General features: G+C 33.0%; 1 protein-coding gene across 1 annotated transcript; it reads right to left on the bottom strand.

The window, feature by feature from the left end:
- Positions 1-35,624: 35,624 nt before the first annotated feature.
- On the bottom strand, positions 35,625-55,553 carry LOC127723552 (uncharacterized oxidoreductase TM_0325-like). Its single transcript, XM_052230226.1, has 9 exons — positions 55,442-55,553; positions 49,687-49,826; positions 42,676-42,768; positions 39,454-39,592; positions 38,742-38,782; positions 38,240-38,309; positions 37,718-37,754; positions 36,403-36,475; positions 35,625-35,917 (listed from the first exon to the last, which is right to left on the bottom strand). Exons 1-9 carry the CDS (start codon positions 55,476-55,478, stop codon positions 35,765-35,767), a joined length of 783 nt encoding a protein of 260 aa, XP_052086186.1. The 5' UTR covers positions 55,479-55,553; the 3' UTR covers positions 35,625-35,764.
- Between the last annotated feature and the right edge of the window lie 16,536 nt (positions 55,554-72,089).

Below are 72,089 nucleotides of genomic sequence, written 5' to 3' on the forward strand. Positions count from 1 at the left end.
ACCTAAACAGACATATTCAGAAAGGGATATAGTTACAATACTGTTGTCACGTTATTAAATATGGCATATTTTGGTATTAATATTGATCCACTCATAAGGTCTTTGCATCGGAAGTAAACAAATTTATTCTAAAACCAGTTGTTGGCAGGATACGGGTTATGTTCTTCTCATATATTTTTATGATGGTATGATTCTAAACCACTAACGGGAGGGATTGTGCTTGATTTTCATATGATGAAGACATAATCGTTCAATCAATTTAATTGAGGTCTGGAGCTTTCATGTCAGTAACTGCTAGTAGTATTTTGTTAATTTATATATCATTGTAATTTTGAATATTTGTTTTTGTCACCTATTTTGACATTGAACTCGGACTTTTTTTATACTGAGGTTTACTGTACGTATTGATGTGTGTTTGTTTTTATCTACATTGGCTAGAGGTATAAAGGGAGTGTTGAGATTTCACTAAACGTGTTTAACCTCTCCGCATTTTTTGCGCCTGCTCTAAGTCCGGAACCTCTGGCTTTTGTTAGTCTTTTATGATTTTAATCTTAGTTAATTTATATGTTTTGGAGATTAGTATGACGTCCACTTTCACTGAACTAGTAGACACTTTTGTTTAGGGGCCAGCTGAAGCCCGTCGCCGGGTGCGGGATTTTCTCGCAGCGTTGAAAACCCGTTGATGGCCTTCTGCTGTTTTCTGCTCTTTAGTCGTGTTATTGTCTCTTTGACACATTCACAATTTCAATTTTATTGAGAATGATACAGACTGTGCAAGACCCTTATCGTCAAATGATAAAATGACTGAAATATAAGACGATGCTAAAATGATAATAAAAGATCCGGAGTATAAGACTGACAACGTTGTAGCAAAGAGAAAAATTTCGAAATTACGAAATTAATGTCCTTAAAACGGAATGAGTTTTTTTCCTGTTCAATCGGGGTCATTCTATGTTTTTGTTAGATTATTTGTAGACTGTTAATTTTTTTTCTTTTGTGTGACCGTGTTTCGTCTGTATATATAAGTCTAATGATTTATTTCGTATTTTTCTTTTGTCTTGATAAATACTCAATATGCTTCTTTATTTTAAAATCAGAAATTAAGGACAGTATTGTAGAAAATAAAGTTCAGTTCGTTTAACTTATCTTATTACTGTCGTCACGATCGCTCGCTGATCTAGAAAACAGATTATGTCTTACGTTGAATTTAATTAAATATACAAATAATGAGATGTGGTATGATTGCAAATTAGACAATTATCAAACAACGATAAAAACATAGTGGATGTATATGACAAACTTAATTTTAATTTAAAGAAATACAAATAATGTTATAATTGAAAGATATTTAATCTTTTTATATCTTATTGCAGACGATATAAAAACATCTAGTTATAGTTGCATGCTCTTTTATAATTTTAACGTGTTATAGAGGTGAAATATGAAAAAAATGGGGATGCGTTTTGTTAATGCGGGTACGATCTTAGTGTAAACAGTTCAAAAGGATTATAATAATTCAATTGCCTCAATACTTATTACTTTATTTTTATAGACGTCAAATGAGACTAAATTTTATTTTAATGTGATTAAAACCAACATTCATATCTGTTTAGCTATGTGTGGTTGAACATGCGTCGTAGCAACCACTTTTGTTTTTGTTTTTGTTTTTGTTTTTGTTTTTGTTTTTGTTTTTTTTTTTTTTGGTGCTTGTTCATTTTTAGTGTTACTATTACTGTTAAATTAAAGAGTATAAATATAGAACAAAACTACTTGGAATATTTATTAGGGAAGTGGAAAACAGTGGCCAGAAAAAGAAAACACAACAGCCGCTTACAGAAAATAGACAACAATAAAAGACGCATCTATATATGTGGCAATCAGGACAATCCTCTTGTATTACTGCATAGACATCTCTCAATACAATGTTGACTATATAACAACATACTCGATAACCAAAATAAGACACCATTTATTTTACTCTTGTTGGTACCTGTAAAACAGAAAGAGCAGCATAAAGCCTCATACATGTATTATTTTCTTATCAATATCATTGCCTTTTATAGCGGACTATAGGAATCCCGCCTCACTCTTTATGTTCATGTCCAAAGTCAACATATTGTAGTTCAGTGGTTGTTGTTGGTTCATGTCTGTCATATGTGTTTTTCATAAATTGTATTGTTAGAAGTTATGCCGTTATTTCACATTATTCTTAGCTTCTTGACTATACTGTACGGGTTTTTTTCTTATTGTTGAAGGCCGTATGGTGACCTATGTTTACTTACATCCACGTCTTTCGAACTCCTGTGGAGAGCTGTCGCATTGGCAATCATACATGTGCCACAGCTCCTTCTTATGGATAATTATTCATTGAGTAAAGGGCACTGCAAAGAAGATACTGATAAAGATATGTAATAAAAATTTACGTATAGCTTAAACAACTAACCAGAAGATGACTGAGTCGTTGTCACATGCTCCTCGGTCAATTACTGTTGTTGTAAGCCATTTACAACCAAAATAATATATGTTCAATAATTCAGTTAGATAAGACTTCATCAAAAGTGCACACGTAAAGCTGGTTTAACGTTTGGTCTTTAAATCTCTTCATCATAACTTCGTTATCGAATATGCCTTTCAATTGGCTAATTCAAGCGCAACTGGTAAGTCTTGTGTAGATGAAAAGCGCATATTTTGCGTACTGAACTATCAGCCTTGTATCTTTGAAAAGAATTCAAAACAACTGGGTCATGCAATTGCTGGTGAACGTTTCGTTCCGATGGTAATCAGCGAAGTAGTTAGCACTCGAGTGCTGATATGAAAAATCATTGGCTCGACCATTTTCCATAAATTTGTCGTTTATACAATTCAAAATCATTTGAAACACTCAGGATTTTTCCGAAGCATAAATGGCAAGATTTGGAACAACATTTTGGAATTAGTGGTTATCTTACTTCGTAAAATGAATTTACCTTTAAAAAAGTTTATTCAAGCACCATGTTTGATCCATGTGTACAACAAATGCAAGCCTGTCGTGCTTAATAACAAACCTCGTGGAACCCCACCACGTGCACATTGTGTGCCTGTACCAAGTCATGCTTTCTGTGCCGCGTGTTGTTCGTTGTTATTTCCCTCTATTTGTCATTTCATCATTTTCATCTGCTGGAATTTAAAGAAAATGTTCAACCACGGAGTTGTTTCATTTAACTCCGTCAAGATTACAAAAAATTATTATTATGCTTTATTATTACTGTACGATGACTCAAGTTCGTATATCTGGTAATCTTCAAAACGTCTTAGGTTTCAATGTTTTACCCTTGAAACTCGACTGCCTTGAAGCAAATGTAATTTATTCGTTATAAATAGGTCTTGTCGAAAACATGTACATAAAAAAAAATCCATAATGAAACTTCATTATATTGAAAACGCTTTGAATTTTAAGGTAGATATGTCTAAATTTTTGCAGTTTTTTATATATCCGTTGAAATCAAAAATGAAAACGGGATTGATGTTGAATCACTCATTAACTGTGCAAGCGGAGTCATTGCAAACAAAGCAAAATATAAGTTTAGGGTAAGATATGATGTAATGACACTTTAATTGTACAATTCGAAATATCAACAATTGAATATTAAATGTTCGCTTATTAAATAATAAAAGGTAGTGGAGCTTAAAACACACGTAGTCAAAGAACAGTGTCGTTGTAAAAATTAAAGCAAGAAGAGTAAAGAACAAATTTAGTATTCAGATACTTATTATTACATACAAATATCTTTTAGGTATTTCACAAACAATCTTTTATGGTTATATCCTTTCCAAAGCAATTGAATGTAGGCATTCACCTCAAAAGCTAACCAAACCTAAACAGACTTATTCAGAAAGGGATATAGTTACAATACTGTTGTCACGTTATTAAATATGGCATATTTTGGTATTTATATTGATCCACTCATAAGGTCTTTGCATCGGAAATAAACAAATTTATTCTAAAACCAGTTGTTGACAGGATACGGGTTATGTTCTTCTCATATATTTTTATGATGGTATGATTCTAAACCGCTAACGGGAGGGATTGTGCTTGATTTTCATATGATGAAGACATAATCGTTCAATCAGTTTAATTGAGGTCTGGAGCTTTCATGTCAGTAACTGCTAGTAGTATTTTGTTAATTTATATATCATTGTAATTTTGAATATTTGTTTTTGTCACCTATTTTGACATTGAACTCGGACTTTTTTTATACTGAGGTTTACTGTACGTATTGATGTGTGTTTGTTTTTATCTACATTGGCTAGAGGTATAAAGGGAGTGTTGAGATTTCATTAAACGTGTTTAACCCCTCCGCATTTTTTGCGCCTGCTCTAAGTCCGGAACCTCTGGCTTTTGTTAGTCTTGTATGATTTTAATCTTAGTTAATTTATATGTTTTGGAGATTAGTATGACGTCCATTTTCACTGAACTAGTAGACACTTTTGTTTAGGGGCCAGCTGAAGCCCGTCGCCGGGTGCGGGATTTTCTCGCAGCGTTGAAAACCCGTTGATGGCCTTCTGCTGTTTTCTGCTCTTTAGTCGTGTTATTGTCTCTTTGACACATTCACAATTTCAATTTTATTGAGAATGATACAGACTGTGCAAGACCCTTATCGTCAAATGATAAAATGACTGAAATATAAGACGATGCTAAAATGATAATAAAAGATGCGGAGTATAAGACTGACAACGTTGTAGCAAAGAGAAAAATTTCGAAATTACGAAATTAATGTCCTTAAAACGGAATGAGTTTTTTTCCTGTTCAATCGGGGTCATTCTATGTTTTTGTTAGATTATTTGTAGACTGTTAATTTTTTTTCTTTTGTGTGACCGTGTTTCGTCTGTATATATAAGTCTAATGATTTATTTCGTATTTTTCTTTTGTCTTGATAAATACTCAATATGCTTCTTTATTTTAAAATCAGAAATTAAGGACAGTATTGTAGAAAATAAAGTTCAGTTCGTTTAACTTATCTTATTACTGTCGTCACGATCGCTCGCTGATCTAGAAAACAGATTATGTCTTACGTTGAATTTAATTAAATATACAAATAATGAGATGTGGTATGATTGCAAATTAGACAATTATCAAACAACGATAAAAACATAGTGAATGTATATGACAAACTTAATTTTAATTTAAAGAAATACAAATAATGTTATAATTGAAAGATATTTAATCTTTTTATATCTTATTGCAGACGATATAAAAACATCTAGTTATAATTTGATGCTCTTTTATAATTTTAACGTGTTATAGAGGTGAAATATGAAAAAAATGGGGATGCGTTTTGTTAATGCGGGTACGATCTTAGTGTAAACAGTTCAAAAGGATTATAATAATTCAATTGCCTCAATACTTATTACTTTATTTTTATAGACGTCAAATGAGGCTAAATTTTATTTTGATGTGATTAAAACCAACATTCATATCTTTTTAGCTATGTGTGGGTGACCATGCGTTGTAGCAACCACTTCTGTTTTTGTTTTTGTTTTTGTTTTTGTTTGTTTTTGTTTTTTGGTGCTTGTTCATTTTTAGTGTTACTATTACTGTTAAATTAAAGAGTATAAATATAGAACAAAACTACTTGGAATATTTATTAGGGAAGTGGAAAACAGTGGCCAGAAAAAGAAAACACAACAGCCGCTTACAGAAAATAGACAACAATAAAAGACGCATCTATATATGTGGCAATCGGGACGATCCTCTTGTATTACTGCATAGACATCTCTCAATACAATGTTGACTATATAACAACATACTCGATAACCAAAATAAGACACCATTTATTTTACTCTTGTTGGTACCTGTAAAACAGGAAGAGCAGCATAAAGCCTCATACATGTATTATTTTCTTATCAATATCATGGTCTTTTATAGCGGACTATAGGAATCCCGCCTCACTCTTTATGTTCATGTCCAAAGTCAACATATTGTAGTTCAGTGGTTGTTGTTGGTTCATGTCTGTCATATGTGTTTTTCATAAATTGTATTGTTAGAAGTTATGCCGTTATTTCACATTATTCTTAGCTTCTTGACTATACTGTACGGGTTTTTTTCTTATTGTTGAAGGCCGTATGGTGACCTATGTTTACTTACATCCACGTCTTTCGAACTCCTGTGGAGAGCTGTCTCATTGGCAATCATACATGTGCCACAGCTCCTTCTTATGGATAATTATTCATTGAGTAAAGGGCACTGCAAAGAAGATACTGATAAAGATATGTAATAAAAATTTACGCATAGCTTAAACAACTAACCAGAAGATGACTGAGTCGTTGTCACATGCTCCTCGGTCAATTACTGTTGTTGTAAGCCATTTACAACCAAAATAATATATGTTCAATAATTCAGTTAGATAAGACTTCATCAAAAGTGCACACGTAAAGCTAGTTTAACGTTTGGTCTTTAAATCTCTTCATCATAACTTCGTTATCGAATATGCCTTTCAATTGGCTAATTCAAGCGCAACTGGTAAGTCTTGTGTAGATGAAAAGCGCATATTTTGCGTACTGAACTATCAGCCTTGTATCTTTGAAAAGAATTCAAAACAACTGGGTCATGCAATTGCTGGTGAACGTTTCGTTCCGATGGTAATCAGCGAAGTAGTAAGCACTCGAGTGCTGAAATGAGAAATCATTGGCTCGACCATTTTCCATAAATTTGTCGTTTATACAATTCAAAATCATTTGAACCACTCTGGATTTTTCCGAAGCATAAATGGCAAGATTTGGAACAACATTTTCGAATTAGTGGTTATCTTACTTCGTAAAATGAATTTACCTTTAAAAAAGTTTATTCAAGCACCATGTTTGATCCGTGTGTACAACAAATGCAAGCCTGTCGTGCTTAATAACAAACCTCGTGGAACCCCACCACGTGCACATTGTGTGCCTGTACCAAGTCATGCTTTCTGTGCCGTGTGTTGTTCGTTGTTATTTCCCTCTATTTGTTGGTGGTTGGCGGCCGTCTGTTGTACTGGCCAATACTTCTGTAAGCTTTTTATGTGTTAGCTAAAGATTTAATCTTGATTCAGATGGAGACCTTTGTAATTAATAAAAACATCACTGAAACGACGGGTGCCACATGTGAAGCAGGATCTGCTTCCCTTCCAGAGTATATGAGATCACTCACGGTTTTTGGATAGGATCGTGCTGCTCAGTCATTAGTTTTCTATATTGTGTTTTGCAAACTGTTGTTTGTCTTTTTGGTTCTTTCTTTCTTTTCCTTGGCATTGTCAGTTTATTCTCGACTTATGAGTTTTAATGTTCCTTTAATATCCTTCGCCTCTCTTTTCCTCTCTATGTTGAACGAGCGTTTGAAAAAAATATGATGATATTTAGCTCGAAATATTCGGCAAATTAAATTCTTATAATTATATTTTAACTTTAAATGAAATCAGAAATCGTCCGAGTTCTCCATAAATAATGCCATTTGGTGTTGTCTGCTTTAGATTAAATATGATCAAAATCGCAAATGTAATTTTACTAAAATATCCAGATTTTCAAAACCCAGGACCTCTGAACTGTAAGGTAATACTGGCTAAATGGCTTTATCAAACATATCTAATTACAATTCAAAAGATAAATTATGTCTTCGACATTCCTTAAATAAACTATGCATAGCTTTTGTTCCCCGATCTCTTAAATCTTTTCTAGTTGTTAAAAAAATCCACTTCTAGTAAAAAATACACCAAGATACTGGTAGTCTTCAACTATTCAATTTCTATATTACAAATATAAAACCTTTTCTTTTTCTGAAATTCTACTTCTAGAAAATATAAGAATTTTTGTGTTTTTAATTTCAAATTTTAATTCAGTTTCCAATTTTCACAATTAATTGCAAACGTATCTAACATAAACTGTAAATCATTTCTTGATTGTGATAACACAATTGTATCGTCAGCAGACACAAACAAAATAATTTTAAGATAAACCATTAACTCATTTTCTATATCGCAACTGATAGATTCAACCCCTGTAATTACTTTTTTTTTTAATTTAATTTTTATTTTTTTTTTTTATTATTAATTTAGTCAGAGTACTTTTTGTTAATTCTTATGTTTTCATTAATTTAGTCAAAGTACTTTTTGTTAAGTAAAATTCCCTTTCAAAACAAATTTCTATCAAACCAATTAATGCATAAGAACAATATGAAAATGTATGACCGAGTCGACTGTGGCTGACACGACTGTGACCGAACTAGTAGTGATGCCGAAACGTCCCAAAAGCAAAAACATGAACATAGTACAATAACACCATCTGTGGGATGTATCAATACCGAGCCACGCCAACAGGATATTACAAAAAAATGGACTAGACAGTAAAGGTTAAAAATATACAAAGATAAATAAAAAAGAAAACGTTTAATTTAGGAACCCAACTCGTACATGGAAGAGGAAGAAGAAGAATACTACCACGTAATTAAGATGATAAACAACGTAATTACAACCGATATTACAAAAGACCTGGATTCACATACGTTTCCCTTAGTCAGCAAACTTCGATGCGATAAAATGTAAATTTCCTAAGTATTGAGATGACTGTCAATGAGTTCCCGACATGCATATTGATTTGTTGCGGAGTGTGAGTAAGCATCTTTACCCTTTGGCGTATTCATATAAAGTGATGTGATAGGATCTTTATTACGAAACAACTATCCACCAATTACTAAAGAACGAAAATAAAAACTGCAGGTCATCGTACGGCCTTCAACTATGAGGAAACCCACACCGCTATGCATAGATAGTATACTATAAAAGTGCCCATGATGACAAGATGTGAAATTATGTGTACCTTGATAAAAAAAAATGAATGCAAAATAAAAGTCAACCAAGAAAAAAAACTTTCTAACTAATACATGATATAAAGATAGAAGATACCGAACACTTTATGTTAAAACCAAAATATTCCTATCCGCGCACATAAAGTGTCCGTAGAAGGCATATGTCGCAATGTCCACCACTATCCAAAACGTATCATATTTTCTCCTATGGCAATGCCAATTTCCCGCCCTTCAATCAATCAATCATATCACCAAGTCACCAAGTTGATTACGTAAAACCTGTTTTCAGTAACAAGGAGCCGTCTTAAATACGGTATAATTTATGATTTTTTTTTTTTTTTTTTTCTATTTAGTACTTAATTTAGTAGCATTGTACAAATGTTGACAATAATCTATAAAATCATTGAAAAAGCATATTGATTATACATACAAGCTGTTGCCATCAAATAAAATGCGTGTAATGTAAACATTCATATACGTTCTTATTTATTTCCGATACTATTAGTTGTGTAAGTATTATATCCTTTTAAATGTTTGAATTATATATTTTCTGTGCAGTATTTTTTTTTTTTTTTACTTATTCTAATCGCCATTTTTAGTCGTACTTACTGTATTCTTGCCTATACAAAGAAAGTCAAACGAGCATGATGTTTTGAATTGGGTCTGGCAAAATCTTATACTTCATGCATGAGTACATTCAAATTGCTGTGTATGGTAGAAACAGGAATGCAACATAGGTGATGACACTTTGAAAATTAATAACAACTTACTTTTTAAATTCATCAAGACATTATGTTCATTGAGGATTCAAAAGGTGTGTGTGTGTGGAGGGGGGGGGGGGGGGGGGGAGGGTCCTGGTGTTGGACCCCCTTTTCCGATTTTTAGTTTTTAATTATGATAACGTTTTATGGTGTTGCGGGAGTTGGAAAACCCAATTTTCAAAATGGCTGGATCTGCGCCCGCTCTTTAAATTCATTTTGAATAGCAGGGATACAAAAGTGATTACCTTGGTGTTGTTTCCACAATAAAGCGTCAACATATTACCGTATTAAGATTTATACAATCCCCGTTAAAATTTCTTAGCTTAAAAAGTACGTGTACTTTACTTGGTATTAATATAGTTCCACAAAGGGTTTATTTGTCCCATTATTATGTCTTAAAACACAAAATTGTGGAAGGTATAATATTTTTACCTTTCCGGCAGTTCGTTTGTCCGTCTGTCAGTCTTTTTTATACGTCCATTATCCCTCAAATATTAGGGATATGAAGAATGAATAAATGGAGATAATGGTCAACCTCGATGTGACAGCAACCAAACAATATTACCAAAATGCATCTAGACTGAACATGCAGTATTCAACGTCTATAACATGTAAAAATGACGTCTGAAAAATATAGTTCAGCTGTTTAAAAAATGGCAATGATTGCGATCAATACTACACCTTCACACTGACAGCAGCAATCGCAGGCGAGACCCGGGGTTCAGCAGAACCCTTCATGGTTTCTAAAAAGTTATACCCCTTAATATATGTCTTCCCCATTAAAACTTTGAATTAATATTGTTACAAATTACCAATAACCAGTATTATAATTCGTTAAAGATTTTACTTTTATCAATTTCAGGTAGAAAATGTAAAACAACTAATAGATTACAGTACAGTTTTCTTTAAACAAATTTTACAACGAATTGTTTTATAGTTTTGTTTATACTGTTCAAATGTTTTAATCATCTTTGACTTCAGGGGCGATGGATCATAACACGAGAATGAAGACAGAACTCCAAGCAATAACTCCGAGGACGTTAAGAAGTCAGAACTTACATGATATTTGTTTGTTCTCTCGTTGTATGCTGCTTGTATCCGTATCATTGAGCGTTTGGCAAGTTCTAGTAGATTTGATAAACTTACAACTTTTGGCACTGGTACAGGTGCGGTTTTTATAAGCATGCATTGTTCACTGTCTAACATCATTTTGCCTGTATGTTTTTTTATAATTTTGAATACTATTTCAACGTCATGTTTAGATAGCCTGTCCATTTTGGGACTTAAATTTGTTTAAAGAAAACTGTACTGTAATCTATAATGAGTTTCCCGGCATGCCAGGAGAAAAGTTCAAATCTGTGAATATATTGTTGTCATATTTAGTCCACACGTCAGAAGATGACCGTGAATTGTGTTACAACATAACACAGCCGACAGAGATCTTAAAAGGAGCAACGCAACTACAATACTTGAGCAGTGGGTAGATCCTTACTTTAGTGAATGAAACGAGCAGGTAATGCAGAACAAATCACAATGTATGAAGAACAAATAAAGTTAAATTGATTTTTTTCTTTTTAATTTTCAACCCTCCCTAAATTCGTACTATGGAATATTGTAACCTTCACTCTAGACGCATACTGTGTTTGGGATTTCAAATTCAAAACCATAATTGCTGTTTTCAGAACAGACTACACTAACAAGGTCAATTGTGCATGCTGACAGTCCCACAAGTAATGCCGACCTAAGATGATATTTCTACCTCGCTTGTTTAAGAGGGTTCCCCGGAAATTTACACCACTTTATTTGTTCTTTACTCAACGTCGTTAGGTGTCTGTCAATAAGACAATTCTAAATCGAGAATGTTTGAAATTATTGATAAGTGTACATTTCCGTATACCAGGTTCACGTGACCTTGTCTATATTTGTATATATGCGGTATTGGTTTTCCCCATTATTAAAGGTCGTGCGGTGCCCACTAGTTATTAACTTCTCTGCATTTTTGTCTTTGTTAGAGAGTTCCCTCATTTGCAATCATACCTCATCTTCTTATTTTTATATATAAATTATTGATTTGATGTATCGCTAAAAGTAACTAAGCATTGCTTTATTTATAAATCCTAATATACATAGTGATATATACATGATTGGCCGCAAAAATACATTTTTTTGTTTGGTATCATACACTTAAGCATATTTATCGGTCATTTCTAATTGTTTAGGCGAAACTTCATTGCTTGTTCAAGGTTTTCTTTAATTTCTATTTCGTATTTCTCGTCACTAGAGAGTCCATTCACAGATTGGTGTTAACATTTTGGTAACGACTAATATTTTGTTTCAAATATAGATTTATATTTTTAAACGTTGATATTATAAATTTATTTTCAAAGATGATGGAAGGTGCAGATATTCTTGAACTACTTTGCCGTTTGCTATACTAGAAGATGCCCGCGAAGTCACGGTACAATTGGGCAAATATTGAAACAAAGAGCACCCGACATAAAATTTTAAAGTACATTTTGTATATTACATACAGTAACTAATTATTATTACAGTGATACCAGTCTAAACTGAATAAAATCTTCAGTCCTAGACGTTTTCGGTTCAGGCAAGTTTCACTGTATATAATATTTATTATACTGAAGTAAGCTTGTATGCTTGAGCATCCACATGTTTCTAGTAGAAAGTAACCAAAATTTACCACCCCACTTTTTTCTTGTAATGGAAAGTATACACATTATTTTACCCCTAGCTACGCCACTGATACTCCAAACTGTCGGCTCAGGTGTAAAATGTCTAGAAAATTTAGTCCGCAAATTTATATAGAGGAGGTAATTTAGGTTACAACATTTCAGCATGCGATCGTCTGGTCAGAGGCCTATTTCAGCACATAGCACACAAATTTATATAAGGAAGTAATTTTAGGTCATGACATTTCAGCCATCGAGTGTCTGATCTTAAGTATACGTGTATTTAAGTCCGCAATTTATATAGGAGGGGTAATTTATGGTCACAATATTTCTCCCCGTGTTTGAGGAGGGTGCACCACTAATTTTCTATGGTTTCAGTATGAGTGCTTCAGTCCCAAATATGTTTGGGGGACGTAATACGACAACTTCAGGCCCAATTTTATGTGGGGTACGTATTAATAGGTATCGACATTTCAGCCCGTGTTTGAGGAGGTAGCACCACTAATTTACAACAGATTCAGTCGCAAGTTTATGTGGGGGAAAGGACATTTCAACCTGCATTTTAATGACAAATATTTTGAATTTATGACATGTATAATATGATTGTGATGTATGCCATGGACATTGTGTATGTGACAAATTGTAAGCGTTGGCCAAGGATGCCATGCCCCTAGACCTAAAAAAAAATCTTTGTTTCCGGTAACATCATTTTGAAAAATATAGTCGGTAGGTCGGAATTTTTTTTTTTTTGTGACATCGTTAACGAAATCTAGAAAATTATCATGGTTTTTCCAGGCCTGAGTCCGTAATAAGCTTCAAATACCGGAAGTGCGTATAAGACACGGATCGATAACGGTCTCCGAATTTTGATATTTTTTCAAAAATTGTCGTTTTCTGTGGAAAAAAGATTGTTTCATAGACAAATTTAGGAAGTACAAAACACTACATTTATACGTCATATCACAAATATTTCTGACTTTGTATGGTTTCAGAGAACATTCGGCTCAATGAAAACGGTCTCTTCCTTTAGTAGTATAGATATAGTAGCCACGTTCGAGGAAAACATTCAAAGAAATCAAGATGTAAACTGTATTAAATCAATGAAGCCTTATCTAAATTCAGACGACAGCGGAATTCGACTTCTCTGTTTATCAGTCCTCAGTAATATAGCGAATGAATCTGAAATTCAGACTTTGAAAAGTGACGATGGCATGAACAAGTATTTGGTATGAGCAGTATCAATGGCACTTAAGACTGAATATGAAGTTTGGGACATTTGGTCACTACTGGGACTTGCAAAAAGTGAGAATAACTAATCTAATGTGTATGAATTTATTATGGAATTAATTAAACGAAATAAGAAATAAAGAAGGAGTTCATGGCAATTAATTACTCTCCTCAATTAATGGCTCTTCTCAATTAATGGCTTTCTCAATTAATTACTCTTCTCAATTAATGACTCTTCTCAATGAACATGATGAATGACTCTTCTCAATTAATGACTCTTCTACATGAATGACCCTTCTCAATGAATTACTCTTCTCAATTAATGACTCTTCTCAATTGATGACTCTTCCCAATTAATGACTCTTCTCAATTTATTACTTTTTCAAATATTTACTATTCTCGTACCTCCTACTTTGATCAGGAAAGTTACTGAAAGAAATCATCGTACTGATATTATCAGCCTTTATTTTTTCTACCATGTTTTGATTCGTTTTATGTTTTATACAGTTGTAAAACAGGTAGCTAGAAATGATTCCAACAAAAGATTATTGGTACAGCATAGTGCAGTGCCACTGTTTGTAGAAATTGTAGAAAAAGGGGACACAGAAGAAAAACGTGGTAAGAATATTTCATTTTACTCTATTTTAGTAATTGCACATTATGGATTAGGCTATTTTTAGGTCCTTTTTGGTCATGTAACTCTTCACCAGTTTCGGTTCTCATACACCCTTTGCTTTCAAAAAATTTGCTTTGAGCGTTGATTTTGAAGGTTAACCCAGAACAGCGCTTCGGACGCATAAAATGTATTTAGTGTTGCTTTCGTGTTTTGTTCACTCTTTGTCAAAATCCTCACTTTTGAAATATTTGTATAACGCCTCATACTTTTTTACTATCTGATTCATGTAGTTATAATATTATGATTCCAAGTCCTTATGATAATGATATATGTTACAAGGTTACAAATGTAAAATCAGATATTTATATCTTACACTGACTGTAATATGAAACGAACAGTTTATTTTTAATCAAATTTAAATGTTTTGTTGGTGCTTTTGATTTTCATTTCTGGAATAACATTGATTTAACAAGAATGATTTGGGTCAAAACCCTTAACAGTCAGAGGGACAAATCCTTAGTTTTTCTGACAATGTACATCTATCAAGTATTAAAAAAAAACCTGAATGTAGTGTTAAGGTAGATTGGGTGCGAGCAAGAGTAGCTGAGATTTTGAAAAAAAGGTAAATTATTTCGTTTTAATTAAGCAAAACATGTTTCTGATGCCTTTGTAAATTAGCAGAACTAGAAGATAAATTAAATAATCCTCATAGAAATGTACTTTTAACTGCAATAGTAAGGCAACTTATAAAGCTTCATATATCAGCAATTGAAGTAACGTGTTCAAAATCATTGGTATGATAACAATAGTAATAATTGTTAGATAAATGTTGTTATTTTTGAATGACGAAACAACAAAATCATTTTATAGATTTTGCTCAACGTTTTGCAACAGAAAGTTTATACATACAAAATAATAGTTACCTTGATGTAAGAACTGTCGTAAATATTTTTAATAATACATTTTGCATTAAGATATATTTTACAGGATCTATGTTTTGTATTTTTAGTTGGAGAATCAGTTCTGTACTTCAAATGTCAATCAATTAGACAAGCCAACATAAGTATATAAGTTTGAATACCGACTTTATCTTTTTTAACTGAAAAGTAGGCTTCATTTTAGTTACAAAATACAACGCAATTAAACAATTTAAATACTTTAAAAAGACACGGTGCAATGATACATGCACAATTATATACATTTATAGTAGGGATTAGTTCTTAACTCTGTTTAGAAATGTCAGAATAATCTGTCAAATAACTGTTCTTATTATTTATTTAATTACAGTTTACCCTTGAAAAGTTTGTCTTAAAACTATTCAAGGATAGAACTGTGAAAATATGAACTTGGTTAAAACTGTCCAAAATGTTTGTAGAAAGAACTGTCAGGATTAGTTTTTTAAAGTACGCTGATCAGTTCAAATTTTTTCGGAGGTAAAACTGTTAGAATCTGTTCTAGGGTAGAGCAGTTCTAAATTACTTTAGTTAAAGGTGCTCTCTCACAATGAAAACATCGGGGGCGGTCAACTGGATTTTCCCAGTCAGGCATTAAAAGATACAGGTATATCTAACAATATGAATACGGTCATAAATGTATGCTAGATTTTCTCCATTTTAAATTGTTTTTAATCAAATACATTTAATTATCTATATAATAGTGATTAGACAGTAGAGACAATATATTTTCTTTTGAAAGACAGTTTATATACCGTTCGATACGGAAGCCTATTTGGGACCTACCAAAAATATAATTTAAATTCGAGATCGAATTCCAATAATATTTTGTCGAGTTTGTACTTACATTGGCTTCCGTAGTTCGAAAGATTTTTTGGGATAAATTATTTGGATTACACAGTGACCATATCATTTTCTCAGGATGTGTTTTTATACCCTATTGCACTGATTAAACATTGGTTTAATGAACGTACAAACGAACGTACGAATGAATGTATGAATCAGTTCTATTATAGAACTGTCAGTATCAGTTCTATTGTAGATCTTTCCAAAACTGTTTTTAGGTAGGACTCTCGGAATGTGTTCTGTGGAAAATCTGCCTAAAACTGTTTTGGGTTAGAAATGTCCAAAACAGTTCTACAATAGAACTACTAGAATATTTTCCAAGGCAGAACTGCCCCATACTGTTTTGGGTTAAAACTGTCCAAAACTATTGTACTGTAAATCTATCAGAATATTTTCAAGTGTAGAAATGACGGTCTGGGTTAGAACTGTCTAAAACGGTTCTAGGGTAGAACAGCATCAGTCAAGGTGTTTACATTTGTTTGAGATTGATGATATTTACAAAGAAAAACAATAAAAAGTAAATTGCATTTTTAATAGCACAACTACATGAAAATTTACAAGAAATCACAACAGAAGAATCTAGTTGCAAGCAGGTATGCATTTTGAGAGCTTCGGCATAATTTAAAGGCGAATTTTTAATGGCTTCTTACATGTAACCGAACTTACAGAAATAAGTCTTTATTTGTCTTCATCAACAGTATTCGAAATGGTTTTTGTTTTTAAGGAAAATAAGTGAGTTTGCAGACAATATTACGAAAGCCTATTAGGGTCACAAAAAAAAAAAATATTTATCTCGTAATTACAAGAAATCTATCGCGTAATTACGAGATAATTATCGCGTAATTACGAGAAAACTATCGCATAATTACGAGATAAGAAGTTTTTAATCTCGTAATTACGAGATAATTATCGCGTAATTACGAGAAAACTATCTCGTAATTACGAGATAATCATTTTTTTATCTCGTAAGTACGAGATAATCATCGCGTAATTACGAGATAAAATGAACTGCTTCGCTGAGCGCAGCTGGATACGCCCGCAGAGGTCCAACCCTGAACAGTTGGGGAAAACATGGACACAATATTAAAGCTTGATACAGGTCTGAATTTGGATTGTAATTAAATATTTGACATATTATAGGTGTCTGAATAAATGTAGTCAAAGAACTTGAAATTGGTTTTATGAATTGAATTTATATTCAATTAAAGATTTCTTGCTGTTGTGCAATACACTGTGCTGTTGTGCAATACACTGTGCCGTTGCGCAATACTTAGTAAATATGTTGTCAGACTATCAACAAATAATGTTCAATAAATTCTCAATGTCATATTAGAAATTTATGAAAATGTAAAGGGAGCTTACATCAATATATAAACTATTGACCAAAGATTCATGAGAATTGCTGACAGCATTTTTGAGTTATTGTCCGAAAACTGGAAAATCAACCCCTTTTTTAATGAATAAAACCCAATAACTCTGAAATGATAAATGAAAAAGTTGTTAAATTCTAAACAGAGCTTACATCAATAGATATAAACAATTGACCAAAGTTTTATAAGAACTGCTGAAAGCATTTTTTATTTTTTGTCCGAAAACTGGAAAATCACCTTTTTTGTATGAATAAAACCCTGTAACTCGGAAACGTAAAATCTAAAATTTATAAAAAACGAAAGGGAGCTCACGTTTATAGACATAAACAATTCACCAAAGTTTAATGCAAATTAGTTAAAGCTTTTTTGAGTTAATTTCCGACATGTTGACGACGGACGGACAGACGGACAGACGTACAACGGTATACCATAATACGTCCCGTAAACGGGCGTATAAAAATGATTATCTCGTTATTACGCGATAGTTTTCTCGTAATTACGCGATAATTATCCCGTAATTACGAGACAAAAAATGATTATCTCGTAATTACGAGATGAAAAGTGATTATCTCGTAATTACGCGATAGTTTTCTGGTAATTACGCGATAATTATCTCGTAATTACGGGATATATTTCTCGTAATTACGAGATATGTATCTCGTCATTACGCGATAAATATTTTTTTTTGTGACCTTAATAGGCTTTCGTACAAAATTAAAATTACGATAAGAAATTATATTGAATTATCCATGTGATTGACAATGACAGTTGTTCTGTGTCTACAATGCATTCATGATACGGGTTATGTTCTTCTCATATATTTTATAATGGTATGGTACTTAAACCCCTAACGGGAGGGATTGTGCTTGATTTTGATATGATGAAGACATAATATTTCAGTTTAATTGAGGTCTCGAGCCTTTGTTAAGTTATGTATCATTGTCATTTTGCTCAGTTTCTTCTGTTACCTATTCTGACATCGGACTCGGCTTATTTTAATCTGAGTTTTACTGTGCGTATTGCTGTGTGTTTCTTTATTCTACATTGGCTACAGGTACAGGGGGGTTGAGATCTCACAACACATGTTGAACCTCGTCGCATTTTGGCGCCTGTCCAAAGTCAGGAGCCTCTGACCTTTGTTAGTCATATATGTTTTTTTAATTTTAGTTCATTTGTATGTTTTGGAGTTTAGTGTGACGTCCATTTTCACTGAACTAGTACACATTTTTTTTAGGGGCCAGCTGAAGCCTTCCTCCAGGTGAGGGATTTTCTCTCTGTGTTGAAGAACTAATGGTGTCCTCGGGCTGTTTTCTGCTATTGGTCGGGTTGTTGTTTCTTTGACACATTCCACATTTCCATTCTCAATTTTATTTCAAAAGTCAAACAAGTCGTATTGCAGCTTTAATTAGAATACTTTTGTTTTTTTCCCGCGAAACGACATATATTTATGGACATAGACATTTCGGGCATGAATCAAAGCTTTCTTCCGTTTTTCTTATAGGCTCCTTTATATCTGATATAGAAATACTGTTCTGTTATTGCTACTATAGTTGATATGATACCAATAGTTCTTTAAGGCTACTCAAATTAAGATGAAAACTTATCTTGTCTTTCGTGTGTAAAAAGGACAGTACAATATTCTGTATGATGAAGTTAGGTCCATTACATTGTTGAACAGACTGCATCTGATAATTCAAGGAGGAATAGTAAAATACACTAAGGGAGAGATACGATAAGGGGCTCATCCAGCCAAAAAAGTGAATGTTACAAAATCAGGTGAATTTAGCTTAAGTGTGGCTGTTTATATATAAGTATTTGCAAAGTTGAAACGGTAAAAGCTTTAGAATGTATGAATATTAACGGACATTTTAATGTCGGAAGATAGGAAACCCCCTATTTTCTCCCAAAAATTACAAAATATGCATATTTTCTCACATATTTAGTTTCGGGAAATATTGAGCACAATACCACAACAATATTGACATGGAAGATGGTCTAGATCTTCTTACAGACAAACATTACATGTGTGTTAAAAGGATAATTTATATAGTTGGTACTTGCATTTGCTCCGTTTGCGGGTCTTAAAACTTAAGAATTACCCACACTACATATATGTCGCTAAAACAGGTAGAAAGGCAATTTCCTTGACATCAGAACTACATTGATGATGATGTCACAACTATTTCTATTTTGTCATTATGGATCGAAAACTATTTATTTTAACTGGGTAACACTTGAACTTTACAAAAGACAGAAGTTAAAATCTAATATTTAGAGTAAACAAATAGTCCAAATAAGTCCTTAAAATACTTGTCCTCATTGCTCTTCAGCTTCGTATTTTTTTTTTCGAGCGTCACTGATAAGTCTTTTGTAGATGAAAAGCGCGTCTGATGTTCAAATTTTAATCCTTATACCTATGATGATACATCTAGTGTCTGCATAGTATTTATATTCTTTATTATATTTGTCATTTATTCATTAGAGTATATCTGATGAAGAATCGTCACCACAAGAAATTAAATTGTTATCATGAAACATCGAAGGTCTTTCTAGAGATAGCATCAAAGAACTAACAAATGCTGTAATCTCGATCATACATGGGTAAATGTACCGTGTGATAAAATAGTTATTGCAACATAACCATCATGAATAAATAAAAAAACATTGGATGAGTTCTGGTATCGGAAAGATTGGAGTTTCAACTTTGTTAATTTCTTGGACTCTCCCAGATATTTTATATTTTGGATAATAAGTACATATTTGAATAAAACAAAACAGAATTTCAATTTTGAAAAGTTGTCTTGTAGACTCTTATGATTATTAATGTTTTGAAGAAGAAAAAGAAAAAAACAACAAGCAAACAGTATTTACCAGGAATCAGAAGTACATTTAAAAAAATAGTAAATTCCAATTTGGAATAATTTCATTAAAGACTCTCATACTCTGTTTCTTTTGAAAAGTAACACCGAACCTGCAATCAAAGACTGTAAAGATTTTGAATTTATTCGCAACATTTTTTATTGGTGGTGATTAAGATTTTGACATATTGTAAAGATTCTTGTTTATTGTTGAAGTCCGAAAGTTAACCTCTTGGTGAGGTTAGTATGCTCTTTCATCGCCGCATATATCATCAACTTACCCTGCCGGAGCACTTGCGATCATCCCCAGTTCTTGGTAGTGTTTGTGTTGCTCTGTCGTTGGTTTTCTATGTTGTTTTGTGTTCTGTTGTTTGTCTGTTTGTCTATTTTAGCTATTGCGTTGTCAGCTTATTTTGGACTCATGAGTTTGAATGTTCCTTTGATATCCTTTACTTCTTTTTTCTTATATACCTTCATTTTCTACGTTCATTCATAACAAAAGACACTGGCCTTTAAAATTATAATTTCCTATCAACAACTATACATGATTACATTTAATTTTAATTGTAGGGAAATACCTGATGTAATATTTCTACAGGAAGTCATAGTTGATACGTTAGAAATGCTGTCCAGGATATGTCTAGATTATACGTTTATAGAATCAGGTGTTGAATGTTATTTCACACAGTAAACATGGTGAAGCAAAATGTTGTACAGGTAACAGACTCGAAAATCATTCATTTTACTAGCAGTAAACCGGGGAGAATGTTAAAAAGAGTTGAGGTAAGAAAAAACTACATGTTTTACCTTCCTTTGTTACTCCACAAACTTGTTCAACCCCGCCACATTATTTATGTTCCTGTCATATTTATTTTTCGTAAATTGTTTTGTTATAAATTAGGTCCTTCGTATTCTCGTTTGAACTGTTTCACATTTTTCTTATTGGGGATTTTTTTATCCGACTATACAGTTTAGGGGTTTCTCATTATTGAAGACTAGTGGACAGATGTCTCACTGGCAATCATACAATTTAAATCAATAGAAAACCTTTATTTATGGAGGCACGCAAGACAAAATCTGAGTCGTATTAACTACATACTCGTGCCAAATATAAACAACGCAAACATAATCTTAGTTTGCCGACAGCCCGTCATGCTCGATAAAAAAAACACAAAGAACGGGGGATTAGGAAAAAGGAGATGTTACAGTCCAAGTGTTTGTGACACTTTTAGCCTCTTTTCAATAGAGTCCACAATATAACTATCCTTACTTTTTTCTGTTTTCCACCTCCCGTGTCTTTTCAAACATCTACTATCGTTGGCAACATGATTTGCGGCTGCGGTTGCCCCACCGGAACGAAAGGAATGTAAACCTAAATGTAAATTCCCCGAGACTAATGAAACTGTAGAAATAATGTTCTCTCTACCTAACGTGTAACTAAGCTCTTTATTTTTGTAAATTAACTTGCAAGTATTCCCTGATCTAAAAACAAGCCTGAACAAAAACATTTCTGACACTTCAACAAAACCTGCTAACCGAACATATTTCAAATACATATTAAAAGGACACACGACTGAAAAACCTTTGGAAATCAACACCTCATTTCCTTGCCAATACTGGTCAGTCTTGCTTTTGTTAAGATATAAAACATGAACATCGTCTTTAACTTTCACATCGCTTAAATGTAAAGAGCTTAATTCGTCATATCTAAGAAATCTTGCGAAACCTAATAAAGCCATAGTCAAGTCCTTTATAATCAACAAGTCTTCTAAATCTGAATATTTTTCGCAAAGTTGTATCAACATATCAGTAGTTCTCCTTTAGTAACAGCTTCCTAGCAGTAACTTGCACATCTTAGGATAAAACTGATATAAAGGACTGTCTGTTGTAATTCCACACTCCAAAACAGCTGCCTTTACGTGCTCATTAATCTTTAAACCTATTGTAAAAATAAAAATAGCAAAATCAAAATTTGGTTTTCAAAGCAACAAGTCTAATTTTAATTGATGGTTTACCGAAAAGACCATTTTGGCCTCTTCCTTTCTTGATCAAGTTATATCCATGAAAATATTTGCAATCGACTACAAAATTTTGAAACTTTGATTCGTGTGTTAACATACACCAGTACGGTGCTGATCCCCACTCCGGAACTATTAAAGTACCTTCACAACTTTCTGTTGTCAATTTGTTAATAACCTTTGTAATTAGTGCAGGTAGAGGCACCAACCAATTGTTCTCATTTGTCCAGTTCTGTTTAAAAGCATCTATGTCTGAGGTACCTCTTCAGTAACACTTAGAATTAAACATTTTGCATTCTGAGTTGTAATCGCATGCAAAACGGTTAAATGTGAAAATACCCCATTAATCATTTATATATTCAAAAATCCATGACTGAATACCCCAGTCATCACAAACTGACTGTCTACTTAATTTATCAGCTTTAGTATTCGATTCTCTAGGGATCCAGTCACATGACATGTCAATTGAATATTTACTACATGTATCGTGTACAGACATAGCTTTTTCTTGTAAATAAGGTTTTTTGCTTCATACTTTAAGGATGTGTTTTTATTATCTGTGTGTATTTTCACTGATTTCCCTTCTATCCTACTAACATAGTTCTTTAAAACCCTGTCTACCGCCTCTAACTCTCCCCAAGTTGAACTCTATTTCATTTCAGTATTTGACCAACTACCAAATATATTTGGTTCATCTGATTCATCTGTCGAATCAAAGGTCAAATGACCACCATAGCCTACATCAGAGGCATCACAAAACATCTGTACATTTTCAGATGTAACGTCTGTCAACTGATTCAGTTCAGAACCCTTTTCATTGAGCTTGTCCATATTTTTGAACCAAAGAAGTCTGACTAGCTTTTGCTAAAATGTAATCGTAAGAAAAAAGTAAAATCACAAAAATGCTGAACTCCGATGAAATTCAAAAAGGAAAGTCCCTAATCAAATGGCGAAATCAAAAGCTCAAACACAGCAAACGAATGGATAACAACTGTCATATTCCTGACTTGGTACAGGCATTTTCGTATGAAGAAAATGGTGGATTGAACCTGGTCTTATAGCTAGCTTAACCTCTCACTTGTATGACAGTCGCACCAAATTCTACTTATTTGACAACGATGCGTGAACAAAACAAACAGACACAATAGGTAAAAATGTCAAAAATAGGGGTACAGCAATCAACATTGTGTTATCATCTTAATCACTATTAAAACAAACAAATGTAACAAAGAAGCACAAAAAGGCATACATCAAATCAAACATTCACATTATGATTTTATTTATCTATGTAAAATTCACCCATAAAGGATAGAAAGATTTAAGTACTGGCATAGAATCGCACGTTTGACGTCACACAGGTAGACATAAAATAATTTTGTCGTTTAAAGTATGACGGGATACATAAGTACAGAGTCACGTCAAATGGATATCACAAACACAGACTTAACAGTAAAAGTAATATTAATAAAGACAAATAAAAGAATACTATAACACGTTATTAACATGGTAAACAACGTCAGTACGCAGAATCTATACTTCAAGACCATCGTGTATTATTTGTGAAGTTGATAATGAATATTTATCAACAAGGTCTTGGTACCTTCCGATTAACATTTTTAGAAAAAGGACGAGACGTTCTTTGACATACCCCTGGCTCATCAACTTTCTGCTCAGACACTGATGACGTTTTACAAAGTCTGAGTAGGAGCTGCAAGCTTTTGAATACCGAATAAGTTGGGAAATGTATATCCCATATGCAGGTGAAGTTGGTATATTGCTACTAAGGTAGGGGAAATTGATAATTTCAAAATTAAAATCGTCTCGTTTGTCATAGATTCTGGTACTGAGATGACTGTGTATGTCAAAATCGAGGTATACGTCTAAAAACCGAGATCTCAAGCGCACTTCATCTCCCACTACTGCTTGTGCAGAGATAATTTTGCCTATTACTTTCACCAAAACGTTCATATTGCATCCTTTTTGCAAAAACAAACTGTTTAAGGAGTCCTTCAATTTTACAACTCTTTTTTCACTTAATCGTATTAGATCATCAATCAAATTCCAATCAAACCCAAGCCACGTAAATTTTTTTGCCGGTTCCCAAATGCATTTTTCGTGTGCTATAACAAAACCAAAATTTCAAGATTTGACTTAATTTTTTACTTGCTTTCCAACACACAGAAGAGGCATAACCTCCACCTAGCCCATCATCTAGATACATCACTATTTTGAAACCGTCGTTTCTCCAATACCTTACAAGTTCTCTCATGACTTTGGCAAATATGTATCCTCTTGTTGACAAACCAAAAGGTAATACATTAAAAACGTAGTACTTATTTTCCCACTTTAACCTAAATTTGTTCTGAGAAACACATTTCCACATGATGATAGGCACTCTTAAAATCATAAGAAAAACAAAAGTCACCTTTATTAAAGATTTGTCGAGCTGTGCTAGCATCTTCATATTTATACCGAAATTTGAAAAGATTCGGATTAATGTGTCTTGCATCAAGAACTAGTCTGAGTTTGTCTTTTTTGTTTCCTGCCACTGTTAAAGGATTGACAACATGTGGAATATAATAAAGCTCGCTTGTGCATTTTTTTCTGTAATAACTTGTTTATTTCCCCTAAAACAAATCTAGTATTATCCTTCGATGACCTATTGTTTTCAAGTTCAACCTTACCTTGTATTACCATAAACGGAAATATCCGGATTATATCACATCTAAAATATATTAATTTGCGCCAATTGATAACCATTGTGTAATGTGAGTTTTTAATCTACATGCCGGTGATATAATGTTCACATTTGAGATGTCAATTTCATTGTTTTTGGTTATTCATTTCATTACAAAGGGGTTGTCTCAAAACATTTTTGTTGTATGTGAATCTTCTGTTACTGTTATTAATATCAAACAGAAAATCAGTACTTATCTTATCACTTGGTCGATTCTGACTTGCGCCTATTGTCACCTTTGGACATTCTCTTCTCCAGTGACACGTCTTATTGCAGTTGAAACATTTCCCTGGTCTCTCGATGTGGGTTGTTCTTGTGGGAATAGTGTACGGAGCCGGTGATCTAGGAGATGGTCTTCTTTATGCATTTTCTTTCTTGATTTTCGCTTCTGCGCTAGTTTGGGATTTGTACATTCTTATTTCGTCCTCTGAATTTTCAGTTAACGGATTAGCGGTATATTCTGCTACAACTCTCCAACCTGCTTCTGAGGAGTCCGCTAGTTTAATTGATTTCTGTCTGTCTCTAATTTACCCCATACCTTCTGTAATCTTGTCCTTGGCCGACTCGATATTATCCTTCGTGAGACTTTCCTGATTCAGCTCACTGTTCGCTTCCTTGAACTTCACTTTACTGTTATGCTTGTGTTGTTCCTCGTTCCCCTTTTTTATTTGAACTTATAGTTATCGGACAGTGTCTTGTCTAGTTTTGCCATTTGGGACTCCGCTAACGCTTTCTGAGTAGGTTGGAAATTCTTTTCGAAACATTCAAGTGGGCTATTTTAAAGGGTGGGCATGCTATTCAACAATGTTGTTTGTGAGTTCTGAAATGCAGCTTGAACTTCATTTTGTATTTCGGATCGAATTTCGGCGTCCATCTTAAGTTGAGTGTTCACTCGTTGCACGACAGCTACAAAGTGACCCTATACTTTATTACCAGAACCTACACCCATTGGTCATTGTAAGTTACCCTTTTTTATATACATACGACCCGTACCCGTCAATACAATATTTTCCTGCTCTACTTAAACGAAACGCGGGAAAATACAAATAGTATGGATACCTTGTGAACAGTCAACAATCTTTAATGAATTAAATAAAGCATTGTGTAAAATCTTGTTTAACAGTTATTTGCAACTTATACCTTGAAATGTTTATTGCTTCGTATTTTTTTTTTCACGTCATTCTTTATGCGCATCTTAACATATTAGCACAGGTAGTCGTTAAATTTGTAAATATAACTACATGAAACATTCGTGGTAAAATATATAAGAATCCACGTAACACTTTCTAAATTGCATGCGTCCAAAGCGCTTTTCAGTATTTACCCTCATTAGAAGCCATCAAGTCTTAGGCTAACAATTTAAAAGGCAGGAATGTATAAATACATAGACACGTAAAGGCTATATGACCAAAAGGGACCCAACTTTGCCTGAGGGAGTTGGAAACTTAGTTTATTGATCATTTCTTAATTGATCAACGGGGAATTTTAGAATAGTTGTTTTATATCACGTTAATAACGAAGCACGAACAATTATTGAGTTACAGATATGTTTAATAGACTATGAAGATGAAGTCCTACGACAAGCTTTTGACAGCTTTAATGTAGATAAAAATGGAGAAATTACAAAAGAAGAGTTGATAATGGTGCTGAACTCACTTGGCGCAGAAACGGCAGAAATGGATGCATCGGAAATGTTATATAAGGCAGATTCAAATGAAAATTGAGTAATCAGTTTTGAAGGTAATTAGCTATAATACTAGGATGTCTATTTTAGTGGAACTTTGCGATTACTTTCCTGAGTACCTCAGATCACCCCGGTCTTTTGTGGTGTTTTTGTTGCTCAGTCTTCAGTTTTATATGTTTTGCTTTGTGTACTGTAGCTTGTCTTTTCGTCGTTTTTCGTTTTTTATTGTCATGACATTGTCCGTTTGTTTTCGACTTATGAGTTAAAATATCCCTTCAGTATCTTTCGCCTCTCTTTTTCGTTGTTACTTAGATTATAGCAGATTCAAGTGACGATTCTTTTCTGTGAATTAAACGTGTTTTGAGTTTGGGGTGGGGAAGGGGGGGGGGGGCTAGATAAAGGTACAGTATAACTTTGTTTATGTTTTTCAATTTGGATAAATTGAATTGATTTGTTGACAAATAAATGTAGCTACGGAAGTCCATCTGTATAGTTCAGTGAACTCTTAAAATATAGGATGCCATCACTAGAACTAAATCATGTTGACGTTTTTCATTTGACAAACCATCATTTCAGAAGACTTGATTTCGAAATAACGTTGAATTTCTGAACTGGTATATTCAGTTTAGTATAATAAATACAATTGCAAAGATTAAATTGCTCTTGTGATAAGTATGTAGTATCCTGTTTAATCCTATGTCACATATATAGGGTGTGTCATGCTCCTTACACGATACAGAACTCTTGCAACAGCTGTTTGAAGGGTTCGATATGCCTCACACAAGGGATAATGACTGCCCTTAACTACTTTTTTCCAGAGGCACCGACCCTGATAATTCCAAACAGATTTATTTCAAATTGTTTTAGTCCTGAATATGCATTTAGTATTTGCCCTTATGATATAAGAAGATGTGGTATGAGTGCCAATGAGACAACTCTCCATCCAAGTCAAAATTTATAAAAGTAAACAATTATAGGTCAAAGTACGGTCTTCAACACGGAGCATTGGCTCACACCGAACAGCAAGCGTTTAGCATGTTTAGTGGTTGAAAAAAAATAATCTCGTTTGGTCATTTGCTGATATAAGCGTTGTACAGTTTTACAGATATATCAACAACAGCCTGTTTGTGGATTATCTTTTGGATCTGATATCGATTCCTATAGTACATATTTTTAATTTGGCCATTTTTTTTGAAACTATGATTTTCAAATGCCCCCTTGGTACCTTTTTTCTCTCTTTTAGTACTTAAAGTTTCCTTTGAAAGAATGTTTAACTATTGGTGAGAGCACTTGTTGGAAACAATTGTTTTTCTAATTCATTTGTTATTGTAACTGGCCTGTCATTTATTCTCAAATAAGAAAATATTTCTCGTATCATCAATAGACGAATGTCTACACAAAACATCATTGAAGCTCGTAAATGCCCTAGTCTTGAACATATATTTGTGTTCTTTGTTTACCATTTGACATTGATTGAAACAAAAACAATGTCAAATTCCATAACTCCTAAAAAAGAACATCAATAGAAAGAATTGTAAAAAGCAAGCCAACCCCTAACCCTCTCCAAAAAATCACACAAAAACAAATAACAAAAACAATATAGCAAACAAAACATAAGAATATAACAAAAGGCTAGCGAAGTTCCTAAATTGGGACAGACACATGGTTAATTATTGTAGTTAAATTTCTATTATCATTCTTTTACTGAATTTGCAAGAGTAGCAGCTCGACAATGATTTTCACACAGCTGATGTTGTGGTCGAAGAAAATATGTCCAGTCCGAATAAACAAAAGTTATTTTTTTAGTTAAAGCCAGCTTATCCTTGATTTTCATTTTTTTTATTTGCTTCTTATATACATTATTGAATCATAATTACTTTGTTTCTTTTTCATATCAAGTAAAGACGTTATTTTAAAATAGTTTATCAAAATTTAGAGAACGAGTTTTCAGAAATTATATGGTCCGTTTTTGTTTAAAAATATACATGGTATTTGACGTACTATGTGTTGAGCTTATCCTGATTGTTTTACTAATATATTATGTCAGGGTCCTTTTTTGTCGATAGAAACATGGTAGTTATTTGTAAAAGTTCGTTAGAGTATATTACTAGTTACACTGTGTAACGAATGTATCTTACCGACTATCTTAACATGTGGTATTTAGACTAGTGGCTTAAGTGATCAAGTCTTCAATATAAAGAACCTACTTTCATTGGTTTATACAAAAACAAATGCCAACAATAACAACTTGTTAGCTTTTAATGTGTTTTCTGCATTTATTTCAATCGTTCTTCATCGATTTCTTCATCTGTTGTCCGGGCAAAACGTTTCAGATTTTTCCTCAACGCCGTGTTGTTTTTATAAAGGGACGTCTTTTATTTTGAAGACAGACATAAACCAGTCACTGAGCACAGAAAAATATTGTTTGCAAGCATTTGTCACACACCCGCACCCAAACAGTATATTTAGTTATGATAAACGCATCCCACTCAACACTATTTTGCCACGAAAATCACCACAGGGACTGTAAAATTCCGTTTCTGACCGGTCATCCCCTTCCATGTCATACATCAAATGGGCGCCATATTTAAATTCTTCTCCCCTTTTTTTTTCTCCGTTCTACTTTCTTACAAGAATTATACATGTCGGAGAATAAAGTAATAAAATCCTGTAGGAAATTCTATATCAATCCTCGAGAAGTGAATAGAAAAAGAGCCACTAGAAAAGCTGTGATACTAGCCGACAGCAAAGGGAAGTACATAGAAAGAGAAATCACTACCACTACAGAGTGAATATCAGATTTATCGTGAAAAGTGGATGACTGTCCAGAAGTGCATAAACTGGGTTGAGAATAATCTGACCACAACTCTTCATGCTACTGAAATATACACTTTTTCACATCTGGCTTGGAACTTGTCATATAACACATCTAGACAAGAGCACAATGCTAATAACCATAGACTCTGATAACAACAGGAACATCCGCTACATTATCTGAAAATTTCAAGAGCTGAAAGAAGCTATTACTTCTAGAATATTACGATCTGATATTATTTTTCTGAAAGTGCCGTCAAAATCCATACAGCATTGGACCTACAAACAAGGGCATACTGAATACCAGGACTATAAAGAGCAAGATATTCAACTTGCGTATCAACTAGATGAACTCGACCAAGATTTCCGACGATTAAACGGTAGTGAAAACAGGTCTCCAATATTTATTCAAGATCTATGGAGAGAGTCAAAGGGCCATAACTGAAAAGGTAAAACAACCACCTATACCAAACGTTCACTACTTGCAGACGACGGTGATCATCCCAAAATGATACTCGCAAGGCTCTGGCTTAGAAGAATAGCTATTAATACTCTGCAAGACTGCTGCTCACAACTGCCGCCGAAAAAGAAAAAAAGATAAGATTAAAAAAAATCTGGACCTGTCACCTGGTATCAATAAAGTCAATACATATATTTCTTTTCAAATAATAGTATAAAAAAATATAAAATTAGCTACACTCTGCAAGAAATAAAGTTTACCATCAATATGTACACCATCAAAGTATGACAATTTTAGTCTTAATTAAAGGAAGGTCATGGACAAAAAGCTTGAACAAAGCAGCAGACAAACCGATATTTTACTTATGTATAAACATGAAAATTACATACTTGAACTATCATTAGCAGCATATGAGCTTCTAAAAGCGGCCATGACAGAATTCTTTGCTAACCATAGAAGCTACAAGATACAGGTAAAGACCAAAAAGATAAACATGGACTTTGCACCAGAACTTCATAATCTGTAATAAACTTAAACAGCAATAAACAGCAGAATCGCATAAATCTTTTCCAAACAACATCCCGGATAGCAGTTAATGGTCGAGGTAGGCAGGAAGTTCTACAGCACTTGCAGGATAAAGCAGCTTGTTTGGATAGAAAAGGGAACTGCTCACAACTCTATCCATGAATCTCTGGAAGGTATATTCTGTTCCAAAAAAGACATATGGGCTGGAGGAAAAAGAAATGGACCAAATTGAAACCATGCAAAGGAAAATCTTAAAGCAGCTACAGGGACTTCCCAATCAGGTAGCCAACACAGCAGTCTATACATTAATTGGGGCAGTACCGATCCGTATGGTGATAGACCGACTATGCTATATTTGATGATGAACATTTTTGTTGTGTAACGCATAGTGCTTTAATGTGCCTTAAATGTTGAACATATTTTACATAAACTGCAGTTGAAGGCAGATATACAATATTTACAGTATATTTAAAGTAGAAGAAATTAAACTTTAGTGCTGGCTATAGACTGCTATAAAGCTAATGTATACCTCCATATTTTTATAATATATAACCACCTATTATTTCGTATTCTAATAAAAAAAAGCAGAAGTTTGATTTTTAATTTTACGTCAATTACATAAGACATCAATATAGAAAATAATGTTTATTCCACTTGAGACTGTGAAACATCTAGTTTTAGATATGTTCCCTATGGTCATGTCCTTACAGGAGACCTCGACATCGTCGAAGACCGTGAGGTCATAACTTTTCTTAAGAAAGTACCGAGATATTGTCCTCCATCTAAAATAGATTGGAAGCAGTGTCGATAGTTCATTAATGACGCTCTGTCTGTCTACTGTAAAAATTGGTGTAAACGTGAAAAATCTGATAAAAACTCTCTAGACAGTTATTTTAATAAAATTATGAATACTGTTACTATTCGTATATCTCATTTTGAAAACAATTCTGAAATTGGTAATAGGGTCCATGATATTCCTATTTCTAGAATAGAAAATGAACTCCAAGTACTGGCAAAGCGGTTTGTGTTCGTACCGGCAGACAAAGCAGTAAATAATGTAGTGGTGGTGTGACGCATATACTACACAGAAGTTCTCCAATACTAAATTACAAATTCATCTACATTCATGTCCGTACGCTCCACAAAGAGTCAAATTGTAAACAAGTATATCACTGCCCAGCTTAAAGCCTCTTGCGAACATTTGAAAGTCCCTACTATGTACTGGTTACCTAAATTGCACAAAAAAAAACATTTAAATTCCGTTTCATCTCCGCATCTAGTAAGTGTTCTACTACCAATCTATCAGTGCTTCTAAATACCTTCCTTTCTACTATCAAAGAACTTGTTATTAACTTTTGTAATAAAGCTTATGAAAATAATGGTATTAATTATTTTTGGAGTGTTAAAAATTCTTTAGAAGTTTTAGATAAAATACATGCTTTTGATGGTCCTTTTAATTCTGTTGACAATTATGATTTTTCTACTCTCTATACTACACTCTCACAAAATCTTATCAAGCAAAAGTTTTCATATTTAATTAAATGATCTTTTGAAAATTCTCATTACAAATTTATTTGCTGTAACTTGTTTAAAGCCTTTTTCTGTAACGAAGAAGGAAAGTATGCTAGATACGCTTACTGGAAATGTGAAGATATGATTGAAGCTTTACATTTTCTCCTGGACAATATATATGTACGTTTCTGCGATAAAGTGAATCGACAAGTAGTATGTTTCCTAAGGGCCCTCACTGCGCCCCTTTCATAGCAGATTTATTCCTGTATTGCTATGAATCTCAGTTTATGACCAAACTCAGTAAAGACACGTCATTGTTACATTTGGTTGATACATTCAACAATACCTTCCGTTATCTTGATGATATTTTTTCGTTAAATAATCCAGAGTTCTGTGAATATACTACCGAAATTCACCCAAAAGAACTTACTTTAACTAAATCTAACATAAACAGCAGTAGTTGTCCTTTTCTAGATTTGGACATTTCAATCTCTAAAGGAAAACTCCATACTAAAATTTACGACTTTTTATTCCCTATTGTTAATTTTCCTTTTTTAGACGGTGATGTTCCTTTTGCTCTAGATCTATCATATGGTGTTTATAGATCCTAACTTGTTCGTTATGCCCGTGTGTGTAGTGATGTCATAGATTTTAACGAACGTAATCAATGCATCACTGGTAAATTATTAAGTCAGGAATTTCGTAACCATAAATTACGTAAAACTTTTACTAAATTCTTTCATAGATACAAAGATTTGATTAGTAATGTGATCCGTGTAAACTCGTCGAACCTTTAAACAAACTTATTATTAAAGGTTATCTTACTAATGTTATTCAATTAGATCTTTGAATATAGTTTACATTGTCACTAATATCGATTTTGTCATCAGCAAATTAAAACATAACTAAATTTGTATTCTTTTCAAACGGGATGTATAAGGACACACCCACGTTCATTTTGATCTATAAAGAGGTTTACTCCTAACAATCATACTGCCTGTCGATACATTTATTTTTGGCATTGCAAAAGTCATGTCTTCTTTGACTGTCCATGACGTTAAAATACTAAATCCCTGGGATGTGTTTTAGTTGATTTTAGTCTCTGGTGCATGATGTTTTATTATTAATTCTTTTTTGGCTTTTAACTAGCTGTCAGTAACTGCGAGTACTCTCAAATCGTACGTTCTTGTTTATTTGACCTGTTGATACTAATTGTAATGCTTTTTTTGTTATTTAATGTTATTCAGGGTTATACCTGGTCTATATACCAGCTTTGATAAGTGTTTGGTATTACTATAAATTTTCACTTCTTCGTTATATGAACATCAAAATTATTTATTTTGTAAAAATATTTCCTTTCTTTATTTGAACTGTACACATATACCTAACAACAAAGTTATTTTCATTTACCTGTGTTTATAGTAATTGCAAATGGCTGATATTTTTTTTCAAACATGTTGTTTTTATTAAATTGTTTAACATTTCACAACGGTATAACATGTTACTTTTATTATTCTTCCCTTAGTTTATTTATTTTGTATTTACATTGTATCATAGATCAAATTTATTTGTTCAGTGTATGTTAACTGGTGTTTAGATGTCTTTTGATTGAGTTAAGCAATATCAATTGAAATTTTATAGTGTGTCTTTCTATGTTGTGATGTAACACTATTGTTTCAGATAAGGGTAAAGGTTTGGTACCATTTAAACGTTTAAACCCGCTGCAATTGTTTGCACCTGTCCTGAATCAGGATCTGATGCTCAGTAGTTTTCGTTTGTTGATGTGGTTCATTTTGTATTTAAATTGTATCATAGATCGAATTTATTCGTTCAGTGTATGTTCACTTGTGTTAATATGTCTTTTGATTGAGTTAAGCCATTTCAATTGATATTTAATAGTGTGTCTTTCTATGTTGTGATGTTACACTATTGTTTCAGATAAGGGGGAAGATTGGTACCTATTTAAACGTTTAAACCTGCTGCATTTGTTTGCACATGTCCTAAGTCAGGAATCTGATGTTCAGTAGTTGTCGTTTGTTGATGTGGTTCATAAGTGTTTCTCGTTTCTCGTTTGTTATATAGATTAGACCGTTGGTTTTCCTGTTTGAATGGTTTTACACTAGTAATTTTTAAGGCCCTTTATAACTTGCTGTTCGGTGTGAGCCAAGGCTCCGTGTTGAAGACCGTACTTTGACCTATAATGGTTTACTTTTATAAATTTCGACTTGGATGGAGGGTTGTCTCATTGGCACTCATACCACATCTTCTTATATCTCTCCGCACACCTAGCAACTAGCATTTTAGGCATGGATCAATGATGATCATTAAGCGCATTAATTATCATTCGTCTTAACCGATTGCACTGTAATGCACGATGTATAAACATGTAAATGACAACAAAGTATTTGTACAGCACGCTTTTACCGTTACCGTTATATATGTATTTATGCATGAATTGATGGGTTAGTGTCGTGTTCTTTTGTGTGTTGATATGAGTTTTTAGTGGGTGCGGTTGTACTTTTGTATATAGCGCATTAGCCATCCTACTACGTAGGAGTCAGTGCGCCAATATAGAACGGCGATTCATACCTGTAGAAATAAAGAAAGTATTAAAATAAACCACGCCTACTAATCCCATATTAAATATACACGGTCTCCACGCGGTCGCTTTTAATTAATGATATTCCTAGAAATGTATAGGAAATAAGATAACGATTGATATTATTGTTTTTTAAATTGTTTAACATCTCACAGCGGTATACTACTGTTGCCTTTATTTATTCGCCCCTTATGTTATTGATTTTGTATTTACATTGTATCATAGATCGAATTTATTCGTTCAGTGTATGTTCACTTGTGTTTATATGTCTTTTGATTGAGTTAAGCCATTTCAATTGATATTTTATAGTGTGTCTTTCTATGTTGTGATGTCACACTATTGTTTCAGATAAGGGGGAAGGTTGGTACCTATTTAAACGTTTAAACCTGCTGCATTTGTTTGCACCTGTCCTAAGTCAGGAATCTGATGTTCAGTAGTTGTCGTTTGTTGATGTGGTTCATAAGTGTTTCTCGTTTCTCGTTTTTTATATAGATTAGACCGTTGGTTTTCCCGGTTGAATGGTTTTACACTAGTCATTTTTGAGCCCTTTATAGCTTGCTGTTCGGTGTGAGAAAAGGCTCCGTGTTGAAGACTGTACTTTGACCTATAATGGTTTACTTTTACAAATTATGACTTGGATGGAGAGTTGTCTCATTGGCACTCATACCACATCTTCTTTTATCTAATGACGAAATGTGAAACGATTCAAATGAGAAAACCAACGATCTGGTTTATTCCAAAAACTATAAACGAAAATCTATCACGGCAAAGAAGTCACAACAAGCATTATGTACTCGACTTTATGCCAGTTTTGTTTAACCTTTTTGATGTGATTTTTAATCATTATGGTATCTGTCTTAGATTTAACTATGATGACAAGACACGATGTTTTGTCGTTATTTTTGTATATATTGATTTTATAAAAAAAAATTTGGTATGATTGTCAATAGGAAAACTATTCACCAAAGTTCAAATGAAGTGGATGTAAGCAATTATTGGCAATCGTACAGCCTTCAACAATAAAAAATACACATACCGTATAGTCGGTCATATAAGGCCCTGACATTTGCCTTTTTTCATAATTGTTGGGGCTTAATATTCGGTGGTCTATTTACAACACCATACAATTAATATCAAATAGCAGGAAATCCCATTCCAAACTTTATTTTAAAAATGATGCATCTTTTAATTAGGGAATGCCAAAATACTGGCAAAAAATATTATGACTGTTAATTAAACTAGAAGTCTGACGTCCGAATTGTATTAGATCGATTTGGTAGACTATTGTTCAAGGGTATAATTGAAATCCACCATCGATAATGTTGATATTCCCGGTAATGTATGATGCTTCATCTGACGCCAAAAAGAGTAAGAGGGATACAACGTCTTCTAGTTTTCCGGCCCTTTTTAGGTGTGCTTGTTTTGCTGACTCGTCTGCATACTATAAAGAAGTAATAGAAGAAAGTAATTTTAGACATTGAAATACAAGATGCAAAGATATCGAAATTGGTTGACATGAATTTCGGAAATAATCTGCTTCTGGTACGTTCGAGACGTAATGCTTTGAAAGCCAAAATTGAAAATATTTGTTCGCATATCGACCAAAAAAAGTCAAAACACCAAAATTCCGTTTAGGTCATTTCTTTCATAGGGTATTGCAATAACAACATTCACGGTACAAATTACAATGTACCTGACACCATATTCACATTTCGACAACTAATGCCTCTTCAGTGAAACATAAGGCCAACATATGTAAAAAAACAAACACCTTATACAAAAGCTGAAGGGCTAATAAAAAAAAAATAAAAGTCATCCAAAACCTGGACAAAGAATCATATCTATTTCAAGAGTTAATTACAGCGATATCGACTCCAAGGTCGACTCTATTCATAATTTATTGACGAAACAATATGTGCATACAACCTTCTTTTGGTCTTCATCTGTAGCCTTCAAAGCACTATTACGAAGAATATTGGTATCATCAATGAAGCCAGGACTACAATTTGGTAATAGAATACAATAAAGTTACACATGTACGATAAACTAATTAAACATAAATAAACAATGAATATTATAATAGATTATATTTAAACATAAGAAAGCATATATCAAAAAAGAAACAAAACTAAGAAATACAATGACAAAAGTTGGCATTTGCTATAATAGTTATTTTATCATTGTCATCATATTTAATCAAATTTTAATATCTTTCCTTCGTTACCTCCCTTAAAAATATAACATGTGCAAACTTGGAGGGGAAAGTTTTTTCATCTTCCAGGCGCATTCAGAATGTGGTGGGGTTAACATGTTTGTATGAACTGGGACACTGAGGTAACAGAACATCATTAGAACAAACGTAAATATCAGTTGGAAATAGCCTGACTCAGTAGATCGGTATAAAGCTGAATGCAACTAACATCATGTTAAAAGAAACATAGAACCAGAGTATTGGAGTAATTTGAAGCTAGTTATTAGACCAATGTTAACTAAGAAATAAAGACCATGTTTTTTAGACTAAAGACTAATCATTGCATCTTTAAAGGATTTAGTGTAAAGACGTCATAAGCATTCTGAGAAAATCATGACATCGTGTTGTTCAAAAATATAATTATTGACATGATGCAGGCCCATAACTCGATAACAATATTTGTCTAGTTATGTATTAATCTCTTTAAAATAAAATCAATGTTACATATAGTACCGAGAAAGACAATTTTCAAAGACCAGTTGACCGCTGTCAGGTTGTCATGTGCACCTAATACATGTAACAACCATTTTATAGACCAAGTACCGATGGATTATTAATCATAATAAATGAGAAACTGACTTAAATGATATCTTTAAAACGTTATTCACTGATCCGTAAAAAGAGGTAAGACCAGCTCGCTAGTCATGTCACGGACACACTCCATACAACGGCCATTCGCCATAGAGAAAACTTCAAGCAATTAAAAAGTTCTAAAAATAACCTGCTAAAGTCCAGTTTAAAATTACAGACATTTAGACAATTTTAGATTAGATTTCTTTGCAGAATGCTGGACAATGCATGACAAACTGTAGTCTCTGTCTATTAAAAGCAAATAGCAAAAGCATTGTGTATTGAAAGCACATCTACTCTATTAAATAATTTTAAAAAATCTGTCACTGAAGGCTAAGGGACCAACTGTTAATTGATTACAAATCAAGTTACTTGGTAACAACGTTCTAGGTCCTACATCATCCACTAATTAGAACTTACTTGATAGCATTCACTCTAACACCGTGAGGACCTAATTCTGAAAGAAATTAATTTAATCAATATTTTTTTTTCAATGATTTGTTTATAAACTGTATAGATAAAGTGAAGCCCGTTATATTTTTCTAGATACAATCCTGTGTTTTAAACATGTGAATAGAGCTTAACACATTTTGAGAAAGAAGGGGGAGTGTTTCAACAATGATTATGAACGTAAGATACCAATAATTTGGTGTACAGACAGACACAACCAGGGAAGAATATGTTTAAAACATTATTGCACAACGTATTTAAATAAACGTTAGATTAGAAAAAAATGGAAAGATGCAAAAAAGATAAAAATGATATTAAGCACTGTACCATCCCAAAAGAAATTTGTTAAAAGTCTTTTTATTTTGAAATAGTCAATGCAATCAATTACAAGTCAGAAAATTTTACAATGATTTTGATTGGTTGACGATTCCGGCAATTCCTGCCTTTAAATCTTTCATCTTGAAATATTACTGTACAATAAATATCTTTTACCTTTGGCTAGACATTTTGTAAGCATATCAATAGCTACTTTTGCCATGCAGTAAACTACTATGTCCGGTTGCTGAAAAACATAAAAACATTTTATTTTTATTTACATTGTATTTTTTCATTACAAATGTATATTACAATTTAAGTAATCAAGTTTCTAAGGGGTAAAATATGTAATGCATTCCAAATGTGCTTTTATGATAGTTTCTATGATTTCAAAACATTGTGGCTTTCTTTTTATCTTTTAAGTGCAAAATTAATATATGTTTGACCACCCAAGAAAACTGCTTTCCTGTTCAGATGGCAATTAAACAGAATGCACTTGCATACAAATTATTGTTGAAGACAGTACGGTATATTGACATATGAATGTTTGTGTTGTGTTGTTGAGTGCCGTTTCAATTAACACAGTGTTCAAACGGAACTGTACGATTTCATTTTTATTTTGATAAGGTCAGATTTGAAGTATGCATAACCTATTAAACTGTAAATTAAATATACTTACCGGTATTGTGGATCTGATACTTGACATGAAGATTATATTACCTACATTGAAAATTTTAATTACTTAAAAGTATGTTTAGATTCATACGCCGTCTCTTATGATTGTATGTATTAAAAAGAGGCGAATTTGTTTACATAAAAGTTTGCATATACATGCTGAATTCCATATTTATTATTACAAAATGTATATTCATTTAGATTTTTGATGCATTCAACATGAAAGTAACCCTATAATGTATCTTAACAATTTTTGTTGCAGTCTTCTGAAAGTATGAAATTGTGCCAATACTTAATTCTGCCTCTTATACCTCTCCTTGGTTTTTTTAATTTGTTCTAGCAAATTCCATTGTTACGTCGTCTCTCGATTGCTATAGTTTCACTTTAGACTGGTTATTAGCAAACACGTAAGTTTACTGAACCCTATATTCTTAAAAAACGTTTTCTCATAGTCAAATTCAATTAAAAGTACCATTCCCTATATTTTCCCCTTATACCAACACACCTTTTGTTTTAGATGAGGCAAGCATAGTTGTGCCAGAGAGAATTTAATTTTCTCTCATACAAACAATATTTTGATTCTTTGAGATAAGGCAAGCATAGTTGTGACAAAGAGTATTTAGTTTTCACTCATACTAACAAAACTTTTGTTTCTTTGAGACAAGGTAAGCATAGTCGTGATAGAAATATTTTAGTGTTCCTTCATACCAACAAACCTTTTGTTTCTTTGAGATAGGGTAAGCATAGCTGTGCCATGAATAATTTCGCCTTCTGGTTCACATTGACGAATCTGTCGTAATCCTCTTCCTTAGTGTTACTTACATTTGAAAACATAACATAGCCTGCAATATCAGCCTGAAACGTATGCCAATAGAGTTTCCAATTTAAAAAAAAAAAGAAATACAAATTGAACAAAATCTGTCCAAGGTCAAAGGTCAATAAAAACTTAATTGCGTCTATTTTTCTATCAGCAAGTTGATACCGTATCATTGCTTATGTATGGCAATATGAATCGCACATACTATCTTGTCTTGTTTTGCTTTGATTGCCAAACCCTCAACGTTTTGCTGATAAATGATAACACTTCTTTGTACATACAGAAATTGTTGCAGTCCACAAACGATCTAATCTCTCATTTCTTTAGAGAAACAAAGGTTATCTGTCCTGATACTACTATAGGGCTACATCTAAGCTTAACTTCTTTATCATGTATCAATCATTCACAACATCGTGGATGATAATTCATAATAAAATATGGTTATATGTATATAAAGGAGAAGGTGCATCCGTTCCGCATGTAAATATTTTTCCTAGATTACCTCCAATGGTTATATAGATACTGTGAGAACACATCATGAGATCACACCACCTTGTTCTAAGTGAACAAATGTCGTTGATAATAATGGGAATTAAGATGTTTTTTTATGATTGATTGATTTGTGATTAAAGTCGCTTTCAGCAATATAGTGCTATACAGTGGCAATCAGGTTTATTTTGGTGGCGGAAACCGGAGTGTCCGGAGAGAACCACTGACCTTCGGTAGGAAAACTAACAATCCTAGTTAATTTGAATTGGAGTCGAGTATCTGCCGCGTGCAGGAGTCGAACTCAAAATCTCAGTGTTGACAGATTAGTCGGCTACTTAGACCACTCGACCACCGAGGCCGTGAGTTTGTTTACGTGACATGAGGTTGGTTATACATGTAGAACATGTTAATTCTAAATCGTATTCTTTCAAACTCTGTCTAGACGATTAATGATAAAAATTTTGGAACATTTTGATACGGTTCCGCATACACAACTTTGTTTTAATTTACTGGCTGTCGATTCGATTTTATTAGGTTTCTGTCTCGTAGGTGGTTATTTCATATTTTCCTGTATAATGATGCACAAAAGGGTATATTCACTACATACCAGTAAAAGTCTGAAGTGGCCTATATCTGTACTCGACTGATTTTTACTCGACCAGTCTGAATTGGTCTGAAATTTACTTGAAAATACTCGACTGTAGTTTGAACCATACTTAACAGTATGAACTTGTACTCGACCTTTACTCGACCAGTACTTAACCATTTTATATGCGTCTGAGCCATGCTCGACCTAGTCTGAACCATGCTCGACCTAGTCTGAACCATATTCGACCTAGTCTGAACCATACTCGACCTAGTCTGAACCATACTCGACCAAGTCTTAACCAACCTAGACCTATTTTTGTATCTATCTATTGTATTTTATCAATTTAGTAACTGTTTTTAACAACAGCTATTTCCCCTGGCTAGAAATTTGAACAACAATTTGAAATTAAAAATGTATTTAATAAACCATTGAAACCAAAATTTCACAATAAGCATAATATAACGTCAACACCATATTCATCAACACTTACATATATCATGTATATACATCATCTTTAAAATAAAAATAAAACATGCTGATCAAATAATCTCAAAACTGAATAATCGTGACCAATATTTTCTATGTTATTCAAACATTTTTGAATGTTTCAGATATATTTTATGGTTACTAGACAATTTTCACCATTAAATTAAGCCTAGTATAGATTTATGGTGTCAGTTGAGTTTAGTTAATAATGCAGTGAACATTTTATTTATGAAAATATATATAATTAGTATATAAAGCAACTTAATAAATCTAAAAAATGACACCTCTGTTTTGTTAAACCAAGAATTTAATATAATTATGATAATAGAACTTCCATAGCAATCCTTGATAACCTTTTAAGAAAGGAAATGTGTTCCAAAGTTACAGTAAAAATTTATTTTATTTAAATCTAAATAGTTTTTGACATGGAATCCAAGAAGCACTTTTATAAGGTTTTATTACCTCAGTACATGTGTGTTTTACAGGTAATAAGAAAGCCCTATTTTTCTTAAACTCGTGTATTACTTATCTAGTGAATTCAATAGGCCTTGCCATTTAAGTTAAACAACAGAGTTCTAGTTAAACAGGATGTTGCAATTTTGAATGAATGTTATTTAGAATTTAATACTCTCTGACCAGGTGTGATCTTTTTAATGAGTTTGCTCCAACCAGGAGGTATTACTTTATACTTCACCACTAATCAGAAGAAAAATTTTATTAATTTCTCTAATTTTTTATCCCTTTTTGATATATATTATATATAATATATCAAAATTATAATAATAGATATATTTCTAATATAAGGTTAAACAATTTCAGTGGTTTTTTTTTTGGCTGTTGTTACCTCATTAAAAAGATAATTATATAACTATTGTATGTAACCATGAAACCTATGTATTTTTTATTTAGGAATTTAGGAAACCTAAGTTAAAATTAAAAAAAAAACACATGCCAAACAAGAAGTACCTTAATTACTCTCAGTATAGGTGTTGTTTTTAGGTAAAAGAACATCTTTTTTTTAACAAAACTCTAAAAATTTAAACCTAATATAATTAAATTATTATATAAGATAATTTGATTTAACTATCTCTATTTGATAAATCTGAGAATCATGTAAGGATGTAAATAACTGTTTTTATATATATCTTTATTTTATTAGGGTTGTTGTCATATCAGTTAAAAAGAAATTTATTTTAACAGTTAAAATTGAAAAAACAAGTAGAGGTTATTTGGTCAAGTATGGTTCAGACTGGTCGAGTATTGTTCAGACCTTTAGTCGAATATGGTTTAGACTGAAAAAATAAGTCGAGTACAGGTCGAGAATGGGTTAAGACTGTTTCAGACTGGTCAAGTAATAGTTCAGACTATTTTCAATGGCAAAGATAAGGGTCAAGTACAAATCAGTACTATCGAGTATGGTTAAGACTGGGGTCGAGTAAAATCAAGTAAAATTCAGACCAATTCAGACTGGTCGAGGAAATCAATACAGTCGAGTACAGATATAGGCCATTTCAGACTTTTACTGGTTTGTAGTGATTTAGATTATATAAAACAAACCAATATATCCAATCTTCCAAATTTCTGTATCAGGATCTTTACAATTTCTTCCCTGAAGGCAGATTGAGATAAGTCACCACTGCAATATGCTATCTAAGAAGAAAATATAATCATAAGACTTAATATTATTAATTCGTATATTTTAACTAATTTGATTCGTTCAGAGATAGTCACATGTTCAACTATATTTTCGAAGGTAGAGAGAAAACGGCGGATAGCAAAAAGCATATTGCACAGCAAAAAGCAGATTGCACGGTTATCTTTAGAATATCTAAAAACCGATATACTTTGTGACGTCATGTAATGAATTTCATGATATTGTTAAAAGCTTTATAAAAATATCTATGATCGATTATTTGAAGAAAAAAAATCTTCATATACATAAGATGTAAAAAAAAATGTAAATGAAATAACAACTTAAATGTTGTTATTGTCTAGGAGACAATATGATATCTATAAAATTCCAACAAAATCAAAAAATCAAATCAGTCGGAAATTAATAATATAACAATTATAGCCTATTGATGAGGTCAATACAGGATATATCGACCCAAAGAAGTATATCGACCTCGGACTTCGTCCTCAGTCCATATACTTCTTTCAGGTCGATATATCCTTGTATCGACCTCATACAAAGGCTATAATTGTATAGTATACATTTAATTGGATACTGTATCAGTATTTATATCAGAAATAAAGGTTATTTTCACTGAGATTATTAATGAATAAACCCGACCTACTTATATATTACTTGCAAACTAAATCTGGACTGCATGGTAATTTTTTTTGAACAACCTGAGTAAAACGCAATTAACTCAGTGAAAACAACCATTATTATTTAATATTCCAATACATGTTGAATGCACAAAATTTCACGTGAGCATTCACTATCCCACATTACGGGATTACATTTTAAGAAGGCACGCATTCATTTTACAAGTCGCACAGGTAAACTACATGTACAATGAATATAGATAATTCACGAATAAATGGAAGACAACTTTGAAAAAAATACAGAATAAATAAATTATAAAAATAAGAAGATGTGGTATGATTGCTAATGAGACAACTCTCCACAAGAGACCAAATGACACAGAAATTAGCACTTATACTATAAGTCATTTAAGAAAGTTATAGGATTCGTTCATCAGAATTAAATCGAAGGGTAACCCATAAGAAAAACTGAGTACTCGATGGAGAGGATCCAAAAATACCAGAATGTTGACAAGGATCGTAGTCATTATCTAATAGTGCAAATGTAATGCGTCGAATGTCACACAACTTCGTCGATTAATGTAGGTCTTTTCTAGCAGCAGATTCGTTTTCAAAAAATATTCGCCAGATGCCACGATCTCTCTGTTAACCAATCAACGCTCTTGTCGGTACTTTATCATGTATTGCTTAACTGTAAACGTCTTCGTGTATCAGAAAGGAGCGATTTCCCTTAGAATCTGCAGGGTTCTCCCCCAAAACGTGTTCTTTAAAGAGAAATATAGATTTTGCTTGACCTATATTATATTCATCTTGCTTGTTGTTGTTGCCACCATTAACTGCTTCAGCATAGAAGGCAGCCATGCTTTTTCCCTTGTCTGGATTTTGTTTTTCCGTATACACATCAATATTTACTATTTATTGTCTTACAAAATTGTAAAATATGAAGTATTGGAACTTCTATCGTTTCCAACATATACCTATTTTATACCATTAATCAGTATTCATCTTTAGAATATAAAATTTCCAACGGAGCTATGAAACACCAGTCACCTTATTTCAAGGGCCACAACTCTTCTAATCACCTTCACATTATAATTATTTACAAAGGGCTTTTCAAGATAAGCATACACTTAAATTTTAAAAACAAAGCCGACATTTTTGGAATCCAGGTTATTTAATGATCTCTTGCAACCGATATAAAAATGTTTTAAGAGGTCAAAAATTGTTGAAATTTGAGCTCAGGTTATCCTAAACTTCCGAATCTACGGAACGCTCTTTTATGTAATTATATATATCAAGTGAGATAACTCCATTCTAGACAGATTTTTTATTACGTATTCTAGACAGATTTTTCATTACGTATTTTAGACAGATTTTTTACTACGTTATACAATGTTATACAATCGAAGATGGCTGGAGATACTAAAAATAAACCAGAAACTAAAACAAACTACCTACAATTTATTCTTTTGGCATATGGTGCATTTTCAAATAATGGGCAACTCCGTAATGCTTTAAAATCGATACTGGATATTGAAGTTGTTACACATATGTTCTGCTACTTTAGTCTTCCAAGAATAAAACATACGTTTCATTTCCAGGTAAATATTACAACATTTTACACGTGTTTGACACTTTACATAGTTCCATATCGAATGTCTTCTACTTCTACTCCTACTTCCACCGGTTAGTGACCACCGTCATCATGTTGACTATTCTGTCACTTTTGGGTCTGCGCAAATATAATTTTGAATACAATAACAAAAAAGGGTGCTATACAAATATTTAACACTGGTGATTAAAAACAGGGGCTATCGATTTATTTGTTAGTCAGGAGCCTCTTGAAAGATTCAAGGCTGCTGACAGATGTAACTGAGGTGGGTAAAGCATTCCAATCCCTGATAGTCCTAGGGTAGAATGACTCTTTCCTTGTTGTTGTGTTACCTTGTGGGATCTGGAAAGAGTTTGTGCCCATATTTCTTGAGATCCCGTCCGGTGGTACGAGTTTGTGGCTTGCTGCAACGTTGATCTCCTGGTTGTTGATCTTATACAGCATTGATAAACGTGCGTTTTTCTATCTATCCCCTAATGGTGTCCACTTTAGTTGTTGAACATATCAGTAACGGGTGATCTGTTTCTGTACCGGTTTGTTACATGTCTGGCCGATCTCCTTTGTACCATTTCTAATTTTTGAAGGTGTGGATCCCATAGAGCGCTGGCATACTCGACTGTTGGTCTAACGAGGGAGATGTAGGCCTTTTTTTCATATCGCTGTTGGAGATATAGAGGTTTCTTTTGAGAAATCCGATTGTTTTATTTGCCTTGGCACAGATGTTTCTGATATGGTTTTCCCATTTAAGGTCTGATGTTATAGTTACCCCTAAATATTTTGCAGATGTTACGTGCACTAAAGTGTGGCTATGTAAAAGATAATACTTTATAATAGGTGTTCTGTTCTTTGTTACTGATAGTACCTGGCATTTATCTTGATGAAATTTCATCATCCATTTTTCTTCCCAGACAGCACACATGTCTTAATCTTCCTGTAGGGTATTATCATCCGATGTTACTGTGATGTATGCAATGGTGTCATCTGTAAATAGTCTCACGGTGGATTTGATGTTTTCTGGCATGTCGTTGATATAGAAGAGGAAGAGGCTGGGTCCTAGCACATATCCTTGTGGTACCCCAGACTCTACATTGACGGAGTAAGATGTTTCCCCTTCTATTAGTACTCGCTGGGTTCTCTCACATAGGAAGCTTTTAATCCAGTTGTTTGTTTTTCCTGTTATTCCATAGTGTTGGAGCTAGTGTGTGAGTAGACTAAGGCTGACCTTGTCAAATGCCTTCGAAAAGTCCATGATTAGGCAGTCAGTTTGTTGGCCACTATCAATGTTTATTGGTGATGTCGTCGATGAATTCTATCAGCTGGGTTTCACATGATAGTTTCTTCCGAAATCAATGTTGGAGGTCATACAGGATGTTGTTGTTATCTGAATGGCACATGCTATGGCTGGTTACTATATGCTCCATTCTCTTACAACATTTACAGGTTAATGATATTGGTCAGTAGTTGATTGGTTCAAACGTTTTCCCTTTTTTGAATACTGGACAAACGTTTGCTGTTTTCCATAATGATGGTACCACTCCTGTGTCATATGATCTCTTAAAGACAAGTTGGAGTATCGGAACTATTTCATTGGCTAGTTCTTTAAGAATCATAGGGGAGATGTTATCTGGACCCGCAGCTTTATGAGGATTTAGACCATTTAGTAGTTTCTTTATTCCTTCTTGTGTGATGGTAATATCAGGTGCTGTGGGGTTTTGGCCAGATATGTTGCATCTTTCCTTAAATTCTGTATTGTTAATGTTATTTTTACTTGAAAATGCTTCCTGGAACTGTGCATATAAGATGTTGGCTTTGTCAGTTGAGTCGTCGTGTAGTAGACCTGCTTATTTAAGAGGTGGTATGCTACTCCCATCTGACCGTTTATGCTTAATGTACGTCCAGAATCTTTTCATGCAGTCAGTACCTCTGTCCGACTCAGAATTATATTATAATAATAATATAGCAGTATCTTTATTTTTTAGAACTAAAGTTGTATTATTGGATAGGTGCAAATGACATTCAGAAAAAGGGATCATGGAAGTTGGAGTCTGACCAAGCGTCCCTAAACTTCAGTTTATGCGGCCCAGAAGAACCGAATGATAGCCAGGGCATCGAATTTGTGCTCAGATCTGGATATTGGAGACAGGTGGATGGAATGACAATGTTTGCAAAAATGCATTTTCCTACATTTGTGAAAAACCTTAATCTAATAAATTTTATTCTATTTAATCTTTTGTTTATGTATATGATTATTTGTTTTGTATAGTGTTATAACAAAGAAGAAAGAAAACTAAAATGTTTATCTTTGTGTGAAATTAGGAAGTAAAATGGTCACTGTCACACTTGGACAACTCTTTTATATGTAATAATGTGAATGTGTCGTACAAATGTTATTTTTTTCCATGTATTCTATTTAATTTCATCTGTTTCTACGCATGCGTATTTTTATTTGCACTTTTGTGAACGATTGATTCCTGCACTTTGTTGTGCAGAATGTTCATTTTCAAAATCATCCTGTCCACCCCAGACCTCTGAAAATCAAATGATTGTCCCCTAAGGAAAATTTGATTAAGACATTCATCTTATAGGTAAGTAGGAATTTTCCTTCAGGAAAACACGATGATCCAGTCAAGGAAATACATTGAGTATTAAAATTGAGAATGGAAAGGGGAATATGTCAAAGAGACAACAACCCGACCAAAGTGCAGATAACAACCAATGGGTCTTCAATGCAGCGAGAAGATCCGAAAAATGAACGTCATTCTTAACTCCAAAATATATAAATGAACTAAAATTAAAAAAACATACAAGAGTAACGAAGGCCAGAGGCTCTTGACTTGGGACAGGCGCAAAAATAGTTTATACAAATATTATTCGAAACCTTCGCAACCAGATTTGAATACTGAATAGTATAATTTTGAAAAATTGAAATTTCGAAATTTTTGATAAAAGGAGGTGAAGGGTATACGCAATTAAGAAAGTATTTAATCGACAACAATCAGAACTAGATCTGCAAATGCTATAGCAATAGCGAATGGTACACTCGTTCACCAAATTGCCACTAAACTGCAGACATTTGGGATATTTTAAACAATGAATAGACATAAACATGATAAATACATTAATTTACTAGACTCCTGTCTGTATATTTTTTGAATGTTTTAACATTGTTCAATTTTGACATTTTTACTGTTTCCATGGTAACATTTTGAAAATTCCAAAGTCAAATTGCACATCTACATATACCAATCAATATTTGTGTGAAGTTTCATTTACTTTGGAACATTTTGATTTTTAGGACATTTTCGCTGTTTCCATGAAAAATGTTACCAACTTGAACCATCAAAAATTCACATGGCGGTCCTCATTATAGTATACTTCCGTCAACATTGGTCAATTAAAATCAGAAAAATGCGCGGACAAAAAAAATTGAAGTTAAATAATATGAAAAAAAAGGAAAGTAGAATAACAATATGTCTCCCTAACTCTTTATTTGATTCGGTCCATTTTGCTGTAGATTTAATTGGATCATTATTCTCTACTCTATAAAACCCACTCAGATCTCATGTCAAGTTTCTTTACAATATGCCAATGATTATATGTCAACCGACATATATTTGAATAAAAACGTGGTAGCTAACTGACCCGGAGTGCCCGATGTTTTGGGTTCTATTCTAAGCATTGTCGAATCAAAATATAAGCACACATCATAAAAGCGTACTGCAAAGACTGCATGGTCGTTGCGGACACAGAATAACACAAAAATAAGATGTGGTATGACTATCAATGAGTCAAGTCTCCACAAGAGAAAAAATGCCACAGACAAAGGTCACCAACGGCCTTCAACAATAAGTAAAACCCATACCACATAGTCAGTTATAAAAGGCACCGAAATGACAAATGTAAAACACATCAAACGAAAGAACTAGTGGCCTGATTTATGTAAAAAATATGGAACGGAAAACAAATACTAGTATGATATACAGCAACAAAAGAAAACCACTGAATTACAGGGTCCTGACTTAGGACAGGAACATATAGAATGTGGCGGGGTTAAACTTACTTGAAAGCTCCAACCATGTCCAGGTATGGTAATATATGTATTCACGAGCACTGTTATCTTGCAAACTAGCATGTCGGTTAAGAAAGAACCAAGCAAGGTCCATGTTCATATCTCATTGACATCTTCACGTCTTAATATGCATGTAACATTTGCCACTGGACGTTAAACGATATTCTATTCATCATTCAATCAAGGAATTTCAATGTGAGTCCATGAAACACTAGAAAACCAGATTGATGCTATTGAGGATGGAAATGGGGAGTGTGTCAAAGAGACAACAACCCGACCGAAGAGCAGAAATCAGTTGATGGCCGCCAATGCGTCTTCAGCACAGCGAGAAAATCCGGTACCCGAAGACGGGATTCAGCTTGCCCCTAAACAACAATGTGTACTAGTTCAGTGAAAATGGACGTCATAATAAACTCCAAATTAAAGTAAAATTAACAAAAACATACAAGACTAACAAAGGCCATTGGCTCCTGGCTTGGGACAGGCGGAAAAATGCGGCGGGGTTAAACATGTTTTGTGAGGTCTACATGTGATCACATTGTAATGATGATCTTGATAAATAAGCGACAAAATCATAATTACATCAATTACCATATACATTATTTAAATAGCTTACATTTTCTTTCACTAAACCCTTTTCCATGCATTTTTGTTGTACATTTTGCAATTTGTCCTCTTCAAGAGCCACTAGAAATAATCTTGCACCATGTTCTGCTAACTTTATAGCGGTGGCTTCTCCTATGCCAGAACTTGCTCCTGAAAGATCAATTTAAACATAATCTCCAGGTACGGAACCAACAGTGTTGAAAAGGGAAGGTTCCAACTACAGGAACACCATGACACGTTCACATAATTAAAACATGAATCAAAACATAAATAAATAAATCGAATAAGTGGGTTCCGACAGCCGAACTCTCCCCCTCAGGGTCTCAGAAAATCTCAACTATCCTGTTTTGCTAGTAACACCCGTCGTGTTGGTCCTGTTAATTTCGTTGGTAATCATATCTAGTGATAAGGTATCACACAATATCAGATTTATAAATTGGAGATCGATTCAGGTTTAATTTGTACTTCTGTTTTTGAATAAACAAATTACATGAGAACATTTAAACTAGAAATGAATTTCCCGCGTGATTTTGAATTTATGTGTCCTTGAATTTTTACGACAAGGTAATCATGCTTTATCGTCAAGAACGTTTCTCGAATATATAAAATAGTGGGAAATTAGTGCTTTCGGATAAAAAATAATGAAAAGTAAAACAAAATACATAGTATTACCATCAATCTGTTTTCAACTGAAAAATGTCGGTCGAAAAATTGTGCGAGATAACACAAAAGATCTAAAATCGATTACCTTGGCCTAATATGTTGATAACATATCGTATAATAGACCATGTACTCCTTGCACACGTTACCACACAGAGAAAACGCTGACCTTTATTTATTATTTTTATTTTGTCAATATCAAGTAGTGACTGTGATTTAATTGGAACACACTGCGTGTATATACATATACCATGGATCGTAAGGATAATTTGTCCTCTGTAATAAGTTTTTCTACCAAAATTGGAGCTAGAACCTCTTCTTTAATTTCTTTTGCTACCGAACATTGAGCTAGTTAGGGAGCGACCATTTAACTGCAAAAAGGGGGTTGTTTTTTTTTTTCCTTAAAAAATATTCCGATCTCCAATTTGATGAAGAAAAAAACTATTATGGTCAAGCAGATGACCAAAAAAAAAAATATTCTGAAGCCAGATTTCCCTCATACCTTATAGTGTTAAATTGGAAATTTAGAACCTCGTGAAATATTTGCATTTGACTTAAGCAAACACGATCAACCACTGAATATACTTGATACATTTTATAAATATGAGGTTTGATGTGATTGGCAAAAAGAAAATTATTCACACTTGACCAATTTGGATCATTGTACGTCCTTCACCAATGAGCAAAACCCGTACCATATATCAAACAATAAAGAAACCAATATGACTAAAAGAAAAATCAACGGCTGATTAATGCTGTTAACAATAGACGAAAATCGAATATGGCAGACACCATTCAATAATAGCAATTAATGAAAAGTTTAGTGAAGGCTTGAATTAATAAGTGGTGACGAAATCAATGACTTGATATGGGAAATATATATACACACGATACACAACAAAAGAAATGACAGAAAATTGTCTCGTCGCTTTTGGAGTAAATCTTAAACTTTGTACATAGTTTATTCATTTAACTGAGCTTCCCTTATAATTGACTAGTCGTTGTTTGAATAACGTCCAGTGGCAAACATTTCATCCATACCAATGCCGATCAACTAATAGTGAAACCGTTACAAGATAACTACATTTTTTATCAGATAGCGTTTTAAATCTTAATTTGAACAAACAATGTTGGTAATGGTCACTTGGGAGAATGCTGGTCGAGGTAGCAATCTTCATTGCAAATGTCATAAATTTTCCGTTAATTATTCGCAATACTCCACTGTATATGTTTGTGTAGTGTTACGTTACTATTTAATTTTGAGAAAGACGTCAGATATCAATTCGGTACCGGAAATTGAAATGCTGTGCAAGGAGGTGAAAATTGCAGAACAAAAAATAGTTATTTGCCTGTTAAATAACTCCCATTTATTTAGAAAGTTAAAATTGACAACAAGCCATATCATTTTTACTTCCAAAATTAAAAATGCTTGAATCAAAAATGAAATCGTTATAGTCAGACTTGTCTTTGAGTTATTTTTGTTGTTTGGTTGCTGTTTCAATGACATATACCCCATATCTCAGTCTTTTTATTCATTTGAAATTTTTACCTTTTAATGCAAAAGGAAATGTGTTTCATCATCTTATTATAATTTGTACTTCCTGTCACATATCAGTATTCATCATATATTATTGCACCTTTGTTAACCATGTTGTTCTAATGTAACTATGTTCACACTTTTATTGTTAATGTTGTACTAACATACCCCATGTGGGGGCTTTAGTGAAATAAAATGTCTTATGTCTTATGAAATGACTCTCATAACAGAAACAAATAACAATAGATATAAGCATTCTAATAAAGTTTTGTTTTAGGTCGTGATGTTTGGACTAAAGCAGTTTTTCATGTCAATTGAAATAAAACATGAAACCGGTGTGCAAGTTGCATCACTCATATCAGCGGCTAACAATTACTTCGGAAACCAGCAATATTTAAATTCAGGGTGAGATATGACAATGTTAGGAATCTCCAGTTGTACAATATTTGAGGGTCTGAATGGGGGTCTTTCATTTTTGTATTCTTCAATTTTTAGGCCATTTTTCTTTATACTTTTTGACCATTATTCTCTATTCTTTATATTTTAGCACCTGGTTATTCTCTATTCTTTATTCTCTTGGTCCATTTTTCTCTATTCTTTATATATATTTTCCCCTATTATTCTCTATTCTGTAAACCCCCATTCATACCCTCAAATTTAATATAAAACGAGTGTTCTGCTTTTTCAAAAGAGGTATTATCATAATTTTTGTAACATTTGTAACTAAACTAGAAGTACATTTCCCGAGTGATTTTGAATTGATGTCTCCTTGAATTTTTATGACAAGGTAACCATTATCACCAAGGACGTCTCTCGGTCAGTCCGTAAGTAATCTATTACTATGAAAAAATATATACACATAATTATGCATTATATAATATACAGCAAATGTAGTATTGTAACTTTCATTCATTCATAAATATTTATATAGTTCAAGAGTTCGCGCACGTGTTGTGTTGATAGACATAGCAGATAAGGTCGCGTCGTATTGCAATATGTATTTGTGTTGATTAGTTAACTCTAGCATTATATTAAAGTATGTTAACCAGTACACATGGCTTGTCTCTTAGTTTATATATATATAGGCTACCATATATATATTATATTTTCTTTTTTACTCATTTTTACATAAAAACTATGAACAGTGTAACTGATGATTGTTTTTTGTTTTCTAAATCACTTGTGGTAATCTGATCACTATTTATCTAAATGAATAAATAACATGACACAATTTGTACTCAAAATGCCACTTGAAAGATATGTTTTCAGCCACAATATAAAACAATATCAAAACATCTATAATCAATGTCATCCTTTCAATGTAACAAGTTATGTATGCAGTCCAACACTGAACTGACACTTTTTTGTATATAGGTTTTGTTTCATCTGATAAGGTTTTCAGCTACAGCAGATGCATAAAGAACAGTTCTTATCAGTTTAATATAAATGTGTAATAATATTATGTCAATTATATTTAGTTATTAAAAAAATAATATTCAACAATACATATTTTTCATATTTTGTTTCTTGTCTCTGGTTTCTGATTTCTGGTTTCTTGGTTTCTGGTTTTGCTATTTACACATTCCCAGGTACAAATGTATCTTGTTTTAGAAACCCTAACAAGTCTAACCGCAAAATCCGTCATACCACTACTTGATAAAACTTTCTCAATTTTTGGAATACCAAAGGAACTGAAAACAGACAACGGACCTCCGTTTAATTCACAAGAATTCCGAAATTTTGCAGATAACATGGGTTTTAAGCACCGCAAATTCACTCCGTTATGGCCCCGCGCTAACGCTGAAAGTGAACGATTTATGAGAGCAATAGGGTAAGCAATTCGTGCAGCTCAAACGGAACATCGTAGCTGGAAGCAAGAAATACACACATTTCTTCGCAACTATAGAACAACACCACATGCAACAACTAAAGTGTCACCAGCAGAACTTTTATTTGGAAGGAAAATTAATACTATATGCCGAACATTTCAATAAATGATCAAGCCGAGAGTGAAGTACGAAAAGACGATCACAGAAACAAAAGTAAAATGAAGTTATATTTCGAGAAAAAAACCTTCAATTAAAGTACCTGATTTTACAGTAGGAGATACCGTCCTAGTTAAACAAGAAAAGAAGGATAAACTGTCTACCCCGTACAATCCTCAACCATTAACAATTAAGAATAAAAAGGGTAGTATGATTACGAAAACGAACGAACAACATAAAGATATTACTCGAAATTCGTCACACTTCAAACAGATTGGGAAATCTGATGAGGAAATAGAAGAAATTATTGATGATGACATTATACCATACACATCATTGAGAAGATCATCTCGAGAAAAACGAACACCGAAACATCTCAACGATTATGTGCGTTAAAGAGCTGTGTTACAGGCATAATAATCCTGTGCTCTTTCTGATGTATCAGTTAGGTTTGATGTTGATTTATATGTTTGTGAATTTATGATACAAATCAATTTGTGGAATTTACTATTCACACTCGTCATGATAGCCTTATCAGATTGATCAGATGATCCACTAATTATATTGACATTATAGTACGCGTACCGAATAATTTACATTTATCACAGACTATAAAGTTCTAATTTTCTATTGATATCATTTTACGCTTCTTATTACTTTATTTGTTTACACAGACAGTCAAAGATTTTATGACTACACAGACAGTCAAAGATTTTATGACTACACAGACAGTCAAAGATGTTATGACTACACAGATAGTCAAAGATTTTATGACTACACAGACAGTCAAAGATTTTATGACTACACAGACAGTAATATATATAGATTCTTACATTGATACTAGTGGATTATCGGATTTATCCAATCGAGATAGTTAAATTATCAATTTTAAAGTCCGAGCCTCGGCGAGGACTTTAAAATTTATAATTTAACTATCGAGATTGGATAAATCCGATAATCCACGAGTAACTGTGTAAGAATATGTTTCTCTAATGATTAAAAAATAAATTTTCCTTTTTTGCTAAACTAAAATCCCCTTCGAGTGCCTTCCACTTTACATAAAGTTGTCAATTTCATTAACACCTGTTAGCATATTTTGATGCATCCAGTGAGCTGAGAAAGGTTATGACCCTTAAACTCATCCAATCATCTTCTGAGATCACTGGCAACCACACGTTGATTAAATTTTTTTATACAATGGGTTCGAAAAGGGATAAATTTCCATAGAATTAGACAAAATTAGTTAAAGTAGAACTTTAATCTGAGAAAGGAAGAGATGTAGTATTGTAACTTTCATTCATTCATAAATATTTATATAGTTCAAGAGTTCACGCACGTGTTCTGTTGATAGACATAGCAGATAATGACGCGTCGTATTGCAATATGTATTTGTGTTGATTAGTTAACTCTAGCATTATATTAAAGTATGTTAACCAGTACACATGGCTTGTCTCTTAGTTAATATATATAGGCTACCAACGTTACAGAAAATTTGATGATTTTCACATATTATAGAAAACTATGGCATATGAGTGTCTCAGTATTAGTTAGAGTTTAAACGGATAACAAAACATGATTCCTACCTGTTACAAGGACAACTTTTTCTCTGAAGTTAGCCATGTTTTACCGTCAGAAATTATCCCAGATAATACAAAAGATCTAAAAAAGATTACCTTGGCCCTAATCTAGATAACGTATCATATTCATAAACCATGCACATTGATGTTACTATATATATATAGAAACCCTACTTAAATGACACCGGCGTTTATTTTCATTTTGTCAATATCAAGGAGCAATTTATCTGGAACACAGTGCGTATACAAATATACCATGGCTCGTAAGAATATCTTCTGTAATAATTTTTGCTACCAGACGTGCAGCTAGAACCTCGATCTTCTGTAATTAATTTTGATACCGAACGTGGGGCTAGAATCTCTTCTGTAATAAATCTGGTTAACGGACATGGCACTAGAACCTCTGTTGTAATAAATATTGATACCGCGGAAGGGATGCTAAAACCTCTGCCGTAATTAATATTGATACCAAACCTGGAGCTGTATATAGAATAGAAGCTCATATGTCATAAATCTTGATACCGGTCGTGGAGCTAGTACCTCATAAAATATTTGCCATTGGACTTTAAGCAAACACAATGATGTGATTGCCAATGAGAAAACTATGCACACTAGACCAATACAGGTCATTGTATGGCCTTCAACAATGAGCAAAAACCGTACCATATATTAAACTAGAAAGGCCGGTATGACAAATGTGAAACAATTCAAAAGAGAAAATCAACGGCCTGATTGATGCTATAAACAATAGACGAAAAACAAATATGGCAGACACCATTCAATGGCAATCTATGAAAGTCAGGCTCCTGACTTGGAACATGTAGACATATAAAAAATTTGACGGGATAAAATAATTCTCTCGTAACCTAGAACATAAGTGTAACAGTAAAAAATATAAGAACAAATTATAAAATAATTTGAAAGGGTTTGACTGAAAGATCGGAACAAAATAAATAGAAAAAATAATACAAAGTACCGATTAAAGAGTGCTTGCAGTCACTGAAAGCTATTTGAAATCAAATTTCAACTTATAAATAAACCATCATGATGTTAACACGGGGAAATTTCACTCACGTGAATCTCACGTGAATTTAACATGAAAATCACGGGATTTTTTTTTTTCACGTGAATTTTCAAAGTAAATGTATTCAAATAACATATAAATTTTCAAATTTTACTTAAATCATGAAAAATGCTAGTTTTTTTTTTTTTGTGTCAAAAAATTCACGTGAAAATGTTCACGAGAGTTTCACGTATACATAAGCTCGTTTGAGGTCAATTCCATGTGAGATTTGTGTGATATTCACGTTAGTAATATTTGCCAGTGTACCCAGACTCAAATACCCATCAGTACAAGTTCAACGAACTTAGTGTAAAGACGCCACTAACTGTCTGAGAAAAAAATATTAATCTTGCGCAATGCCAAAATATAAGTATCGACAGACACTACAAAAGTCTAAAAGTCTGAAAAGACCAGTTTTTGTCTTAATTTGCACGAACTTTTACTCGACATTCTCCAAAAGTATGACTTGTGTCTTAATTTTTCTTGACAAATTCTCATTTATATTAAATTTGTATGAAATTTACTTGACATATTCTCGACATTCTGAATATGGTCTTAAAATTTCTTGACAAATTCTTGACATTTGAATACTGTCTTGAAATTTCTCGACATATTCTCGACATTCTTATTTTTTCTCAGTATGGCTTGACATATTCTGAACATTTTGAATCGTGTCTTAAATTTACTTGACAGGTCTGAGTTTTACAAATCATGACCAATATTCATAATATAACTTTAATCTTTATTTCTCTTTATATGATATACTGTTATTTCAAGTTACACTTCTTTACAACAAAAATAAAAGTTGGGCATGTAAAATAATTGAAAATTTGGGTACATAAATATTTTTACAAATGCAAATATGGCTATGAAATCTAAAGTATAAAATAATTCAAATGTGGGTGTGTTGATATAAAACAATTTCAATGTGGGTTTTTAAATAATTACAAATTTTGATTCCTAAATCTTATAAATTAAATGATTCAAACCAATCATACTACAGACATATTTCATTCTACATTCATAATATTCAATGTTGATATGGTAATAATTATTATACCAAAATGTGGTTTTTATAAATAGAAAATTATGATGATATACAAATCATTCATTTAACAGAAGAAAAATTTGTGTAATGTCATCTGTTGGAATATATTAAGTATTACACATGAACTGGATGTTCCCCATAAAATTAAGGTATTCCACACCCAGAGTACACGCAACTGTCAAATAGAAGTTATTGCTTTACCTGTAATCAGCCATACAACTTATCAGTTGACCGACCATGCCACTACAATTCAAAAAGTTTGTTGATAGATGAAAATGAAAATCATCATTTTGATGAAAAAAAATTGAATTGAAATGGATTTTCTTCATCAAAATTATGAAGTTAATTATTTTAACATAAAAACAAATTGAATAATTCCCAAAGATTAAAAGAAAATTATTATCTACTCCAGGAATAATAAAAAAAATGTATTTATAATGGGTCCCATCAATGATTTTTATAGAAATCATCGGTCTTATGAAATGGTTCTCAAACAGACATGCATAATAAGATCTAAACATTTTATTCTTTTCAGGAAGGAGTTATCACAAATATTTATTTTTGATAAAAATTATAAAATTCAACACTCAAATTTGAATAAAAAATGTTTTTGGGTTGTTCTTAAAAATGAATAAGGTTTTTGAATCAAGATGGGAACAAATTCTTTGACCTAAACGAAAGCCCCCCCCTCCCCTCCCCCCCCTCTTTTTTTAGCCACACAAACCCAAAAGATGAATTGCGGGGTCCAAAAGAGATACAAGACACCTATTTTAGTAAAGCAAATTTGACTGGCAGTTTTGCGAACGGCAAAAATCTAAATGCTGTTTGTCAATACCTTCGACTTATATTCCAAGGAAAACAATTACTTAAATGTTTAATAAAAATAAATCAAAATTAAACTACATGGGGGATTATTCAGGGTATTCCAACTCAGTTGCACCAAAAGGGTATCTTACTATACCAAATTAATCCTTGATTCTTCAAAGTTTAGTTTAGCCATAATAAAAAAGGAGTATATAAAACAGCAATAGAATGTCATAAACAGTGCAGAATAAGTCTGTTCACATTTCAGGCGAAATTTATAATGTTGAGATAGTGTCAAGACATATTTAAGACTGTCAAGAATGTGTCGAGACATATTCAGACATTATTTTGAATGTCAAGAATATGTCGAGACATATTCAGACATTATTAAGAATGTCGAGAATATGTCAAGACAGATTGAGACAAATTTAAGACAGTCAAGAATTGGTCGAGACTAATCCAGACTCTTATCAGATGATACAGGAAGTGTCGAGAAATTTTAAGACAATGTTCATACTGTCAAGACACTTGTCAAGAAAAATCAAGAACCTTATTAGACAAATTCATACTATGTCAAGAATTTTTAAAAATTATTCAGACAAATTAAGAATGTCGAGTAAAAATTCATGCAAATTCAGACAAAAACTGGTCTTTTCAGACTTTTTGATTTTTGTAGTGAGAGTTATGACATAACAGTAAAAATAAGGATGTGATATCCAGTTCGAAATAAGAGTTATACAGATAAAGCCAAACTCCCAACCAAATCTATATAATTTTTTATTATGTAATAAAAAATTTAGTGAAGGTTTTATTATTATAATTAGTGGTGACGAAAACCATCATGACCTGATATAGGAAATAGGAAATATATATAAACATGGTCCAAAACAAAAGAAATGAACAATAATGACAGAATATCGTCTCTTCGCTTTTGAAGTAAATCTTTGTATACAGTTTCCTGATTGAACTGAAATACCATTATAATTGATTGGTTATTGTTTGGATAACCTCCAGTGGCAAATATTTCATCCATTCTCACGACAACCAACTATTACGGAAACCTTTGATAAAATTACTACTTATTTGTCGCAGAAAGCGAGATATAGGGATATTGATCTGGCGGCGGCGGCGGCGGCGCTAACTAACCTCTTAAAAACTTAATATTTCAGAAGGTAGAAGACCTGGAGACTTCATACTCTGTATACAGATGCCTTATGTTATGAAATTTCTGTCTGTCATAAGATCATTGTCCTTGACCTCATTTTCATGGTTCAGTGACTACTTGAAAAAAGTTAAGATTCTTTGTAATGTTCATTTCTCTCTTATAATGAGTAATATGATAACTATATTTGGTATGTGCGTACCTTGCGATGTCCTCATGCCTGTCAGACAGTTTTCACTCGACCTTGACCTCATTTCATGGATCAGTGAACAAGGTTAAATTTTCGTGGTTAAGTCCATATCGCGGATACTATAAGCAATAGGTCTACTATATTTGGTGTACGGAATGATTGTAAGTTGCACATGTCCAACTGGCAGGTGTCATTTAACCTTGACTTCTTTTTCATGGTTCAGTGGTTAAAGTTAAGTTTTTGTGTTTTGGTCTGTTTTTCTAATACTGTATGCAATAGGTCAACTATATCTGGTATATAGAAATATTTAACGATATTCATGTCAGTCTGGCATATTTTATTTGACCTTGACCTCATATTCACGGTTCATTGCTCGATGTTAAGTTTTTGTGATTTGGTCTGGTTCTTTTAAAACTATACGCAATAGGTTAACTATGTTTTGTGTATGTAATGATTGTAAGGTGTATATGTCTGTCTGACAGGTATGATCTTACCATGACCTCATTTTCATGGTTCATTGGTCAGTGTTAAGTTTTCCTGGTTAAGTTTGTTTCTAAGATATTATATGCAATAGGTCAATTATATTTGATGTATTGAATGATTGTAAGGTGTACATGTCTGTCTGGCAGGGTTCATCTGACCTTGACCTCATTTTTTTCGATCCTGTAAAGTTTATATGATATTTGTAGTACAACTTTATATTGAAGACTATTAACATAAAATCAGTGGTCAGTAGAACAGGCGAGATATTTCAGCGTGTGCACTCTTGTTGTTCTATCAGAAAGCGTTGTTAAACTTAATTTGAACAAACAATGTTGGTAAAAGTCAATTGGGAGGATACAGGTCGGGGTGCAATTTTTCATTGCAGATCTCATACCGTAAATTGGTAAATTTTGGCGTCGGGATATTTTGGCGGTTTTCACTCGAAAGGCATGTGTGTAATTTTGGTGCTTCGTCCAATTGATGTGAATTTTGGAACAATAGAAGTGTGCGAGCTTATTCATATTTGCCCTTATTTACCCGTTTACGTTTATTGACAAAATATCAAATTGACAATGACCTACACATACTAGAAACACGACAAAGTTAACTAAATGAAGGAATCGGATACGAATGCAATTGCAAATAATTCCGTATCTCGGAGTTGAAAGCTAAAAGAAAAGTGATTTTAAATAGATTATTTATTTTTTACAAAAATCATATGAAATAAATTTTAATCATTATCTCTATTGCAGTACATCTTAATGATTGACGATCAAGGATTTAAATTTTAATCCTTATGCCTCCGGCAGTACATGTTAATTTTAACAGAAGATAAAGGATTACAAGGAGTTTTTATATTCTAATTACCATTGTACGACTTTACCCCCAGCAGAGCTATAGAAAAACAGTACATTAGAACATACTCACCCGTTCTCGTCCAATGAAAAGTCAGTTTTTTCCCCTCTAATTTTCATAGTACATGGTTTTCCATGCACTATAAAATGCTATACATGAATGACTTTTCATTGTAGATTAATTATGAAAGTGAACTCTTAAGAACTACACTAACGAAGTGTTCAATCCCCTGAGGCATTTTCCTTGGGAAAATAGCCTACTGATTAAAGATGAAAGAGAAAAGAATAAACAAAAATAATTTGAATTTTGCAAATGTTTATACATTTTGTAATGGTACACATATATATAATAAACAAACAAATGTGGATAGTGTCCACATGTGGACACAGATGATGCCCCCGCTTGCATATCATATAGTTATAAAGGGACATAACTGAAGAACGGTAAAAGTGACACTACCCAAATTTGAACTTGATCTGAGTTTTGTGGTAATAAGCATTGTGTTTAAGTTTCATAACATTTGGTTGAGGCAAACTTAAGTTTAGAACAGAAACTAAAAATTCGGCAATTTTTCTATTTGTAAACACGCATAACTCTAGAACGGTTGTGTATAAGTTTTATAACATTTGGTTGAGACAAACTAAAAAATTCAGCAATTTTTATGTTTATAAAGGGACATAACTCAAAAATGGTAAAAGTGTCGGCACCTTAGTTCGTACTTAATCTGTATTATGTAGTAATATGCATTGTGTATAAGTTTCATAACATTTGGTTGAGGCAAACTAAAGTTAGAAAACGGAAACAAAAAATGTGTACTTGATCTTAGTTTTGTGGTAATGAATATTGTGTATAGGTTTCATAATGTTTGGTTGGAGCAAACTTAAGTTACAGAATTGAAACTAAAAATTTTACAATCTTTCGATTTATCACACATGTGAACCTCCCGACGGGAGTACAATAATCCCGTTTTCAGGGGTCTCCTCCCGACCTCCCGTGTATGAAATTTTTCATGAATGAAAAATTTCTGCCCAACATATCATCTCAGACATCTGGTGTAACTGACATTACCTGAAGTTATATTTTACCTATAAATCAATTAACATGCATAATTATATGGCTTCACTTGTCAGCTTGGGTGTCAAACATACTGGTAATCAAGGATTTTTACCTCAGGCTAACTGCCGTTGTGTAATAAAAACTTTGTGTATTTATTGGGTTACTTCCCTTGATTTATCCTGTTTTAAGTTACTTTCCTTTAAATAATGTAAATTTTTAAAAGAATATAAATAAAATATAAATTGAACAAATAATCATAAAAGGATGGTAATTAAATGATTTTAAATGTCTTAGGACAAATATAAAAAAAAATAATAATATGAAAATTATTTGAGGGTTCTATACTTTCTTTCAAGGCTTAAATTGAATTCATATAACAACTATGACCCTGGTTACAACTTGAACACATTACACTTTCAGTCACGTCTCAGTCATTACAACTGAACGGACGTGCAGGGTCAGCTCTCCTTTACCCGCTATCTTCGATGAGGGTTTACAGTTGTATGGATCAACGACTTACTACTTTCGATGACAGAAACCAATCCAACGTTGTACAGACTACGTTAGGCTATAATCCGCGTAGGGGCAAATTCCCGCGTCAACATACACTCCAAAACCCATTATGGATGGGGGAGTGGTATGCCGAGTGACGTCCGAGGGCTGTATCCTAGGTGTTAGATGATGGACCGCCATTTCACTGTCTCACGACTTTGGTCCTGATAATGCTTCCTGTCATCGTTAATACTACGTCCGAGACTCATCTACCAGTACTCCATCATCGAGGTTAGCGGGCTGCCAAGCTGACCAATCTAGCCCTGAAAGCAGCCGTTGTGAAGACATAACATCAAAATAGTCAACAAAAGAAAAACCAAAACAACTCACAAAACCAAGATGGCGGCCTACCAAAATGGCGTCCTCCACCTGTTCCTGACCGATGGCACAAAATTATTTAAACACTCACCAAACGCCTTCGGGTACCGAGCCGACCGTGCGAGGGATGTATATCCAGTCAAGGTCGTTAAAAACTTCCATTTGTTACAACTTGAAATGAGTTACTGATTATTCAAATAAAATCTAATTGCACATGCAGATAGGTAATCAAATGATATGATTGCAATGTTTGTTCTATAGAATAATAATATAAAAGATATGAATTGAAAAATTTAAAGAACATACTATAAAAAAAGAATGTTAGATTGAACATGTAGAATATAAAGATAAAGAAACTTTATAAGTACAAGGGTACTATAAACATAATACATAATACATAATAAATTCGGATTGAAAGTTGAAGAAAACACACTTTAAAAGACAATTTTTACAGCACACGGTTCGATTACGACAAAATTTATGTCGATTAAAAACCTCCTGATCTGAGTCCTAATCTCCTGACCAAAATTTCCCAATCTCCTGATCTGAGTTTCACAGTCCATCACATGTATGATTTATAAAGGGGCATAACTCAATAATGGTTAAAGTGACACTACCCAAATTCAACTAGATCTGTGTTTTATCAGTGGAAGTCAAAATTAAACATTGCATTGTATAAAGCATTGATTGTAGTTGATTCAACTATAATCATGGACAAAGGAAGATAACTCCAATTTTAAAAATAACTTGATATTAAGAAGAAAGTAAAAATTTTGCAATTTTTCCATTTATAAAGGGACATAACTCTAGAACAGTTAAAGTGACGCCACCAAAATTCGAACTTGATCTGTGTTTTGTGGTAATAAGCATTGTGTATAAGTTTCATAACATTTGGTTGAGGCAAACTTAATTTAGAGAACGGAAACTAAAAATTTTGCAATTTTTCCTTTTATAAAGGGGCATAACTCTAGAACAGTTTGAGTGACGCCTCAAAAATTCAAACTTGATCTGTATTTTGTGGTAATAAGCATTGCGTAAAAGTTTCATAACGTTTGATTGAGGCAAACTTAAGTAAGAGAACGGAAACTAAAAATTTTACAATTTTTCCATTTATAAAGGGGCATAAGTCTAGAACGGTTAATGTGAAGCCACCAAAATTCAATCTTGATCTGTGTTTTGTGGTAATCAGCATTGTGTATAAGTTTCATAACATTTGGTTGAGGCAAACCTAAGTTAGAGAACGTAAACTAAAAATTTTACAATTTTTCCATTTATAAAGGGGCATAACTCTAGAACGGTTAAAGTGACGCCATCAAAATTCAAACTTGATCTGTTTTTTGTGGTAATAAGCCTTGTGTATAAGTTTCATAACATTTGGTTGAGGCAAACTCAAGTTAGAGAACGACAACCAATTTCGTATGTACGTTCGTTCGTACGTACGTACAGACGGACAAGGGTAAAACTTAATGCCCCTACCGCTACGGCGGGGGCATAAAAATGAGATGGGGGTAAAGATGTAGGTAAAATAATATTTATTCAATTTATATACCTGACATTCGAGTCAAATTTTTTTTACGTTCAAGAAAACAATGTCAGACTGCTGATATATAAAGCAGAGGATTGTTCTTCTTCGAAAAACACAATACATGTACATTTATCAATAAAAAGTAAGCATCTATTGTTGAATGGTCTGAATTGAAATAGTTATACAGTGAGTTTTATAATTATAAAAAAAAATCAAATTTCAAACAGCGGATTTATATAACATTGTGTACTTTTTAAAATACAAAAATTGAAGATATATAAGTATTAAATTTTACCTGAAGCAGAAGAAAAACTCAAATGTTTGAACAATTTATTCTTTTTGTCCTCACAAACTATGTCAGTGCTATTTCATTCCATCCATTGAAATGATCATTACCTATGTTATACATTCACTTCATTATAAAAAGTGAACTCTTATTTAGGTTTGAATATTACAATGGGAAAGGATAATTTTGTAAGGTCACTCGAAAGTGTGAATATGTTCTAAATTGGTCAGACAATACTTGGTCATGTTTTATGAAGATTTAAAGACCTCGGCTACGCCTTGGGCTTTAAATCTTCATAAAACATGACCCAGTTATGGAACGCCACAGCTGTCTTATGTGGAACTCTGATATTACTTTATGTTGTTTTATTATTACTTGATGATATTTTGTCTTTACTTAATATGGTTTTGACATTACGTAATAATGTTTTGATATAACTCAATATGGAATAGTCATTACTTAATGATATTTCGATATTACACGATATGGTTTCGTATTGACCTGATATAGTTTTGTCATTACTCAATATGGTTTTGTCATTACTCGATGTGGTTTCACCATTATTTAATGTGGTTGTGTCGTTAGTCAATGTGGTTTTAACATTACTTGATGTGAATGTGACTTAACGTTATGTAGTTGTTTCATTACATGATGTGGTTTTGTTATTTCGTAATGATGATTTGCCTATTTTTTATATGGTTTTAACATTACGCAATGATGTTTCAAAATTTGACAATTTTACACTACATAATGTGTTTGTTTCATTATTTGATGTGGTCCTGTCATTCTTTGATGTGGTCCTGTCATTCTTTGATGTGGTTATCCCATTACTTGATGAGGTGTGACCACGTGACCAATTCGGAAAAAATAAGTTCTATTTTTCAATATATGATAATCGTTTGTTTAATGTGCTTTGGATGGGTATCGCTTTCCATTGAGTTAAAGTTCAAATTAAAGTTCGAGTGGTTGTTCAGAGTTCAGAGTTATTTGGTATGAAAAAGGGGAACGGCAGACAATAATAAGAAAAAATCATCAAAAAGTTTACAGTATTTCGGACATAATTGGGATATCCCCAAACCACTTGGTCCTGTTGTTTTTATCCAAAGTTCTCAAACGGAAGCAGTATTTTTGTAATAAATTTGTAAAATATTTCACGGAACCCTGTGTCTCGCCTGATATTGCTGCTGTAAGTGTAAAAGCGTCATGTTGATCGGCTGTACATTTATCTATACATTAATCGGTAAAAACAAAATTAAAAAAAAAATGTTTTTCTGTAGATGCTTTTTCTTGAAATTGAGGAATAACTCCTATACAAGTTTTAAAACACTTCATGGAGGTTTACAAATTTATCATGTCAAAACAGTTTAATTCGGTTTTATTTAACTAAAACAAAACTGTATGGTTTTCAACAATGAACAAAACCCATACCCTATAGTAAGCTATAAAAGGTCCCGAAATCAAAAATGTAAAAAACTAGAAACCTAACGATCTATAGATAGATAGATAGATACTTTATTCTCTAAAAACTAAATACAAGTTTACAGAGAAACATACAATATAAATACAGATACAATAGTCGAGGTAAACAAATACAGTATGATATTCTAAAAGTACAAAGTTATGATGGCATACATGTTTAGTAACATGTATAATGAAAGGTTAAACTCAATAGAAATAAAAAAAAAATGAAGATGGAGACGCCGACGCCACTATCGACGACGAAATATAGGTTTGTTGTGTCTCACTGCCGCTACATTGATATCGCAGGCTCGACACAAATCAAAAGACTTGAACTTTATTGTTAACAAATGAAACACTTCAAATCAACTCATACTAAAGTTACAAAAGGGGGAGGGGGCTCGGACTAAGCTACAAAGCATCAATACTATAAAATAAGAATTCTCCGAATTTTTTTTAGCGTAAATGATCATTTGAACTTATACGAATATCAATCTTTTATTTTTAATCAATTGAATTCCCTGATCTACCTCGCACTAATTGAAAAATAAACTTTTTGGAATATATGTTTCACATGTGACGACGGACATGTTCCAGTGGTCGTAACCATAATACCGTCATCCTTTCCTTGAATGTAAACTACAAAATAAAACCAAATTATTGGGTTTGTACTTTCTCGAATACCACGACGTGTGCCTTCCAAGGTTTCTGGTGCATCCGAGATCACCCCGATGGATTTATATTACCCAGTCATACCGATCTATTGAATCAGCCAAATGAAACTGTTTTGTATGCAACCGCAACTGAAAGTTAGTGGCATATTGTTTTACCCCTGTCCGTCCGTCCGTCCGTCCGTCTGTCCGTCCCATTATGGGTATATAGTTATTCCGCATAACTCCTCCTACAGTTTGAATCCTAGAAAGTTTTCTCTTTACTGTCTGTTTGAACATATATTGAAGGTGTGCATGTGGTCGGGGTTTAATGTTTATTTATATTTGCTCTTTTGGGAGATAGTTGAACTTTGTAATTTTTTGGGAAATTTACTTGCATAAGAAGAGCGTTTCCAGATAACTTCTCCTACAGTTTGAATGCTAGGAAGTTTTCACTCTGCTGGCTATTTGTACATATATTGAAGGTGTGCATGTGGTCAGGGTTTTTATTTTTATTATCTTTTGCTCTTTTGGGAGATAATTGAACTTTTTTGGTCATTTTTGGGGTATAAGCGGTTAAATGAGTTGAGAGCGGGGGCATCACTTTGTCTAGTTTACATTTTTTTCTCGTGTAGTGCTGTTACACAACTGTAACAGTCCGATGTAAGGTTAGGATTTAGCGCTCACATACATGTTAAACTCCGCCACGTGCAATTTCTTTATGTACCTGCCCCAAGTCAGGAGCATGAAGTTCAATTGTTGTCGTTGTATAAATGTGTGTCATTTATTTTTTGTAGATAGTTTATTTATAAATAAGACTGTTTGTTTTTTCGTTAACTTTGAATTTTTTGTTGAAGGCTGAACGGTTGCCTTTATATGATGTATTACATCCACTGCATTTAAACTCTGGTGGATAGTTGTCTCATTGTCAATCACACCAAATCTAACTTTATTTCAACTTCTTTTTTGCGTTTTGTATACTGTAACATTGTTTATCTTTTGTACGCATACCCCGGAGCTCTCTTTTCGGAAGCCCGAGCAAAAGTCCTTGTTCCGCGATAGAAAATTTAATTACGAACTCATATAAGATAGCTCGAATTTCAATTCAAAATCTTAATTAATTTAAATGAGACTTAAATTCTAGTAATGACTTGAATTCGAAATCGAAGACTAACTCAAAGTTTAACTCAAACAGTAACCCGAACTTTAATTTGAACTCTAATTCGATGGATGGCCACACTCATCCAAGGCACATACAACATGGAAATCTATCTAAAAATAGAACAGGTTTTTCCGAATTGGTCACGTGATTTTACCTCATCAAGTAATGGGATAACCACATCAAAGAATGACTGGACCACATCAAATAATGAAACAAACACATCATGTAGTGTTAAATCGTCAAATTTAGAAACATCATTACGTAAATGTTAAAACCATATAAAGAATAGGCAAATCATCATTACGAAATAACAAAACCACATCATGTAATGAAACAACTACATAACGTTAAGTCACATTCACATCAAGTAATGTTAAAACCACATTGATTAATGACACAACCACATTAAATAATGGTGAAACCACATCGAGTTATGACAAAACCATATTGAGTAATGACAAAACTATATCAAGTCAATACGAAACCATATCGTGTAATATTGAAATATCATTAAGTAATGACTATTCCATATTGAGTTATATCAAAACATCATTACGTAATGTCAAAACCATATTAAGTAAAGACAAAATATCATCAAGTAGTAATAAAACAACATAAAGTAATATCAGAGTTCCACATAAGACAGCTGTGGCGTTCCATACCCAGTATTGTCTAACCTATAATCAACGGGTGTTACACGGACTCTTTTTAGATGATACACGGACACTTTTTAGTTGTTACACGGACTGTTTTTTTTAATAGAATCACTCGTGCATGACAGTGAGTTCAAGGGCACTTTAAATTTCAATAAGATTTGAACTTTTTGTTTCACCGACATATTTCCTGGCCTTTTTATTAAAATATTTACGTTGGCATCAATAACTATAATAATATTTAAAAAAAATTCCACTATATTACTATTTATATCAGTACACTTAAGGATTGACCATTTAACTTAAAAAGGGGTGTTTTTTTCCAAAAAAATATTCTGATCCCCAATTTTTATGAGAAAAATATATTGTGGTCGAGCAGATGACAAGACAATGTTCTGATTCCTGATTTCCCGTATACTGTATATCATAGTTCTAATTTCGAAAAACAATATTTGGGTGAAAGCGTTGAAAAACTATATAATTTCTTACTCCGAAAAAAAAACATACCCCCTTTTGAAGCTAAAAGGTCGGTCCGTAAATAATTTTTTTTTTACATGAATAGTAGTGTGGACAATGCTGAAGGTAAAGAAATGCTGGTACCGACGTTTATATTTCAATAAAAAAGACAGGAAATATATATAATCAAATCATGGATGTGAAGTTAGCAGCCGGTTCGTTATTCGATATTCGATATTCAATATCCAACCGGCTGCTAGCAATCGGTTCGATATTCAAATTTAGTTGAAAATCATAAAAAATATTATATTTGATAACAGTAAAAGCATGATTTTTATAGTTGAACGGAGTGAAAAGATACGTAGGAAATCGTTTTATGACCCCTTCAAGTTGTCTTAAACTCTCGTTGTCCTCAAATATAAACCCTTATCAATTAATGTTTATGTAATTTGCATATTTTACTTTATGTAATATAGATTTTTATCAATAAAACGACATCAAAACTGTAATTTTATATCTAATTTTTCTTAAAACAAAAACACAAACCGATCACTCTAGAAAAAATTTAGAAATATAAATAGAAATATATATGGAAAGACCCAAAAAAAGAAATACATAGTGAAAACCTACCTGCGACCGTTGAGACCCCCCCCCCCCCCAGTTCTTTCAATGTCCATAAAATTCATAGACTCTGTATAAATTAAGATTGTATCAAAAGGATTTCCCAGAATAATGTCATCTTCGATATCTACGGAGGGCTTAGATTGTCACTTTTCAGCTAAAAATTGTCAAAATGTCAGGACAAAGGGCACAGGGCAATGGTGAGAGCCCCCTGATCTCTCAATCTGCCTAATATTAGGCAGACAGTTATTTAATAGGTAGATACACACGTGACTAAAAGGAATTTGGGTACACTTCTTGTCTTCTATGTTTACGGAGGGCCCAAAGTGCCAGTTGGATATTCAAAATATATAGCGAAAACCTACCTTAGACCGCTTAAATAACGGTGAGACCCCCCTGTTCTTTCAATGTCCATAAAATTCGACGAATTCATAGACTCTGTAATAATAAAGATTGTATCAAAAGGATTTCTCAGAAAAATGTCATCTTCGATATCTACGGAGGGCTTATTATTCTGGGAAATCCTTCTAATACAACCTTTACAAATACTGAGTCTATGATTAAGTTGAATTTTATGGACATTGAAAGACCAGGGGGGTTTCACCCTCATTTAAGCGGTCTCAGGTAGGTTTTCACTATATATTTCTTTTTGGGGCTTTCCATAAATATTTCTATTTATATTTCTAAATGTTTCTAGAGTTATAGGTTTTTCCTTTTGTTTTAAGAAATTTCACATATAAAAGTACATATTTGATGTTGTTTTATTGATAAAAATCTATATTACATAAAGACAAATATGCAACTAAGAAAAGGGTTTATATTCCAGGACAACGAGAATTTACGACAGCTTGAAGAGGTCATTAAAAGATTTCCTACGTATCTTATCAGTCCTCTTAACTATGAAAATCGTGCTTTTAATGTTATCAAGTATTTAATTTTTTTATGATTTTCAACTAAATTTGGAATATCCAACCGACTGCTAGCAGCCGGTTGGATATTGAATATCGAATATCGAATAACGAACCGGCTGCTAACTTCACATACATAATCAAATCTAAACAAATTTGGTAAATTAGAGTAGCAACAGGTGCGAGCAAGCGAACGAATAAACAAGACAACTCATTTATGCTGCGAAAAAAAATCTAGGATTTTAATGCTTCAAAATTAAATTACTCTGACGGAATATGGGTTTTAACATAAATAAATATGCGTGATCATTCAAAAGAAAATCACTGAAAAGTAACATTTTAATAATGATTAATTTGCACTCTATGTTGTTGGTCAGCTTATTACAGTTTAAATTCAAGATACACATCTCCTTTGGAAAATTTGATATAGCTGCCCTCATTGTTTGATTGAACAACTGGCATTTTCATCTGCGATTCGGATATTTTCTGGTCGGCAGGTTTTACTTTCTTTACATCTACGGGAGGCTGAAGTACGTCAGAAATCCTTTTTACTTGGTCTTCACTGGTTCTTTTGTACGTTCTGACTGCGTCACTCTTGTGACCCGTACGATCTTTTATAAGCTGCTCGTCGAAATTGTCACGGAAGAGCATTGTTGCAGTAGTAACCTGAAAAAAGGGTTCACCAATTTAAAGATGTGGGGTGTCTCAGATTTAAATTAGTTCTGGGTATCATTTTTTTTTATAACGAAAAAATTAAAAACCTGCAAAAAACACTTAATCCCTCCAAGACTTTGGCCAGTTTTCACAACAAAAAAGAAAAGTATATTTTTGTGCAAGTAACCCATCACAGCTTTAAGTAAACAATACAAAATTGTAACTTATCTGATTATTTTTTTCCCAAACGAATTGCAACATACATAAGTGAGAAATTTATTAATCGAACACACCATGAAAGATACATGCCAAAATGATGTTTTCTTGGATAAGCATGATATATTGTTATGCGTTTACTTTTCTACATTGGCTAGAGGTATAGGGGGAGGGTTGAGATCTCATAAACATGTTTAACCCCGCCGCATTTTTGCGCCTGTCCCAAGTCAGGAGCCTCTAGCCTTTGTTAGTCTTGTATTATTTTTAATTTTAGTTTCTTGTGTACAATTTGGAGTTTATTATGGCGTTCATTATCACTGAACTAGTATATATATTTGTTTAGGGGCCAGCTGAAGGACGCCTCCGGGTGCGGGAATTTCTCGCTGCATTGAAGGCCTGTTGGTGACCTTCTGCTGTTGTCTGTTCTATGGTCGGGTTGTTATCTCTTTGACACATTCCCCATTTCCATTCTCAATTTTATTTGACATAATTTAGTCTTGAAATGAAATGATATTTCATAAATATGAAAGCAGT

The sequence above is a fragment of the Mytilus californianus genome, unplaced genomic scaffold (assembly GCF_021869535.1).
Source record: "Mytilus californianus isolate M0D057914Y unplaced genomic scaffold, xbMytCali1.0.p SCAF_13, whole genome shotgun sequence".
Classification (NCBI taxonomy): Eukaryota; Metazoa; Mollusca; class Bivalvia; order Mytilida; family Mytilidae; genus Mytilus; species Mytilus californianus.

Excerpts from the sequence above, each read along its gene's own strand:
- LOC127723552 (XM_052230226.1), bottom strand. The coding sequence starts at position 55,478 with ATGGCTAACTTCAGAGAAAAAGTTGTCCTTGTAACAG. Across the intron at positions 49,827-55,441 it reads AAAAGTTGTCCTTGTAACAG|GAGCAAGTTCTGGCATAGGA; the intron begins GTAGGAATCATG and ends TTGATCTTTCAG. Across the intron at positions 42,769-49,686 it reads AGGGTTTAGTGAAAGAAAAT|ATAGCATATTGCAGTGGTGA; the intron begins GTAAGCTATTTA and ends TTTTCTTCTTAG.